A 66265-nucleotide genomic window follows, 5' to 3' on the forward strand; every position below is an offset into this window, starting at 1 on the left:
CCAATGAATTTCTTTTAATAAATGGGAAAATTTTTGTGATAATAAAATATATAAATTGGCATTTCAGTTTGACAATAAGAGATAAAAGAATATAACTCAAAGACCATATTCTATGTTAGACTTAAGTGATAAAGCTTAGAAAAGAATTTCAAAATTTCTAATCAAATCCCCATCCATATTCCTCCTTGTGAACATCTGAAAAGAGATGACTTGGATGATGAAAAACCTTTATCTTGTACTCTTAATGAAGAAATAAAAAGGAATTATAAACATTGTAACATAAATCTTAAGTTTTTCTTTTTTTTTTAGAATAAACAATCCAGTAGTAATAATATTTCCTTACATCTAAATATTCCAAATACAGTAAATTCTTTTTTTTTTTAGTTTCATACTTGAGTTCTCTATCAATCACAGCAACAATGAAAGTGTACATCACAATTAAACAGAGAGAAGATAGACCTAAAAAAAAGAAAATGAAAAAAAAGAAGATAAAATAACTATTATATAATATATCACATGACCCTCAGAATCATCATCCAACACTTCATTATAACTAAATGTTGTTTTTACAAATTTCTTGTGGGACATCTATAAATTAAAAAGGATGATTAGCTTTCGCTAAGTACTCTACTTAAGAATTTCATCCCACCATCTGGTAGTGACGTGAGGCAGTATCCTTCTAAAGTATCAAGTAACATAACGAAGCAGTTCGGATCTTCTTCCTATATATTAGTGTCGATATTTTCACCGTCCGTTCCTGAAAACTGCACAATAAAAGGTATAGCTACAAGTATCTGTTTGAAAGAACTTACAAAAACACAGCTTTAGGTTATTGTGTCCTTTCACTGACATCTCTCCTGGACACACAAGAGATTTGTTATCATCCAGAAATTCTGAAAACAGAGAAGGACGTTCACAGTAAAACTGTGGCCACGAAGCGCTTCCAGTTCTCTGAATCCAAAATCCTCAATGAGAACAAATCAATTGCATGAGTCAAAGTTGAGGAAGGCACATAACTATTCCTCATTGCGGAATAGTAGACCTCAACACTGAGAAGATCTCATTCGTATCTCAGCCAGGTCCGTCAGTTAACAGAGTTATCATAGATAAACCTGCCAGCTCACAAGGTTGCCGTAACTTCCTTGATCATTGCATCCACTTGTTCACCTTCACCAGATAGCTTTACAAAAACAGTTCAAAATACCTTTGGCCAAAAGAAGACCTAATAAAGAGAAGACCTAGACAGAGAGAAGATAGACCTAAAAAAAAGATAAAAAGATGACAAAAAAAAGATGACGAAACAAAAGATAACAAAAAAAAGATGATGAAACGAAAGAAAAAAGATGATAAAGTGAAAAAAAGACGATAAAATGAAAAAAAGGACGACGAAATGAAAGAAAAAAGATGAAGAAGCGAAAAAAAGACAACAAAACAAAAAAAAAAAGGACAAAAAAACAAAAAAAAGGATGATGACAAAATGAAAAAAAGGACAAAAAAACGAAAAAAAGGACAAAAAAATGAAAAAAAGGACAAAAAAATGAAAAAAAGGACAAAAAAACGAAAAAAAAAGGACTAAAAAATGAAAAAAAAGGACAAAAAAATGAAAAAAAAGGACGAAAAATGAAAAAAAAGGACGAAAAACGAAAAAAATGACGAAAAAACGAAAAAAGGACGAAAAAATGAAAAAAAGGACGAAAAAATGAAAAAAAGGACGAAAAAATGAAAAAAGGACGAAAAAATGAAAAAAAGGACGAAAAAACAAAAAAGGGATGATAAAACAAAAAAAAAGGACAAAAAAACAAAAAAAAGGATGACAAAACGAAAAAAAGGGGTCTAAAAGAAGACCTAATAAGAGAAAACTTAGACAGAGAGAAGATAGTCCTAAAAAAAAAGACACACAAAACCACTACAAAACCCAACCCATTCTCTAAAGGAAGACGTAAAGAAAAGGGCCTAAGAGATAGAAGATATAATAAAGAAAAGCCTAGGCGGAGAGAAGATATACCTCGAAAAAAAAAGATGACGAAAGTATATATTGTGTATATAGCTGATGAAAAAAAGGATGAAAAAAAGGGGTATTGAGGGTATATAAATACTTTTTCGAATACATAGTGACTAATAATAAGATAATTAGGGAGTATAGTATATTGCATAATACAATTGTTTGACAATACAATTGTTTTGACAATACAGTTGTTTCTGGTTTTGAAAAAAAAACTGGAAATAAAAAAAAATAATAAAAAAATGCCTTGGCAAACACGATATACTGCGGCTGATCGCATCATCCAATATTTTTTTTCTATTTTGGTCCTCTTTTTCAAACCCGAAAAAATAAAATTTTTTTAATAAGTTTTTTTTTCATTTATTTATATTAGATAAGCTATAGCTGCATATAAACATATAAGAGAAATATTCAAAGAATTTTTTTTTTCTTATTACGATGACAAACGCATATTTATTAATTATAATACCCTTGTAAATGGTATATTGCGCACAAATACAAATACAAGCTATAAAATAATCTCAATATACCCATTGAAATTGAGCAGGCTAAACCCACTCGCTCTCTCCATGCATGTCAAAGCCACTCCGTCCCCGATTAACACCTTTAACCACTACGCCAACCTATCTAGAGCTATCTACATATATGAGTATATCTCGCTATTCTATACTACACTATCTCTAAACTACTTTTTATTTTTACCTTTTTTCTTTTTTTGGCCCATCCTACTTCCAGGTTTTCCGGCCCAAGGTGTTTTTTCTTTTTTAACTTCTCTTAAACCGTCTTCTGATTCCTCAAATTCAACATCGCTGCGTTGTTCCCTGTTTTTCTTTATACGCTTTTTATATATTCTTGATCATCCGATGATGATGACGACGTAGGCTGCGAAGATCCATCATCCGGCGATACAACAAATGGATTACGATTTGTTAAAGTGAACGGATATTCACTTTTCTTTTGTAGCCTTTCAGTACAATTAGCGTTGACGTTGGTGTATTCATGCAATTCCCAGGCGTAACTGTCTTTACGCTGTTCCCAGTGCTCACTAATTTATTTTTGGCATCTTTGACTTCTTTTTCTGCTAACTTACTTTTAGCTTTATTTTTCACGTCATTGACTCAATTTCTCGGCAGCATCATTTGTCGTTGATGAATCAATCATTATTGTATCACTAAGTGAAATCTTTTCATGTTCTACCATTATTTCTTTTCTATATTCCTCTATTATTCTCACCACGTTGCCTGGAGAAGTGTAGTCTTTTAATGGAATCAACACCGTTTTGACTTGCACTTCATTCAGCAAGTTTTTTCTAAATTTATTTACAGTATCAACCACCTCTTCCGTAGTTGGTTCTTTAAAAGTTGCCAGCGTTACTATTGCTGAGTTTTGAATTTTTTGAATTACTGATTTCCCTCTGTTGTCACCCTTCGGAACCGTACTGATGAGAGCGCTGGCAAGTCCCTCCCTTGGAGAGCCCGCCGTAGAACTGTCTTGACGCTTCCCATGAATGACCCAGGCTTGATCTGTATCTCCATCCAGAGCAATTGCATCGTCCAGCTGAGCTTTGTCTTTAAAGTATGCCAAGAAGACCGTCTTATTTTCAAAAAGAATATTCAAAGAATTTATCATAAGATGTTCTACGAGACATTAAGCAAGGATTAAAATAAAATATAAGAACAGAAGTAATGTCATCATTGGTCAGAAATAATAAATAATATATTTATTTTATTAACATTGTTTATTCTCAACATCTTACTTCTGTATAGGATCAAATGATCAATCAATTGTTTATCATGTGATAAATAATGCCTATACGTGATATTTATTATATTACAATTCCTCATTTTTTTAATTGAATTATCATTTTATTGCTAAACGTATCTTAATATTAGGAATTATTTAAAAACTTCAAAGTATTGGTATCAATGTATGAGTGTAATATACGTAGTCTAGGCACTAAAAAACTCAGCAAGAATGGTATCCACTACGAAGGTGGTAGTCAGCCATTGAAAAAAACATCTCTTTCAACAAATTTTTTTAAGGAATAAAAGTTTTTTCATACGCCATTTAAATCTCTTAAAGACAACTCTCTTGAAGTTTTACATCATATCGTAAATCGTTGTATGGTAAAAAGAATATTACCTACTTTAAAGTAATAAATGATTATGATATACTTAATAAAATCGGTGGCGTTGTTAAAAGTTAAAAAAAGATATATATAAAGGTAAATACGTCATGATTAGGTAATTAAAAGCTACAATATAACCATACGTATTGATAATTGATTTAATTGATTGCAGATATTGAGATCATACTTTTTCTATGATCATTGTACAACAAAAAAAAAATAATATTTATACAGTTCTTTTCTTTTTTTTAATACATATCTCTCCTCCATCTCTTTCATTCCTCCTTCAAACACAACTAAATACTTTTTTTATAAATACTTTCTTTCAAATAAATATCTAACAAATACCTTTTTTCACACGCAAATAAATACCTTTTTTTTTCACGCGTAAGTAAATATCTTTTTTTCACGCGCAAGTGAATACCTTTTTTTCACGCGTAAGTAAATATCTTTTTTTTCACGCGCAAGAGAAATACCTTTTTTTCACGCGCAAGTAATTTTTTTTCACGCGCAAGTAAATACTAAGACGGAAAAAAAGATATATCAACATCAAGAACTGTATTTACTGCCTTTGGACAACATATGGGTAATAAGTTTCATTAGCTATTAAAAACTTGTTTGTAAGTGAAAAACCATTCTAACTACTCCTGTCAGTTTAGACGTTTTGTGGTTCTTGCCAAATTTGGTACCTACTGTATTTACGCATCGTGAATATTCACTTGTTTTCACTTCTCAATAGAGCTTGTATAGGAAGTAATGAATACTCAAAATACCGCCGAACTTACCGCTCCGGAAAACTCTTCTCTTGAAGCCTTTATTCACGCTCCAGCTTCTGGTTCCGTTTCTTCTCATTCTCCTGCGGATCCCTCTTCTACTACTAGAGCTCCTTCGATAGTGGACAAGCTAACACTAAACGAGGCTAGGTCATATCATTAAGTGGTAAGTGTAATTATAATAGTTCACCGGATGGACGTATGTGTAGGTGTAACACTGCAGGGTTCACTGAAAGTCTTCCGGATGGTGAACTGTTATAATTGACATAGGGGTTTATGTGCTCGTAGTACGTACCATTTGCTACAGGCTAGTAGCTATCTGCTTTTGTGCACGAAGGCATAGCTACAATGATGCCATATAGGTGATCCCCAAGCTGATCCATATGGAAGGGAAGGCCAGGTTCCCGTTGGAAATGACGCATATCTCCTATGCCATGTCACTTACTTAGTAATTGTTATTGAATACTATATGAGTCCATTTACCATAGATCCTATGTTGGCCACATGGGTGTCCTGGGGTTCCCTGCTTAGGCATAATTAACAGGGTGGTAAACCTCATATGGTATGAGGTGATAGTGACTAAAAATTTTGTAAATTTTGTAGGGCATGTTATCAATTCATTTTTTCTTTAAAATAGGTGTCTTAACGTTGGCGCCAGGTGAAATTCTTACTTCTTATGCAATTATTGCTATTAATCAGGGTAATTCTGAAGGGCAGTTGAAGATGTGAACTGGGATATAGATTTTTACTCCGAGGTTACATTTAATATCAACTTAGTAATATTGTGTTATTTTGTTAAATATGTAGCTTTTTATTTAAATAAAAAAAAAGATAATACGTTTTTTAATGGCTATCATCAAGATATGACTAAAGATATATTTATTCTTTATTTTAGAATTTAAGCTGTATGCAATAACTCTATTCATACTGTATATCGTTCTTTTTCTTCTTTCAAAATAAACGTTCCATTAAACTAGTTAAACCATATTCTTGAATATACCAATTTGTAGCATAAATAGATATGGTAATAATTAAAGCCTTAAATTCTTTGATTAAATATACACAAAAATCCATAGTAATGTATCTGAAGAATTATTAATCATGGCTGATTCAAATGATGTGACTTGTATAAAGTGAATAAGTGAATAAGTGAAACGAAAAAATTTGAAAAGATATAATAAAGCAACAAGGATTTTAAATTAAATCATTTTATTAAATGAATAATATAAGTATTTAAAAATATGAATATTTACTAACTCATCTAAAAAATATTTTCTGGTAGTCTATCGGTGAAACGTTCGCCGAAAACATTTGTCGGTGAAGTGGTTGTCGGTAAATTGTATCGTAACCCCTCAAATTAATATCGCATATCATTATTGGATGAGCAAAAAGAAAATAATTTAAAATAAGCAAAATGACCGATGAAGCAAACGTCAATGAAGCGTTTGTCAGTAAAATGAACCAGACCCCTTAATAAAAATCTTAAGATAATTATTCTATTATGAACTAGGAACTGAAAAGATATTTTTTTTTAACTTAGTAATCGCAAGTTACGCAAAGTGGCAATTAAGTGACAATTAAGAACCTTTCTATTTTTCAAGACCAATGGGTTTTATTGAATCCTTGAAAATTTCTCCTTGTTCAAAAATTGCTGTGTAATGCACAAAATCATTGATCTTTTTATGGGATTTCTTGAAATAGTAGAAAATAAGCACACTATTTTACGGTTTATGTTATTATATTGTTTTCAAGTCAATTTTAATTTTCGGAGTAAAACCAAATTTTTATAGAAAATTTTTTTATACTGAATTTCAAAATTTGACTAATTCACAATGTTTCCGGAATGTTTTCAATGATTTTCCAAAATATCTGGAAATTAATATTGAAAAAAATTTTTTTATAAGGAATGATGAAGTTATTTGTTTTTGATTTTTAATGGTAAAATAACGATAAATTATAAAGAAATCACTTCTATTATTTTGCTTTTAATAATTTGCATTTGTTATCTTTATAATATTTTATCGATAGATTATCTACACAGTATATTTAATAAGCTCCATTTTGGGAAATTAAATATTCTATATTCGTGTATAACAGGACCCAGAAATATATACACAGGGGTATGGTACACAGATGCGTCGCCATCATAGTGGAATTAGACGGAGTAAAGTTTTGATTTGCGTACAATTTTAGCTCACGGATGTCATCCTGAATGGGTTACTGGTGGTATGTTAATTTTCAATTTATTATTGTTCAACAACTTCACTAATAAAAAAAATTAATTCCTTTTTTTTTATATAAGTTCTCAGATCCAAAATGTGACACTTTCTTCGGGCAAATCAGTTACGACTTATATCATTCAAAATAATGCAAATGAATACCCACGCACTCGGTAGTTATCATAACAATGACGAAAATGTCAGTGTGTGTATTTTAAAGAAACCCAGGTTTGTTAATAACCATCATTGTGCTGACAAAGGTTCTAATGAAGTTAATCCATACACATCGACCTGGTTTTATCGAATGGTGTAGGATCAATACTTTGTAACCATTAAGATATAACCTTCACAATAACAACGTGATGGATGGATAATATAGTAGTGTAGTACTCTATGATGATATTCAACTACTTGCTTATAGTAACAATCGATTGACTGATTCATTATGATTAATTGATTACAATATTGTTTTTAACATTTCATATCATCAGTATTATTATTTTTTTTATCATACCTCTGATAATTATCACATTAATACAATTCAGTTATTAAAAGTGCGTGAATTTTTCATGAGGTCATGTGATTTTATTTATTTACACAATACACATGCCATTCACAACCTGATGGTCAATACACTAAGAAAGAATAATCAACAAATAAGTTGTATAAACATATTTTAGTAAGAATTCCTAAAACAATGTGAGATAGTAAGCATGGCTAAGTTCGATTTATGCAAGCAAAAATGAAACAACAGGTCCAATGAAATACGACGTTAACTTTTGAGGGAAGTTACATTATACAAATGATTAATCATGTACTGTATCACGATCAATTTATTTTTTTTACGCGATAGTTTTAACTTAATTAGTTTGTTAGCATCAAATGATCATGTATCTCATTGTTATAAATATTTATCGTTTTTTGAAATATAGCATGTCTGTATAGTCCGGAGCTGCGATCACCATTTGTCTACGCTCAACAGTGACGAATCTTCAGAACAGGTGGTCAACTATATCTTAATATCTTCCCAGGTTTTTCATGATGAATGGGTCTAGGCCTAGGGTAAAAATAAAAAATCATGTTTTTTAAAAAACATAAAAAATAAAAGAAAAAATTTTAGCAATTTACAAATTAATTTATATGTGCCTGATTCTTGAGGGAAAAAGAAAAGATTTTAAAAATAATTATTATACAATTAATTAAACTTCAAATTACATTAATATATTATATTTTAAGAATCCAAGCTAAGATTTATTAAAATATTTATTAAGCAAACCATGATTATAAATCCTCTGAATATTACATCATGAAAAAAACCATGGAATACATATATAATTTATAGCTTAATATGTTTAAATAATTATTTAAAAATACAATACATCTAATTCATCCAATACATCTAATTCATTTAATACATCTAATTCATTTAATTCATGTACTAATTCATCTAATTCATATAATCCGTCTGACTCATATAATTCATCTAATTCATATAATTCATTTAATTCATCATTTAATTCATTTAATTCATTTAATTCATATAAGGCATCTTGATAACCTTGTTCAGCAGATTTTTTATACCAATAAATTGCTTGATTTATATTCTTTTCAACTCCTTTTCCATTTTCATACATATAAGCAAGATTATATTGGGCTAAATAATTTCCTAAATTTGTAGCCTTTTGATATAATTCAAATGCCTTTTGATTATCAATACTGGTTCCAACTCCATTTCTATAACACCATCCTAAATTACAAATTCCAAGTAAATTACCTAAATTTGCAGATTTTTGAAAATATTCAAATGCTTTTTGATCATCAATCCCATCTATATAACTATTTCCTAGATTATACATTCCACGTGCACTTCCTAAATTTGCAGCCTTTTGATATAGTTCAAATGCTTTTTGTTTATCAATGTCGGTTCCAATTCCTCTTTCATAACAATATCCTAAACTAATTATTCCAAAAACATTCTCTGAATTTGCTGCATTTTGATATAATTCAAATGTATTTTGTTTATTAACATTAATTTCAATTCCATAATGATTAAATGCTCCAAGTAGATAAACAGAATTAGAATCATTCTGATTATTTAATAACCAATAATAAATTTCTTGTGAAGTTATATCATGATTATTAAGATAATTAACAATCTTATATTTTCTCATTTCTATTTCTATATTTTCAAGAAGAAAAGTTATTTCATTAACCATTGGCTCAAAGTCATTTGTAATTAGATTTGATGAAATTAAAGGTTCTATTTCTTTTATATGAATCTTACTAAAATTTTGAATAATTTGAGACATTCTCTCATGTAATGAATTATTAATAATATTTTCAGGAACCTCATTATTTGATTTAAGTGATTGTTTACTTGATAATTGAATATCTGCATTATAATCATTTTTCTGAAAATCTGAAATAATTGCATTTAATTTAACAACAACCTGGTTGATAGTTGGACGATTATCTGGTTCATTATTCCAGCAATCTAAATATGAAATAAAAGCCTATAATTAATTTTTTATTTTTTTTAAATCATAAGTAAAATTTAATTGTATTTACCAGTATATATTTTTATGTAATCTTCAGGTGTATTTGGAATGGGTTTTTCTCTAAGACCTTGTGATAATTCCATAGTCAAATTAATGTCATATGGTTTATTACAAAAAGGTGGCTGGCCACTAGATATTTCCCATAAGAGTATGCCAATACTGTAAACATCACTCTTTTTATTTAATGAATATATTTGTAATTGATTGTTATTTCTATTAAATATTTGTGGATCAATATAAGTGACCATTTCAGATAATTTTGATTGAATATTGGATGATTCTACAATCCTTTTTGATAGTCCAAAATCAGCCAATTTGATGGTATTATTATGAATCAATACATTATTAGAGTGCTATTATTAAATGTAATAAAATAAAATAAATAATTTTATTATATATATATAATCTTATAGAATAATTTAATAAACTTTAAATAAATATATTAAAAACTTACCAAATCACGATGAACAATTTCTTTATCGTGTAAGTATGTTATAGAATTAGCTAATTGAAGTGCCAAATTTAACTTATTATTCCAAGTGAGATTTTTAAAATGTTCACATAAATATTTTCGAAGGGTACCACTATCTGCATATTCCATCACCAATAAATATTTATTGGAATTATCACTTTGATTTTCTTTTGATAGAAAAAAAAAAAATATTTTAGATTTTTTTTTTTGAAATTTAACTAAAATAATGTTTTTAAAATATTCATAATACCTGTTGTAATACCATAAAAACGAACAATATTCTCATGGAAATTTATTTCATGATGAAGTTTAAGCTAAATCATAAATAAAAATTATAAATTAAGAAATATAATATATATTAGAATATATTAGAATATCGTTAAAGATAAAAATAATTATTTTATTACTTCATTAACAATTTCTTTAGATATGATATTAAAATCAAAAAAAGATTTTAATGTTAAGTAACTATGAGAATTTTTCCAATTTGCACGATAAACTTTTCCAAAACTTCCAAAACCAATTTCTTGAATATGATTAAAATGTTTATAATCATAATATTTAATTTTCTTTTTCGTAATAGACTCTTCAATCCAATTAATCCACTCATTTGAATTATCAATAATTTTAATTTCTATGTCGTTAGACATTGTAAAATATCGATATTTTTTTTAAGTACAGAAAATTTTTTTATTGTAAAAGTTAATTTATGTTTAAAGTGGTTGGAAAAGAAAAGAATTTTGTATCAATCGTCCGAAGTGTAACGAAGGACCATATATAATTCTAGACCGGATGTCGTGATGATGTACAATGATGTACAGTACAACAAATACTTAAAGAAATTTGTGTAACATCAAACAAAAATGCAGGAAAAAAATGAGACTAATCGTTATTCGTTAGTCAAAAATGTTACATATTGTGAGCCTCTGTCATTTTTATTGTGCAGAGTTTTATTATTTTAATATTTAATATTTACAAAATATTTATTTTATTAAATAAAATTTTTTTTCCGTCAGGAAATTTTTTTAACCATCCGACGTTACATAGGATTACATCCTGTCGCAGGACATTCTTACATCTAAGATAATTTCCGGATGTTCTCGCTCTTTTAAATATTTTATACTTCTAACTCATCGGATTGTTTATGCTTCTTTTCTTTTTTTTTTGAACTTTATCAAGCGGCCTTACATTTACTGAATTTATTTTGTCATTAGATTTCAATTGGCTATTAAAAATTAAATAAAATTTGCAAATGTTTCCAAAAAAAAAAAAATACTAATGAATAATACTTGCATGAGTAATTTTTTTGCATAAGTTAACTTTTATTCATATGACTGATATCATATGACTGATATGAGAACCTATATATCAAAATAAACTATTCCAACAACGCGGTACGTTTAGTTTCCAATCCATTTAAAACTGGTTTTTTGCTTTATTATAATTCTGTAATTCTGTTAAAACCAATCAGTTAAGTCGGTATCACTAAGTATTATCCAAATCATATAAAGTTGGTTAACGAAATAAATAATGTTAAATTATCATTTTATACTTACCAGTAGGTTCATTTATTTGTAATGCTAGATCTCTGATTTTTTGACGCATCAATAAGTTGTATTTTCAACACCTTTACTACGACTTGTAAAATATTTGTTTCATTGTATTCATTTTCCGTGATTCTTTATTTAATAAATCATTACTGGACCTATATTATTCAATATATAAAAGAGTAAAAAAGGTTATTTCATAATTAACTTGTGCAAGATAAAATTTGTAGTTGATAATATTTATGACGATTCAGATTCTTTTTTTAAATCCTAAAGTTAAAATTTTATTACAAAATTATAAATTACAAAAATAAGTTTAACTATATCGCAACGCCAATTTTGAGGTTTCACAAAAGTGTTTCAAAAGAAATGGTTGACTCCAAAGCCTCCAATCTTGCTCACGTGAATCTCAAGACCTTTAACTTATAAAAGACCTAAATTTTATTATTTTTAAGTCTTTAAAAGCTGTATGTAATGCAAAGGTATTTCTGGTAAAAACTTCGTAGTACAAAGAGATCTATGTTAAAATAGTATTTAAAGAATACTTAAATCATTTATGTATACTATTATATAAACTATAAATAGTTTGCAATAATAGATCAAAATGGAAAACCATTCAAAATCCCGATGATCAGAACGGATGGACGTATGAATGGGTGCGCATTGTAGGGTTTGGTGTGTCCAAGACTAATACTGTAATAGCAGGATGGCGAATTGTTATGGTCGAAATCGGTGTAGTAGACTGCCAACGATGACATACGTATACTGATGGCTGCAGACACTTATGTATGTTGTTTAATTAATTACAAGTAATGTTGATGATGAAATGGTACCCGCCCAATTCATTACTATGTTCTTATAGTAATCAATACACACGTCTAATAAACATTGTAAAAAGTACTAAATATTCCACTTTTGGAACCTGACATCTCACTAGGTAAAATTTTTATGAATTACCTTATGAAAGTTTAAAATTCCTATTTATACCTTTTAAAAGTTTTATTGTCAATTTATTATAGTACGTACATATAATTTATAAGTATGGTTTCATGTATTTTTACAAAAATAACATCGAAAAATGCTTGTAAAAATTATTTTTTGGACTTTTAGTATTTCAAATTTTTGCTCCACGATATTCATATCGAAAATCACGTGATCACACTCCTCCCTTAAACTGAGAACTAATTCTAAAGTAAAAATAAAAATAAATAAATTATTTTGACTAATTAAAAATTTTCATTTTTAATAAAATAGAATGTAATTAGTGTACTATTACAGAAAAAGATTGCTAAAAATTTAATAAAGTGGATTTTTAGGTTTACAAATTAAGATATTCTAATTCAATGCTTTAAATAATTCGTGATAATATGAAATTATTATATTTAATATATTAGAAAAAAAAAATGTAAATTTTCCTTTGTATTAGTTCTGCATCTATTACAAATAAATTGATAACGTATTACCAAGTTAATAATAAAAAAAAAAATCAAGATTTTAAAAACCGAAAAACTTTTTTATTTCGGTGATGCGATTTGTTGCAGCCGATCACACATCTTGAGCGGGGTCGGAAAAGACCGAAAAAAACATATATATAATAAAAAAAAACTAGTTAGTATTATAAGAAAAAAAAAATCTTCACGGATTGGCCATTGGTCGCAGATATCACTCATTTCCATGTTACTTTAGAACGTAACAATTAATATTTTTATAAATTATTGATTTTAAAGTATTTTGCAATAATTAATTTTTTTGATGTAAAAATTAATATATTTTATTAATATGTCGCAAATATTTTATTAACATGTACCGTAAATACTTCGCAAAAATTAACGTAAAGATTAATATTTTTATTAACATTTAAAAAAGTTTTTATTCCGAGTTTATTAATTAATGTAATTTTTTATACTTAATTTCTTTTATTTTGATTATAATTTAATAAATTGTATTCTATGAAGATATTAAATACCAACTTAATAAGTGCCAGAATTTTGAATTTTCGAGATTACAATTTGAGGTTTATATTATAACGGGATTTTGAAAGTCGGGATTTCGTAGTAAATAGATCCAGCAAAATGGGACTTTCGTTATACTATATACTATTATGAAATAAACGTACACAATCACAATTCAATAAGATAACACGGGATCATTCAAAATTCCCGTCATAATACAAACCTCACGTTCACAACCCTGACAATCATAATCCCGAAAATTCAAAAAATCCCGAAATATTAATTTAAATGTTTTGCAAGAATTAATGTTTTTTATTAAAGAACTAAGTAACAATTAAAATACGTTTTTAATATCTGAAGGTTTTTAAATCAAATTTTAAAGTATCAAAGATAATGAGTGTAAGATTTTAATTTTTCAGGATTACAATTTGTCAGGATTGTGAAATGTCGTGGAATTTTAATTTTCAGTATTAAAATTTGTCAAGATTGTGAAATGTCGAATTTGTATTATCATGAGATTTTGATTGTCAGTGTCGTTGTAATTACTTAATTAGAATTCTTTTAAATTTTTGTAATTTTAACATATGATTTTCATAAATTGAATTTTCTTTTTACGTAGATCTTGGACACATTTAACTAATATGATAGCTCTACAATGGTTAATTCTTAATTAGGGCCATAACAGAACTGATAATATTTTAGGGGGGCGGGGTTAAGCAAAATCTTACGTGACACAAAATTAAACACTTTTATTGGTTAATTATATCCCAGCTAATAAATGATCGGTAAAATTTTATTATTCCAATTAGCTAGGATATAACTGATTCATTCCCAGTGGTTTATAGTATATTGTGAGTATAATATAGTATATTTTATTATTGAATCTCAATTTTCACTTTCGCTTGGTTTTTTTCATTTTATAAGATTTTAAAAAAATAATTAAATTTTAAAAAGCTTCGGAACTATTATTATTAATTACATTTGAAAAATAATATTGAGATTACAAATAAATTAAAAGTAAGTTCTTATTTGGAAATGTAAATCTTTCTGAATTACTCAAATTTTCAAATCAGCCCATTATAATCAATAGTTAATTTTTACTGCAAAATTTCCTAGAAACGGATAAATACATATAAAATTTACTACCCAGCAGTAGGTATAACTACATTTGCATAATCGTGTAAATGGTGCCGATCAGGGGATAATATGTAATTTATGTAATTTAAACACTGCCCTTAGCATTTTCCATTTAAGAATTGAATTAAAAATTATGAAACTGCACAAATTCCGCATAATCCGCATATCTCCTTTTAACACGAGTCACGAAGTCACGAAAATACAGAAACACGTTTTTTTTTTATTATTAAAAATTTAGAAAGAAAAGCTGTATTCCCTTTGTTATTAATACGGAGAACAAAAATTGCACTTTTTTCATACTGAAAAAAAAAAATTAGTTTGGTTAAAACACACGTTATAACCTTTAGAAAAAAAGAACTGTATATTCTTTTTTTTAAAAAAACATTTTTTTATACGGTAAATAGCGATAATTCATATCTTGCTTTTAATAATTTGCATTTGTTATCATTACCATAATTTGTTGATGAATTATTATAATAAGCTTTATTTTGAGAAGACAGAATTTATCATATTTTTTATACAGCAGATAAAGAGAATTAAAATTACGACTGCGCGGTAATCATTTTAATTGGAAGAATTTTTGAATAGAAATTAGGCGAAGATCCTAATTTAGTATTAGCTCATTTGCCACGGAATTTATCTATATTTGATATCCCGATGTCGGACATTATACTTCAATGTAGTCATTTAATATCCATAATTTTTAATGGTATACGAGAAATCACGATGGATGGATTGATATTGATAGAAGTTTCTTTCACAGAAAAAGATTGTCTTAAGCAAAAGATATAAATAAGTCCACTCTCTTATACGATAATGGGTAAAATTTGAGGTCATTCATAACAATCATAATTTCATCATGAATCATAATTACATTATTATTTTATTTTTTGTATTCTTCCTCAATGTTGAAAAAACTTACGGATGTCATCCTACCGGGTATGACTATTGTACTGATGGTATGTTAATTTTCAAATAATTTTTAATTTATTATTTTTTCAACAACTCTACTAATAAAAAATTAATTCCTCAGCTTCTCAGATTCAAAATGTGACATTTTCACCGGGTAAGATATCAGTTACGACTAATATCATTCAAAAAGATGCAGAAGGAAATGAGCAATATACCCACGCACTCGGTCACTTTACCTTTGGTTATAGTAAAAATAACAAAAATATTTCTGTGCGTATTTTAAAGAAACCCGTATTTACCAATAACCAACATTGTGCTGACAAAAGTTCTGATCAAAAAAATCCATTGACATCGACCTGGGATTTTGATCAAGGATTAACACCTCCATCAGGTACATCAGTCGGGGTTTGGCTATCAACATATTGGGCTTGTAATTTATCGGATGGTACAGGATCAATACTTTGTAGCCATGAAGATATATCCTTCACAGCAACAGCGTGATGGATAATATAGTGCAGAACCTCTAAAATCAGCTCCTTGTTTATATTAAAACGATTGGCTGATTCATTATGAAATATTTCGTGCATTTCATATCTAATTGTCATTATTTTTTAATCATATCCGATATTCAACATTGTTATACTGTGTACATGCATTAATCACCGCACTAATCCTAATATCACATAAAATTCATTAATTAATTAAACAAATTATTTATCGTTGCTCATAAGGTCATTTATAATTGGTTGTTAACGGTACTATTTACAGGCATGAAATTGATTAACCCATTTTACTGGCATGAAAAAATTACCTATAAAGTAAAAAAATAAATTTCTTAATAAAACGTAAATAATTAATTTATAATTTGTTATATTTCAACTTTAAATGGATTTTGATAAATATTATTTTTTTTTTATATATTTTAAATTATTATCATTTATTTATTTATTTATTTTTCATCTTGGATTATTTAAACACTAAGGGCTAAATTCATTTCACCGTTTTAATTTCAAATTATTTTTAAGTAAAATTTGCTGCTTTTGAAAAAAAATTTTAGCTTATTTACCTTCAAATTGTAATAATAAAATTATAATTGATCTATAAACAATATCCAATTTTTAATAGTTCCAAAAAAAAAAATAGTAATCTGGTTTCACATGATAAATAATTATTATCTATTCGGTGAAAACCTTTTTCATTTTTTTTTTAAAACAAAAATATAAATGCTTTAATTATATATAATAAAGATCAATAATTAATAAAAAATAAAGATATTTTTGAGGTTTTGACGCGACATGGCAGAAGCTTTTATCACAAGAGTTTTGGTTTTATGGCGCCTAGTGCTCCGCGGATAACTCGGGTCCAAATTGAATTTATATTAAATTTTTTTTTATGATCAGCAAAATTAATCGTCAAGTTACATCATTTTAATTTTGGATCTTTATCTGGATGGTATTTCGCCAAAGATTGATCGTATTGGAGTCACAAAATTTTTCGTAACCAAGTCTTTTTACCTCTAGAGTTTAAAAGAATTATTAAATGACAATATAAGTGGTCAATATTAAATGATTAAATATTTTAAAATTTTTACTTACGGACAGCTAGACAGGTGACTTTGCGGTTTTTCATCTTTATGTTCTGGTGAGAGTTCTTTCTCCTCAAAGAGATTTTTTACAAAAAGCTCACCACGTAAAGCTTTTTGTTTCCGAGTTGAGTTGTTGGTTCATCAATATCAATAGTCTCAAAAAAACTTCATCTCGTGGCTTAGTGATGGGGAAAAAAACGCGTCATCCGGGTCACCTGGGTTGATCTGGGTCAAAGCAACAGTACGACCATAACCCGACGGGTTGGCTCATGCCGTTGCGGGTTAGCGTTAAAATGATCACGATTTACAGCTGTTTTCATAAGACCTGGGACAAACTAAATTTTTGAACCCGATCCGCCGATCACCGATCCGGTATTTTTAGCTGGGCACCTGATTTAAATAAATAACAACTGAACCGGCTCTGTGGGTCGGCGGTCGGGTTCAAAAATTTATTTTGTCCCAGGTCTTATGAAAACGGCTGTAAAAATTCGGGTCAGGTCGATCACCCGGGTTTGACCCGACCTGTACAGAGCACTATACTAAATATTGTATTTTATAAATTATGGGTTTAATACTATTTCTCCTTTTTTAGGTTAATCTCCTCCCCCTTTTCTTTATTAATGATTTTTGGACTTCGATGAAGTCAGGCTATGCTTTCTTGACAATAGGCAAGGCGGTTCTAATTTGGTGAGACTAAACTTTAAATGTTAGATAAACTAAAATTAGTATCTTGTATACTTTATTGTTCATGCCTATCTTGTTTATGATTGATTTTTATTATAAAAATAAAAGAATAACATTTTTTATTTCGATAAATCATTTCATTTTTTACATTAGGGTACTATAACTTAAACAATTTAACGTTATCTTACATTCTCCAAAAATCACAATTATAATCCAATAGTCAGATAGTACCCGAGTTATATATATATCCAGGGGATCGGCACACATTTACTATTAGCTCTACAGGGCCGGCACTATGTAATGCTGGTCGGCATTATGCAAATGGAAGTGATTTTGGCTCATCTACCAAGGACCTTATTTTTATGTATAGCTCGGGCCTCGGGGTCCTAGCCAGATTATAATTTATATATCAACTGTCATTTACGCAAATATTAAAAGTTTTATAGGGCTCATCTATAGTTTATTTTATCGTATAGCATTAATATTTGTAATATATAGCAGTATTTTGTAAACTAATAACCAGAAAATTACGATTCAAAGATATATACCTAAGTGGGTTAGAGCACGGTGCAAAATATTGTTTTTTCAAAAAGTATAATTAATTTTACAAATTATCTTAATTTTTTTATCAACGAAATTTTAAAAACTAGAGATTTGCTAAGTTTTGTAAATTTAATATCACAATTATTACAAATTAAAGGAAAAGAAATATATTCTCATTAAAAATTTAAAAGTATGAAATATAAATTTTGCGAAACTTTTTTTTAAAAAAACAACTGTTGCTTTTAGTTTAAATACTAATCATAAAATGTTTAATGTTTAGTATTTAATGTTTTTGCGGATAAATATAATTATTGTCACGGGAATTTTTTATATAGTTATTCTTATATGATTTATTTTTTTATAGTATATTTTATTTATTTATTTATTTATTTATATTTAGTTTATTTTATTTTTATTTGATATAGTTTATTTATATAGTATAGTTTATTTTATTTATATAGTTTATTTATACAATTTATATATATAGTTTATAGGAAATGTGGCGTATGGCTTGGTGGGAATCAATTATGGCTGTGATGGGCGATTCGTACAATGGACGATTTGACCGGAAAACGAGTTGTACTTTGGACGATTTGAATAACGGGCGAGTTGGCCAAAGCACTAATCGTCCCAAATTTTGAATAATATTTAAGGGAAGAAATTCCGCTGAGGTTTCGGGGAAGTGATTTTTCGATTATTAACACTTAGATAGAACCTTGGGAATATTACAGAGCGCCGGCAGAGGCAGTAATATTAGGAAATTCTTTTGTAATTGTTAATAAAGAACCCGCCGATCACTCCAATTTTATACATTTCGTTATTGTTTTTATTGTCAATTTTATTTCCGATTGTTATACATTCAATAAATATACATTGTTTATAAATCTATTGCTAATTGTTGATAAACCCTACCCATTTCCTCACGATTTATTGCCGATTACTGCCTATTATTAGTCAAATTCTATAAATTAACCCGTATATATTTCTGTTACTGCCCTCCCGAACTACACAAATCGGTGGTAACAACTTGGTGCTCCTTATAAGGATCGGCCCTTACTATTTTGTATGGTCGATTACGAGATATTATTTACGCAGAACCGAATACATAACCGTTGGCATCGCCTTTATAACCGAATAGATCAAGTTACCTTTTATCATCGCGACCCATCGTGTATCCGTTGCCATCCGCCTCTACCCAATACATTACAATTTGACCATTTCTGGAACTGGTATTCCGTTAAGAATCCAGCTATCGAATACACACGAAATACCCAACAGGCTCTGATAAACCTTGACGCCTCCCTAACTGTTGTAGAAACTTGGGAAGCCATTTACTCGATTGTTTTTAGTATCCGGTATTCTATTGAGCCTCGACCCTACACTCAATTACGACAAGAGTTATATAACGCGTATATCCTTACCGATACTTTTCGAAAGGATCCCTTTGAAGAATTATACCAAATTAGCGAAGCAAACGCATCAACTGACTCCGATAGTTCCACCGGAAGTTTTGATATCCCCAACAATTTTCATCCCTTACTTCACGGATTATTAAACCAGGGACCGGCGACCCCAGGACTATTATTTACTGACGAATACTTACACATCGAAAGTCTTTTCAGGGAAGAACCAGTAGGATTATTATTTCTTGACGAAGATTTAAACTTAAACCGATTATTCCCTGAGCCGGAACCAGTTGGGCTATTATTCGCTGACAAAGACTTACATCTTAACCAGCTATTCGAAGAACCAGAAGTACCCGGAATGGCCGCCCTTGGTGGAGGATTCAATCCTAATATCTTGTTGAACGCCCTAAATAATTTAACGAACGCTCTTGGCGCTGGAGGAAACAATTGGGCGAATGTTAATAATGCCGTAAACGCATTAAACGCTACTCTTACCGCCAATAATAATGTGATGCATAACCGAGGAACACAAGCCGCACAAGTTCCGACCTTCTACGGAGGAAATCAAGACCCAATCGCCTGGTTAAACGAATTTAATTTAGCTTGCGCGGCCAATGGATGGAATAACGTTCGTAAACTCCAAGTCGTTCCAGCGTATTTAAAAGGAGCTGCCGCCGTATGGTATCAGACGGTAGTTGGGAATCCTATCAACGCCTGGGACGGTGCTGCCAATAATAATACGTTCGAACATGTTTTTAAACAAAGGTTTCGAACGCCTGCTTTAGTCGAATTATGGTCAACAGAACTCGATCAACGACAGCAGCAACCCAGAGAATCTGTGGATCAATATGCGTCCTCAGTACAGGAACTATACCAACGAATTAATGATGGAGCGTTTGCTTACCCGGACAATATTCAAGCGTGGAAATTTATCTCCGGATTGCTACCCGAACTATATGTAGCCGTTAAGCCTTTTGCTGATCAGACATTACAGGCAGCTATCGATAGAGCTCGTGCATGTGAACTCACTTTGAGGGAAGGAAAGAAGAAGCCGAGTAATTATGCAACTACCGTCCAATCAGAAACGACCGAGTTAGCAAAGATTGTCTCCACCCTCGTTACGCAAGTTGGTGAATTGACCAGGAAGGTCGAAACACAACCCAATCGATATCGACCTCCACGAAACGACGATCCTAATCCTCGAGATAATGTAAACAACCGAAATGTAACTCCTGGCAACCCTTCGGTTACTTGCTATGCTTGCGGACAGCCCGGACATATCAGTCGACGATGTCCGAATAGAGGAACAAATACCATTAATGATAAAGCGGCCATAGATCCAAATACACTTCAGACTTTAATACAACAGTTAGCAGCGCAAAATCAGCTCGGAGCTACCAGTCAGTCTTTAAACTAGAAGGTGCATCCTTTGAGGGTAAAGGTGCGAAACCGGAACAAAACCCCTCATTTTGTACGTTGTTCGAAGCGTATCCTGCTGAAAGAAATCGACCGGTCACGAGGAGTCATCCTTATGCAAAGACCAAAGAAGAGAAAGAAGATCCTCCTATTATGACTGATGTTGCTGTTGAACCGACCGTAAGAATGGAAGAAATTCGACCAACAGGGAGTACCGAATCTGTGCAAGGGAATGTACAAAGAATAGTCCAACCTACCATCTCCACAGTTCAACCTACTCCAATCCGACCGAAGAAAAAAATGGTAGCCCGAAAGAGGCCACTACAAAAACCTCAACCATCTATTGCAGCCCACATTCAACCGTATAATATTGTTGCCGATTTGCAACAGCAACGAGCGAATATTTCGTTCGGACAGTTGTTCCAGATTTCGCCTAAATTACGAAGTGACGTCGGAAAGAGTATACGAAAACCGGGTACCCGAACAACTAAGTTAGCTGCCCAATTTTCTGATCAAGATAATCCGAATGCGACGGCCTTATATTGTGACGCTAAAGTAAAAGGACAAGAGATCCCTTTGATTCTCGATAGCGGGGCAGCTGGAAGCATTGTTTCATGCCGACTATTAAATGACCTTGGAATAGCTATCGATCGGCCTTCGACCACTTTGATGATTAACGTTAACGGAGAACGAAAACGGCCTTTAGGAGAAGTACTTAACTTTCCCATTACTATTAAAGGAGTGACCATCCCAGTTGATGTGGTGGTCACCGATGCTATGACCTATAGTGCGATTGTTGGAAACGATTGGTTATCGAAAGTAAAAGCTAATATTGATTATGAAACTGCCAACATGCTCATCCACTGGGAAGGAAAAGACATTGAAGTTCTGATCGAATATTTAGAAATACCAATGGAAAGACGGAGGAAACAAGAGGAGACAAATCGAAAAGGAGAAGAAGAGGAGGAAGATATGAGTGAAGAAGAAGAGGAGACAGAGGAAGAATACGAGGAAGAAGACCTTAACGAAAAAGTATTCTGTCATTTTAAAGTAAAACAAAGGCCTTCCCCGCGCATCGAACAGAATTTTTCGCTCCAATTGACCTGCCGATTTCAAGAAGTTGTAATCGACGGAATTTACCCCAAGGAAAATTTTGTATTAACCAAAGGAGGAGTCTATTTAGACAAGTCTTTCTATCTATGGACCTATTTCGCTCGACTAAATGAACAGTTTCAAAGAAAGCCACCCAAACGAGCGACCTGGACATATGACTGGAAAGGGCCTACTGCCCGATGTTGGTGTGGTGACCGATTAGTTTCACCAAGCGATTCCTGCTCCCGATGTTATGAAGAATTAACTAACTACATTACTGTACAACGGTTATCGCCAAGAATCGTCGCAGAAATCAGTTCCGATTTCGAGAACCGAAATCTGGATCCTGACAATTTAGTACAAGATGCAATGCCGAGCGAAGTACAGTTAGAAGAAGTAGTTGACGTCGCTAATGAACATGATCGACAACTCTGCTTCTATTGCAAAAAGAAAGATCCTGACGAATGGAAACGCCAGAACGAGGTCCCTTTACACTTCGGACATGCCGAACTCACTCAAGAATGGGACGCCAAATTATTTGAGTTACCAATGGGAGATTTGACGAAGGAACAGAAAACGAACCTTGTAGACCTTCTGCAACAGTACCGACATTTGTTTGCGTGGGATGCAACTCAGTTAGGTCGGACTGATCTTGTGCAACATACGATTGACGTTGGAAATGCTACTCCCATTAAAAAACGATGGTATCGAACCTCAAGAATGGAAAGAGATTTTATCGCTGGTGAAATTGACCGAATGTTGCAACAAAATTTGATTGAAAAGTCACGAGGACCCTGGGCTTTTCCGGTAGTTTTGGTTCGTAAGAAGAATGGAAAGCTTCGATTTTGTGTTGACTATCGTCCGTTAAACAAAGTGACCAAACGGGACGAATATCCTTTACCACGCATCGATGACATGTTGGATTCGCTTGGAGGATCCGCCTGGTTTACCTCGTTGGACCTGGCCAGCGGTTATTGGCAGGTAGAAATGAACCCTAAGGATAGGGAAAAGACCGCCTTCATTACCCAGTTCGGCACTTTCCAATTTACTGTAATGCCGTTTGGGCTATGTAACGCACCCGCTACTTTCCAACGTCTGATGGATGAGGTGCTTCATGACGAACTATGGAAATTCGTCGTTGTATATTTGGACGATTTGAATATCTATTCCCGAACGTTTGACGAACACCTCCAGCATTTACGAAAAATATTCGACCGGTTGAGGGATGCAGGGCTTAAATTAAATCCCGAAAAGTGCAAGTTTGCTTCTACCGAATTAGCTTTCCTTGGACATGTTATCAGCAAGGATGGAATCCGTACTGATCCTGGAAAAATTAGTAAAGTCAAGGACTTCCCGCGACCAACGAACTTGACGCAATTACGTGGATTTTTAGGATTAGCCTCGTACTACCGACGATTTATTAAAGATTTTTCAAAAATCGCCAATCCGCTAAATAAACTATTGAAAAAGAACGTCCCGTTTAATTGGACCAATGCGCAACAACAGGCGTTTGAATATTTGAAGAACTGTCTCATTTCTTCTCCCATTCTTACGTATCCTCAATGGAACCGACCTTTTATTCTGTTTACCGACGCGTCTACGTTTGCCTTGGGAGCTGTGTTATCGCAAAAGGACGAAGACGGTAACGAACGGGTTGTTGCGTATGCTAGTCGCTCCTTACTACCCGCTGAAAAGAACTACACCGCTACTGAACTGGAATGTTTGGCCGCTGTTTGGGCCATTGGAAAATTTCATCATTATCTGCACGGAAGCCACTTTTCGCTTATTACTGACCACTCTGCGCTTTGTCATCTATTTAATATGACGACTCCAAACGGAAGATTGGCCCGTTGGGTCATGAAACTACAATCGTACGATTTTGATACTATTCATCGCGCCGGAAAAAGACACTCTAACGTAGATAGCTTATCGCGCATCCGATAGAAGTAAAATCTTTTTCCAAACAATACCCGGGACACACGCATTTTTTGATTTTGATTTTCGGATTACCCTATTGATTTAACCCAGCCATGGATACGGATACATACTACCGATTGATACGATACTTGGATGACTTAACGCTACCTGCAGACTTCGATACTACTCAATTAAGGAATTTTAAGAATAAAGCCCGCAGTTATATAATAAAGAATGGCATATTATACCGACGAAATATAAGAAATCCTCAACGACCGATGCGAGTGATCAAAAAGAATGAAATGGAAATAATATTGCGTGGCTTTCATGATGATCCACTCGCTGGACATTTTGGATTCAATGAAACTTTTCGCGCAATAAAGGAAAAGTATTTTTGGCCCCAGATGGGCGACGACATCAAAGCTTATGTACAAGCATGTGATACTTGTCAAAGAAGGAAGCGGCCGATCAAAACCGAACCTCTTCACCCTATTAAAGTGGGTCAACCTTTCGACCGGATTGGGATGGACATCGTGGGACCCCTACCATTGACCAAGAAAGGCAATCAGTATATTGTAGTAGCCACCGAATATCTGACAAAGTGGCCAGAAGCACGTGCTCTTCCGGACGCAAAGGCTACTTCGGTAGTCTCGTTTTTCTACGAAGATATTGTTTGCCGCCACGGGTGCCCCAAGGAATTGTTAACCGACCAAGGGACACACTTCGTTAACGAGATGCTCGATTCGTTGTGTAAACGCCTTGGTATAACGCACCGATTGTCTGTTGCCTATCATCCACAGACGAATGGTCTCGTAGAAAGGTTTAATCGGACCCTTTGTGAACTTTTAGCGAAATATTGTATAGAAAGAAAAGATGATTGGGATTTATTCATCCCTTCGGCTTTGTTTGCCTATCGAACCATGCGTCAAAACACTACCCGTTATGAACCTTTTTACCTCACCTATGGGCGAGACGCAGTATTGCCGATCGAACTGGAAGTTCCAACTTATCCTTTTGAGGATAGATCCGATCGAGGCTTTGAAGATTTATATTTCCGACGATTAGGTCAGCTAGCCGGAAACTTGATTGATGATCGACAGCAAGCAAATGAGAATATTCAACATGCGCAAAAACGGCAAGTAGAACGACATAACAAACAAATTAAGGAACACCGGTACCAAATTGGTGAAAAGGTCCTATTACGCAACTTTAGAGCCAAGAAACTCGACTCAAAGTGGCATGGCCCTTATTACATTCATGATGTGAGACCAAACGGAACTTACAAGTTAAGGACCTTAGAGGGAAAACTTCGGAAAAAAGTTGTCCACGCAGACCAGATTCGCTCATATTATGAAAGAACGATTACTAATTAATAGCGTGAGAAGAGACCAGCCAAAAGACATTTAAATAGCCGTGACTCTTCAAAGGACGAAAAATGACAGTTATCATGGAAACCTTCTCCGAAAAGTTCAAAGGACAACTGAAGGCTCTCTTACAATTGTGGTTAGAGGAAAAAGGGGAGTATGAAGAGTTTCACATCACCCCAACGAATTTGTTGCTTTCTGATGCCGAAAGAATCGTTTCTATTGATTTTAAGACGATTCTAGACTACGATGAACAAAGCGAAATCGTGCATCGTTGTAAGATAGACCTTCATCACCTGACAAATTACGAGTATCAAAGACCGAATTATCTTGGAGGGAACGAAGACGAACTATTGAGGAAATTAACCCGAATGATACGACAGACCACCTTCCGACAGAAAAGCGTTCACGAAAGATTAGAGGTCTATTATTATTTAGGCGAGCTCTTGTCTCTTCGAGGATGGACGAAGAAGGACTATGGAATCCTTCAAGAACAAGTTGGACAACGATTCGCTAAAGATGTTAAGAAAACTTCTCGGAGAGTTTACGAACTCTTCGCGATAAGAGGAGTCCAATGTCTGACTAAAGTCGCCTACATTTGCCCGACGCGTTTAACTAAAATGAGTGAAGGAGACTTTTATGACGAATTATTACCGGAAGCTCGACGAATAATGCGCGAAACCTTGTAGAAGGTTCGCAGGGGCTCACCCTTCTTCAGGGGGTAATGTCACGGGAATTTTTTATATAGTTATTCTTATATGATTTATTTTTTTATAGTATATTTTATTTATTTATTTATTTATTTATATTTAGTTTATTTTATTTTTATTTGATATAGTTTATTTATATAGTATAGTTTATTTTATTTATATAGTTTATTTATACAATTTATATATATAGTTTATAGGAAATGTGGCGTATGGCTTGGTGGGAATCAATTATGGCTGTGATGGGCGATTCGTACAATGGACGATTTGACCGGAAAACGAGTTGTACTTTGGACGATTTGAATAACGGGCGAGTTGGCCAAAGCACTAATCGTCCCAAATTTTGAATAATATTTAAGGGAAGAAATTCCGCTGAGGTTTCGGGGAAGTGATTTTTCGATTATTAACACTTAGATAGAACCTTGGGAATATTACAGAGCGCCGGCAGAGGCAGTAATATTAGGAAATTCTTTTGTAATTGTTAATAAAGAACCCACCGATCACTCCAATTTTATACATTTCGTTATTGTTTTTATTGTCAATTTTATTTCCGATTGTTATACATTCAATAAATATACATTGTTTATAAATCTATTGCTAATTGTTGATAAACCCTACCCATTTCCTCACGATTTATTGCCGATTACTGCCTATTATTAGTCAAATTCTATAAATTAACCCGTATATATTTCTGTTACTGCCCTCCCGAACTACACAAATCGGTGGTAACATTATTAATTTATTAAACTCTTATATTGCATCATGTCATTTTATCTTACAAGTTTTGTAGTGTGGCGCAGGTACTTTTTCTTAAGTGACACTGATAGCTGCTGGCGCCGGAATGACACCATAAAAGGTTAGGTCCTATTGTTGATCACAAATAACGAATATTTTAATGCAGTACAATGTAGTTGCAACGTTTCATAAGGTTTTAACTACCGTTAAAACTGATAAAAATTATTGTCAAGAATGTCAAAAGAAATGAATGAAACCGACATTAAAGAACCAAATTATTATATTAATTGGTTGGAAAAATCGATTGCAGATGAATATTTCAATTATTATGAATATTCAGAATTTAAAAATTTAGAACCGATAGGAAGTGGTTCATTCGGAAGTGTCGTTCGTGCTAATTGGAAAAATGCTGGAAATTTTTTTGTTTTAAAAACTTTTAAAAATTATGACAATGCAATGTTAAAAGAACTTGTTAATGAGGTAATTTATCTCGATAATCTTTATACTAATTTTTACATATTAAAGGTATATTTTTTTTTAGATAAGATTACAAAAAAGAGTTGACTTTCATGAAAACATTATACGGTTTTATGGAATAACGAAAGTAGAAAATGGTAGGTTTTAAGTTTTAGTATATACTACATTATTAAATGAGCTTCATTTTAATATACTCTTTGTATCCAGAAAAATACTCGTTAGTCTTAGAATATGCTAACAATGGTACACTAAAAACTTATTTAAATGAGCATTTTAATGAACTCACTTGGACTGATAAATATCAATTAGCATTTCAATTAGCTAATGCTGTAGATTGTTTGCATGATTGTAATATTATTCATCGTGACCTGGTAATAGTAAAATATTAGCTTTGTAATTTGTTATTAATTTGTAATATGATTATTTTATTATATTCGTACTAAATAAGTTTTGTTTATAACAATAGCATGCAGGTAATATACTTGTACATCAGAAAAAGCTAAAGTTGACGGATTTTGGTCTATCAAAAAAAATCGCTGAGGTATCAAGCAATACATCGAAAATACTTGGAGTAATACCTTTCATTGACCCAAAAAAGTTAAATGATCAAGATTATAAACTAAACAAAAAATCTGATGTATACAGCATGGGAGTTTTAATGTGGCAAATTTCAAGTGGCCGTCAACCATTTTGTGATTATAATTATGATGCAAGTTTAATCTTATCCATAGTAAAAGGTAAACGGGAAACAATTATTGACAGTACTCCTAAAGAATATATAAATTTGTATACAGGTATTTTATGTTAGTAATTTAATAATTTATTAACTAATTTCTTGAAAGGAAGTTTAACAATAATGTTTAAATACTGTAATTAGAATGTTGGAAATATGAGCCAGATGAACGTCCAAATGCGCAAAATGTCGTCTCAATCCTTTATACACTAAAATTTCCTAAACAAGATGATACAATTATTGGTACTGTTAATAAAGAAAAAGAAAATAATCAACTAATAGAAAAATATGAAACAATTTCAAAATCAATTAAGACCATGGATTTAAATAATGAATTGTTATCAAATATTGGATTAAGTATAAATATAATGGATATTGAAAATAATTTATCATATACATCAATTCAATCAAATTCGTCAATATTTTCATATAGGTAGAGGTTGGAACTGGTCCAAAAAGTCTTAACCGGTTAATAACCGGTTAACCAAACCTTTAACCGGTTAATTAACCGGTTAAAACTCAATCCTAGTCAGAATTAAAATTCGGCCAGGATTAGCATCAAATATATTTTTAATCCCGGCCAAAATTAGGCCAGACCAAAACTCTAACTATCGAAACGAAACTCTAGCTGAAAGACGAAATTCAGGCCAAAATTGTCTGGCCGGCACCATGAATTTCGGCCCGCATTATGAATTTTATATAACACAAAAAATTCCACCGTTGGTTTTTATTAATATTTTTTTTTTTTTTTTTTTTTTTTTTTTTTTTTATCTTACCTGGTGGCTAAACTTTTATCCGAAGTCCCGTGATTTATAATTCTGGCCGGCACTGTAAATTTGGCCAGAATTACAAATATTTTCAGCATTTTAACCGGTTAAATTAACCGATTAATTTAACCGATTAATTTAACCGGATAATTTAACCGGTTAATTTAACCGGTTAAAAATTGTTTTTTAACCGGTTAACAAATGTTTTAACTGGTTAACCGTTTTAACCGGTTAATTAACCGGTTAAGCTTAACCGGTTCCAACCTCTACATATAGGTCAACATTTGATAAGGTAAATAATATAATTGTTGAAAAGTTAATTAAAGAAATAAACGGCAAACATGATAGGTATTAATTTTCAAGATATTGAGCAGTTTTCAATCAACAAGTATTAGGATTAGATCAAAGCTCGGACAACCTAATTAAGTGGCTAATTAATCAAGTGAACCCACAATATGTTTATTTACATGGATTACTTTATTATTATAATATTGGTACGGAAGAAAGTAGTACCAAAGCATTTGAACTGCATCTAAAAATAATTATTCTTTTGCACAAGTTTATCTTGGGAAATGTTATTATGACGGATATGGAATTGAATGTAATCAAAATTTGGCATTTAATTGGTTTCAAAAATCTGCGGAATGTGGTAATATTATGGGTCAATTGTATCTAGGAAATTGCTATGAATTTGGTATTGGAATTGCAAAAGATACCATAAAATCAATACATTGGTATCAGAAAGCAGCTAAAAATGGAAATACAAGTGCAAAGTTTAATCTTGCAAAATGTTATCAATCTGGAGAAGGAGTTGATGAAAATGAAAAACAAGCATTTGAGTTAATAAAAGATTTAGCTGAAAAAGGTGATATAAATTCTCAATTTAAGCTTGGATATTATTATGATGAAGGAATTGGAACTGAAATTAACAAATCAAAAGCATTTGAATTATATAAAATAGCAACAGAAAAAGGAAATATTGACGCACAATATAATTTAAGTATGTGTTATCAATTAGGAGGAGTTGATACTTGATAAAGATGAGAAAAAAGCATTTGAGTTAATAAAAGATTTAGCACAAAAAGATCATGCAGATGCTCAATCTAATCTTGGATATTATTATTCAAACGGAATTGGAACTGAAATTAATAAATCAAAAGCATTTGAATTATATAAAATAGCAACAGAAAATGGAAATATTGACGCACAATATAATTTAAGTATATGTTATCAATTAGGGGAAGGAGTTGATAAAGATGAGAAAAAAGCATTTGAATTAATAAAAGATTTAGTTAAAAAAGATAATGTAGATGCTCAATTTAAGCTTGGATGTTATTATGATAAAGGAATTGGAACTGAAATTAATAAATCAAAAGCATTTGAATTATATAAAGTAGCTACAGAAAAAGGAAATACTTATGCCCAATATAATTTAGCTATTTTGTATCAATTAGGAGAAGGAGTTGTTAAAGATGAGAAAAAAGCATTTAAGCTAATAAAAGATTTAGCACAAAAAGATAATGTAGATGCTCAATTTAAGCTTGGATATTATTATGATAAAGGAATTGGAACTGAAATTCATAAATCAAAAGCATTTGAATTATATAAAATAGCTACAGAAAAAGGAAATACTTATGCCCAATATAATTTAGCTATTTTGTATCAATTAGGAGGAGGAGTTGCTAAAGATGAGAAAAAAGCATTTGAGCTAATAAAAGATTTAGTTGAAAAAGATTATTTACACGCTCAATTCAAACTTGCATGTTACTATGATGAAGGAATTGGAATTGAAAAGGATTTTGAAAAATCTTTTTACTGGTTCCAAAAAGCAGCAGAAAATGGTGATGGAGTTGCACAGTATAATATAGGAGAATCTTATGAATTAGGAATTGGTGTAAATAAAGATGAAATTAAAGCATTTGAATTTTATGAGAAATCATCTGAAAATGGATATATTGATGCAAAATTTATACTTGGATATTATTATGTAATGGAATTGGAACTGAAATTAATAAAGAAAAAGGATTTAAATTATATAATGAAGCAGCTGACAGCAATATCCAAGTTAATCTTATTGAAAATCATGAAGAAATAGTAAATGATTTAGACAAAGTTAATTATTGGTATCATAAAGCTGCAGAAAATGAAAATAAACTTGCATTATATAAATTAGGTGAATTTTATGAATTAGGTAAAGGGATTTGTAAAAATGAAACACGAGCATTTGAATTTTATAAGAAATCAGCTGATCAAGGATATATAGATGCTCAATATAAAGTTGGATATATTTATAATTATGGAACTCAAATTTATATTAATAAAGAAAAAGCATTTAATTACTATAAAATTGCTGCAGAAGGAGGAAATATTGATGCACAAAATAGTCTAGCATCATTATATGAACGAGGAGAAGGAACTGAAAAAGATATTGAGAAAGCCGTTTATTGGTACAAGAAAGCTGCAGAAAATGGATGCCAAGAGGCCGAAAAAAGTTTAAACTTATTATTAAATAGTTAAGCTAATATGATTCCATAGAATTTATTTACTTGAACAGATTGTTTTAGTTAAAGAAAATGAAATTAAAAGATCAATTTTTATCTTATTTAACCTAAAAGTATATTTCTTATCTTTTTTTTGTAATATGTAAATAATTCATAGTAAATACTATATACTGTATTATATTTGATTAAGAAGGCTCACTAGTGAATTGCTATACTAACTCTGTAAAAATTTATCATTATTTCTGTAAAAACTCCGTAAAAATGAGCCTTTCATGGATCCATTCACGAAAAATGAAAGTAATTCGATAAATTCTGTTATATAAGGTTATTAATTCCGGAAATATGAACTTTTTACAGAAAAAAGGTGGAATATAAAAAATGGGTATATATATATATATATATATATATATATATATATATGTCGACTTTTTTTATAGGGATAATATACACCATTTTCAAAAAAGGAGAGATTTTATAAATGATGTGAATCAGTAATTAAAAATAATCTGGCGGTAAAAAACTTTGTGTGGGTTGCATCGTTTTAATCGTCTGATTAAAGAATTATTTGTTAATTGAAGACTAAATAAGGATTAAGTTTATTTTTTTTTTTGAATTCTAAAAAAAACTTTTTTTCCCCTACTGTCATAATTTCCATTCATTTTATAAAATTTTCAATGAATTAAAGCTTTTTTTATATTATTTAAATTTATGTTGAAATAAAGAAATACATCTTTTGTTTATCATTATTAAATTCTAAATGGCACAATATTTGTACTTTTATGTACTATTTATGTTTTTGATATTTAAAATAATTTTTGCAATTATAACCCAATTATTCATGTTAGTTTGTAATAAAAAAAATTAGTAAATAAGTAGGCCCAAATATTTGTCCTTCATATTTTTAGTTTATGTAAACAAAATATTTAAAGATTTATTGAAATATTATGCATTATTAATATTGTCTCACTAAGTTTCAAATCTATTTTGATGAAGTTGAATTCAACTTCATTTTGTTATTGGATAATTACGGAAATCATATTTTCACACTTTAGTTCAATGGAATGCAGTATTTTTTTCTCATGTTTACTAATTGGTCGCCAGTGATTTTTTTGATGATATATTCATGCCTGTAATTTTTCTGATGATATTTTTCATTCTCACGTGTTTTTATAGTTTATTTATACCTTTTCCAAGAGTTATTTCACGTGTCTCATAAATATCATGATTTTCATGACTCCCCATGAAATAAGTATTACATATCAAATACATTATCACAAAAAAATATTTAAATGTTAAACAAAAATAATTGAAGCGTTAATCATAATCTGACCGTAATTTTAAAGTTGAAAAATTCATTTTATTAAACATTTAAAATTTAAACAATTTTTAAATAATCCATGGATTCTCAATTAACTGTAAAACATTATTTGACATTAGCAAAAAAATATTTATTTGATTAATCCAATTTCTTTTTCTAGTTAAAAATATTTTTTTATTTGTTGGTAATAATTTTCGAAAATACCACATGATCATGATTGTTGCGTTCACTGATTTTATAAGTTGAAAAATTTTTTATTAATCAAGAAAAAAAAATCAACTATTTGATAGCGCAAATTAATACACAATAAAAGTGCCTCACTCTAATGATTTAAATGATTTATGAGTTCAATTCATGTTCACATTCATATAATGTGAATATTAATTAATATGAATATTAAGAATATTCATATAATTCCTCGGGAAGAATTCATGTAGATTAACAATTTAATTTTCAAATTCAATTTTTGATTTTTTAAATTTCATGTTGATGTCGACAAATAGCTATTGGCAAAATGGTGATTCGTTGAAATGATTTTGGGAAAATGCAATGTCGGTGAAATAGCAAGTCGGCAATGTGAAGTTAGTAAATTTTATGTTGGTAAAGCAGGCATCGGTAAAATGGGTGAATACGTAATTGGTTTACTATTTCCTAATATAATTATCTCATATTTTTACACATGCCATAAAAATCAATCATATCCTGATTATCAATACACCAAGAAAAGTAGGTGAAAAATAATTGACAAATTGTATAGCTCAATGAAATACGACAATACGACATTAGCGTTGAGGATAAGTTCAATCAAGAAACTTTTCCTGATTCATGAATTAAAGTAATTGAACTAATTTATTGAACTAACTTATTGAACTAAATTTAAAATTTTGAGAATAAACTGAATAAACTAATAAAAAAGATTTGAATAATTGTTTGCGCTTCGCTCTATATCTCAGATTTAGTTACGTAATACAGTCAAAAATCCATTTATTGGGAAATTTCACATAACGATCAACACTTGCTAGCCAATAATCTACTGTCACGTAATGAATTAAAATTATCACGTAGATATTAAAGAAAAATATTTTTATACAACAATAACCTGTACAATAATTACAAATACTTGAAGCAATTTCGTCTATTACTTCCACCCTACTATCCCTCATATGAAGAAAAGCTTTTATGATACAAATTTTTTACTATTAAAAGAAAAATTTCAATATATTTTAAGTATTGCTATTAACTTTAGACGATACGAATTATACTAATAGTTCTTAGTTTTTTCATGCTGTTTAACGAACAATAATTTGAAATATATACAATGGTTGTTGCATAGTAAGTATTTGGACTAAATTTCTACAAAAGCTTTTCACTATTAGTACAAATTTTAATCAAACTTTACATAAAACACCTATAAAAAATCTCTTGTTATTGCTATTAAGAGAAGTCTAACCTAAAGTCGGACCTTTTAAACTGAAACTGGATAAAATAAAATTGGTTGTCAGTAGTAATATGAAACGTGCAATGTAAGAAATTAACTTTAGTAAAACCCACTGAAAATTTATGGTCATAATCAAGAGTCTATCAGGTATATTACTATTATGTCACTATGTATTCTTTAGCTTCTCGCGTTTGCTTATTTGATGGTGGGCCTCTCTGAGAAAACTATTGAAAAACTTAACTGTCCGGTAAGTTTCTACCTTGCCCAATATCTTGCTCAATATATTACTTAATAAACTGATTCTTTTTGCTTGCACATTCCCCTCTAATATTGGTCACGAAGATATATATATTGGGGAAATTTCTCAACTTGGGAAGAATACTATCGCAAACAAAATCACTATACAACAATTGATGAGTGTTACAATTTTTTGGACGAAGATATCAGTATCCTTCTTAGGGTACTTCATAAAATAGCAATGAAAGAATGAAATTGGTAAAATTTTAGAAGTTGCAGGAGGTCAGTGTTCTTTGTGCAAACCAGTATAATATATAGAACCGAAAAGCACAACATGATCACAGTTTGCGAAAGTTTCCAGTCAGGTAACCAGACCTGACATAGTGATTACTTAGCAGAACCCATGTGGCCTGACTTTTGCTGGCAAGTCGCTCAGGTGGGGTGCACCATAAATGATTGTTGGTGCTACCATTCATTCATCTTTTGCCCTTTTCATGAGCAGTTACTATGTCAATTAGCCACTGTGTGCTGTTGGTAGAAGATGTGTATTTTATGACTCAGTATTCCATATCTAATTCTTTTTCCTCATATAATCTTGTAGATTAAGAAGAAAAATAAATCAAAGGAGTATACGATATCATTACAACTTAGAACTGATGGTGAATATAGTGCTGATACAGATGATGACAAAAACCCAGAATCTAGTCAGAATCATAAACGAAAAAGAAGACATGTAGCCAATGAAGATTATGAAATTAATGATTATAGAACTGATACAGATGATGACGAAAACCCGGAATCTGAATCATATAGTCAGAATCATGTAGCCAATGAAGCAGTTGATTTTGAAAAGTATCTGTTGCTAAATAAACCACTGTGGAATACTTTTAGCAATGCAGGAACTTCACATTGAGGAAGATTCACAACTTGCTCAATATTCCTTCACCATGTTGGAATGGTCAGTGGTGAATTTCGAAATGTTTGTAGAAGCAGGCTGGGCAAGGTGAACGCAAACCTGTTATCATTTCAATTCCACAAATTGAGCTAAAGTTGCTGTTCCCTATCTTTGAACGGCATTTTGACTGCCAGATTCGCAAAAAGCTATTACAAAATTGATACTTCAACTTGTATTCCTGTGATCTCAGCTGTTATTTCATACATATCTATACCATGCCATGGTCTTGGAAGCGAACTGTCTGAAAACCATATAAAAGCTGAACTATGGACGAACATTTTGTCTAATTCCTTTTCACTTAATAACCCAAAATTTGTCAATGTATGGGAATTTCACCACTTAATTCCCGGAAATGTGAACAAGGTTCAGCAAAATTCTGCAATTGTAAGCAACTAAAACGACTTGCAATTTGCTTTCTTTCTAATTGAACTTAAATAGCCAGATTCAAAGTTCATAAATATGATGTAGCCATTGTTGCAGAAGCAATGCACGAATTTAATAGAATTCTGTCTGTCTTTGACGAATTACCCATCAGAAGAAGAGATAAATAAATTATGCTTACATATAGGATTAGTAGACGGATCAAGGATTCATCTGGGCTTGTGTTTGATCAGTCATTATTCATCTATGTTTATAACGATGAAGTACTTTCATTTGATTTGCAGACAAAAGATGAAGAAGTAAATATAGAAAATGCACTGCACTTCAGTTAGTAGTTTATCTAAGAGAAACTGTTTGTATGAATGGGATGTGAATTAGATCACTGTTGAACTGATATCTAGCGAAGTTTAATTATGGCTTGAAGGCAGCGCTACCAAAACTACCTAATGAGGCTATAAAATCACAAGTCCAACACAAAATTTACACCTCGCCCGAAAAGGCAGAGGTATACTCTAATGGCTGTAGATGCTTTAGTATCTTGATTGTATAATGTGCCTTTGTGTGTGTGTTTTTTTTGTTGTGTAGATGCACTTTATGAATCTTTTAAGAAATTTGAATATTTTGTACTTTCAATATCAGTATTAATACTTATTTTCCAATCATTAATAATTGTAATATAGCAAGGTTATATGTATATTTTAATTGTGTTGTCTCATCAAACGTCTTAAATGATTTGTTTGATTATTTCGTTTTTTAATGAAGGATATAGAGGTCGAATGATTTTTGTTATCTCAAAATGAAAATTTTCGATATTGCATAAAGATCAATATAAAAAAAAAATTAATTTTTTTTTAATTTTTTTATTTTTATTTTTGTTTTTGTTTATAAAATTAAAAATTGTTTGACCGTATAAAAAAAAAAATAATAAGAGGGAAGGAAGTAACTACTCTCTTACATCATATGAATTTTTAGTAACTATTAAGTTATTCTAGAAGGAAGAATTTTTTTTAATATAAAAAGTTAAAAACCTGAAACAATGATAAAAAATTTATTATAATTTTTTTTTCCTAACAAAAGAAAAATGTTTTTACATATATTATATATTATGCGTGAATTAATTTTTAAAGTTCAATTAATTTTTTAAATAATTTTTTTTTTTATTCTCAGGAACTATTACTAAAAATGTTCCATAATGCATAGCTCGTGTTTATCTCTGTTATGTACAATTTGTTAATCTTATTTAATTTTTTGTAAATCATGAAATTAAACTAAACGGGTCTGATGACAATCACAGTTTTGAAATCCTAATCCACTTACCCTAATCTAATCCTAACGGGATCACACCCATAATGTTGACAGTCTATAATCCCGACCCGATAAATGTAAATCCCGATTGAATCAAAATCCTGACAGTGTAATGCCGTAGTATACCTAGTAAATTTATTAATTGTGGGGCGCAGTATTATATTTAATCTTAGTGTATAAAATTTTTATTTAAAATTGTATTTTTAATTGGTCCGAAAAGACGTTAAACTATTAGTCATGTGTAGTAAGGATAATTGGTCCGGTAGATCATCAAATCAGGTGAATTAGAATGTCAGGTGATTAATTTGTAGATCATTACGTTAATGTTAGAAATTATTGTAAATCATAATTAAGGAGGTAATGATGATCATTATGGATGGAAATAGTTAAGGATTAAAAATTCATGGATCTAAAAAAATTTGTAAAGATAATCTTATGGAAATTTTGAAGTTAACGATCCATAATTTAAATCATGAAATTTGGTGAAACATAAACAAATATAAAAGGGGCGAATAATGTGACTTCTTCAAAAACAAGTTACAATTCTGGAGTTACGAATTTTAGAAAATGAATTTTAATATAATTATTTTATTTATCATGTGATATTATTAAACCAAGCATATTATTGTATTTATTTATATTATTAATAAAGAGTTATTTTGTTAATGTCTAAGGTGGCAACGTAATTTATCACGGGCTTAGATGTTACAACAGTCATAGAATTCCGATGATCCTGTCTGAGATTCGATCAGATGAATTTGAGATTACTTAAATTTTTTTAATGTAATTATTTCTAATGTAGAAGACAAGGAATAGTTTAGTAATCTAGTAATATACTGTACATAATCCTTTTAACAGAGATAAATTTTTTATTTTAATTTTTATTAATAATATATGATATATTAACGTTAGTTAATTTGCATTAATATTAATAAAATTTGCATTGGTATTAATAAAATTTACAGTAATTATTTAAATTATATTGAATAAATTAACCCAGACTTTCCCAGCGTAACCTGAAAAAAATGTCACGAAAAATCACGTGACTTTTTGTCACAACCGTCACACCCCACTGCGTTTCCATTTTCTATAAGTATCTGAGGGACTTTGTTTTTTTCGAGTAGGTAAAAACTTATTCGTCACACCTTATTCGTCACAAGTGCGCCACACTTAATTTCAGTCAAGTTGCGTAATGCCGGCCATTTCGTGACATTTTTTTCAGGTTACGCTAGGGAAGTCATTAACCCATTACTGCGTCACTGTATTTTTAAAATTATGGAAAATTTATATAATTTTTTTTTTTTAAAAAAAAAAACTTTTGGATTTTGACTGTCAAGATTTTTATTGTGACTATCTGGATTTTATTTCAATTGGATTTGAGATTGTCAGGATTTTGTGGTAAACCAATCCTAACCCTAATTTTCTTTCTTAACCCTAATCTTAAATTTTAAATTCCCTTGCCGGTGAGATGATTGTCGGCGAAACATTTGTCCGCGAAATGACCCTGTAGGTGAAACGTTTGTCGGTGAAATGATCGTCGGTGAAATAAATGAGATAATATCAAATATAATAATATAAAAATGAATGTCACACAAATAACTAAAAAGGGAGTTTTTTCCGGCTATTCAGTAAACATATAAGAAAATATTTATAAGGTAACACGAGTCCTTTAGCAGACTAACCTTTATTATATTATATTAACTAATAATAGTAAGTTATTTAAGATCAAACACCATCGAAAAATAAATCATGCGTACAACCTTGCACTAGTTTTAAAACTCTTAACATCAAGCCCCGTTTCAAAAGTCTTGAATCTTGGTAAGCAAAAAAAACATTCACTAGCCAAATATCATTTCTTTCCTATTAATAGGTAGTAGCTGCATTTTTTGAAATTTATAGGTTGCCTAACATAGTAAAGTACTAAAGTATCAATTACCACCATTACTATTTAAAGTAAAAAAAAAAATTAATAAAATCTTTTGTAAACTATATTAAGAAAGAACTTCCCTTTTCTGAGTACAATGATTAGATTAGTTTAACTTTATTAGGTAAATGGACAATCTCGATCGCTCCGCTCAAAAAAAAGTTGATCCTTAGCTCAAGGGTTGTTTTCATATTTCTATACTAATACAAAAAAAAAAAATTAAATTTTTTTATAATTGTTTTATAGTCGAATTTCTTGTAGCGTATACGGGTTATCCGAGATTTGTATCACATTAAATGTAATATAAGTATATACGAAATTACGAATAATCTCATCATTATGAAACAATTCGATCGCATCCGCTCAAAATAAAAAACAAAGGAAATTAAAAAAGCTTATTAGAAAAAAACAGTAGTAGGGCTAAGTTGATAACACGTTTATATTGTTTGACTTCATTGTTTGGGATTATTAACTATACTAATACAAAAAAAGACAATAAAGAACATGAACGTTTTTTTCATAATTGTTTTGTAGTCGAATTTTTCTTGGCACGTACGGATTACCCGAGATCGACTGATTTTCTGTATTTCACTAAATAAAGTTAGTTATTCATGCAACAAATTTTATTATAAATTGGTCGATTATTCCTTTAAAATCACCTTTTGTTTTTACGCTATTTCCTAAATTCATCAACGCAAAAATGCCAGAGAATTATAGTCAAGATGAACCTATTACTCGTCGTTTACATGGTATTCTTAAAGATTATCCTGATGGTTCCCAAATTCTTCGTGAAATTCTTCAAAATTCGGACGATGCTAAAAGTACCGAACAAATTTTTATTTTGGACCATAATACATATCCATCTAATAGATTAATAAAACCAAATTCGGTTAACTATGAGAGAGCCAATCTGAGACTTGGTAGATATCAAGGTCCTGCACTTTTAGCAAAGAATAATACCATTTTTGAAAAGAGAGATTTTGAATCTTTGAGAAATTTGTCAAATAGTAAAAAGAAAGATCAAATTGATAAAATTGGAGGTAATCTTTCTATCTACTTTATTTTTTAACGTATACAATATGTAATATTCTAACTTTTCAATATGATAAACAGTGATGGGACTCGGCTTTAATTCTATTTATCATATTACTGATTTCCCTTCTTTCATTACTGGTGATAAATACGCTAACTTTGATCCACATAAATGGCATTTTCTTGGTGGTATCATATACAATTTCGTCGATGAGAAGTTGTTCGAAGAGTCACCGGATCAATTAGCTCCTTTTAAAATCCCGTGTGATGAGACATGTGATAATCCATTTAAAAAACCATTTAAAGGCACTGTATTTCGTTATCCTCTTCGTGATTATACTGAATCGGAAATTTCTAATAAAATATACAAGCCTAAAGAAATCTTAGATATGTTTCATAATTTTTACGAAAAAGAAAGCATAAATTGTTTGTTATTTTTAAAATATATCGAACGTATTTATTTCTATGAATTGAAAAAAGGTGCTACTGAACTTGAATTGCTTTATACAATTCAATTGGAAAATGCTGACCAAGTACGACAACAACGTCGTTTGATAGCTGAAAATATTGTACCGATGATGAAATTATTGAAATCAAAGGAACTTAGCAGCAAAAATCAATTAGAAACATCATCTTATGTTGCATTATTCTCTCGACAGAAGAAAAGAGATACTAAGAAAATTTATTCATGGTTAATTTTGAATTATCTTGATGATTTATTCGAAACAGAAGCACATTGTCAAAAGAAATTTGATATAGATATAAGTAATCATAAACTTATACCAAATATTGGTTTAGCTGTTCCTTTGAATAATTTAAATGTTACCGGAAGATTATTTTGTTTTTTACCTCTTCCTATTGAAATGCCCTTTCCAGTTTCCGTACATGGATATTTTGCGGTAAGAATCGATAAAAGTTGAAATTTGTTATATTGGTATATTGCTAAAATTTTTTTAATTATCTTAATAGGTTAAAAGTGATCGACGTTCTTTATGGTTACCTGCGGAAAATGAAGGATTGGTGAATAATAATCAACTTTTTTATTTGTTTTACGTGCTTGAATGTTAAATATTAAAAATTTTGTATATTTTAAACTTTTAGGCGTTACGAGGATCAGCAAACCTAAATATAGAATGGAATCTTTATTTATTTGAAAAAGTCTTACCCAAAGCTTGGGCGAAATTTCTTCGCGAATTGCCGTTTAAAGTCCCTAATATTCGATCAAACGATACATATAAATTCTGGCCAATAATAAAAGATGGAATATCGGGTAACTTAAGTAGATTTTGTAAGGGTCTATTGCAGAACGTAATAGAATGTCTTAATGTTGAGGATCGTGTATTCAGAGGACCTTCTTCATCGAATACCATTGGGGAAATATCTGAAGCTTCAGTTGATTTGTATAATACTTCCTCATTCCAAAAGTCTGAATTTCATTGGCTTTCACTTCACAATGGCTATTTGGAGGATGAAAATGTACAAATTTGTAATTTATCTAGTATAATTAAAAGTATTGGGTTTCCCTTCATATCAACATTACAAATAATTGTCAGCTGTTTAAAAAATTCTACTAAACACAAAGACTCGCTTCATTTGTTTACTCCTGCTATCATTCGTAATTATTTAAGGTGTAATAGTGATAGATGGCAAGACGGTGTAATTTCAAGAGAAGAAATTTTATCTTTATTTGAATATATATTAAAGAATGAAAAATTTGATGAATTAGAAGGCTTTAAAATGATTCCGCTTGCAGATGGTACACTGGATACTTTAACACAATCTGGGAGCTCTTACGCCTATATTGACTCATATAATAAAACTCATAAAAACGATGAATGTAATATTTTCAAATATCAACTAAATAAGTTCATTGATAAATCGATTACCATTTCATTATATCGATGCTTATATGAAAATGCAAAAGCAAATTGGATTTTAAATATAAAAATATTGGATGAATTTGCTGTTAGAGATATGATTGAATATTCATTGAATTATAAAGAGAGTACAAAAGATTCTGAAGAAATACCAATGCCAGATAATTATGAATGGATTTATCAATTATGGGATAACCTAAAATTTAGAAATTGGGATTTGACTAAATTTGAAGATATTCATTTAATTCCGACAAAACATTTTACTCTTAGAAAGTTGAAGACTCCTACAAAAACCTTTTCGAGTAAACATATCTCAAACAATTTAATTTCTATTTTCGAAAAATTTGGTGCTGTTTTCGTTAACAGTGAATTTGATACTAGAAAAATTTCAAAATGGAATAAGTAAGTATTTTGTTATAAATAAATTTTTACATCTTTTTTATCTTTTTTTTTTAAAAAAAAAAATTTAACAAAAAATTTTTTTCGTATAATTAGAGTATCTCCGTATATTATTAAGCCTGATAAAATTATATCGGTTTTGGATTCCTTCCGTGCTAATGCATCATATCCAGATAATTTGAAAATAAATTTACAGAGTAGCGAAGCAACAGAACTCGTTGAACATTTATTTAATTATTTACGACTTGTTAATAAATTTAATCTTGTACAAAATCATATTGATGTTATTAAACGTTTTCCAATTTTTATCGAAGTTGATCATAATTCACCGATTCCATTGTTACCATTACAACATGAAAACAAACGTTGGTATCTTTTACCTCACGGAGAAGAAAAATTATATGGTAAAATTATTTATCCAAGCGATAAAGGAGGATTTATTAATTCTATTTCACAAAATATGTGTTATATATTGGAAAATATTATTGGAATTTATCGATTAACTTCAAATGATTATTGGCGATATTATGTAATACCATATCTTAAATTTCAACGACCAGAAGACATAGATATTGCAATTGATAAATTATTTGATCGATTACCTAATTTTAATAATGAGTTAATAGAAGTTATCGGAAATCAACCTTTTGTACCAGCTGGTACAATTGGAATGTTTATACAACAACAAACGCCAAATATTATAAATTTAACCAAACCAACGGAACTATTTAATCCAGTAGAAATGAAGGTGACACAACTATTTTTTGAAGATGAGGAAGTTTTTCCTGTTGGTAGTTATGGAATACGCTCAAATTCTTCCAATAAGTTTTTTAGGTCTTTACAAATGCTTTGGATTAAAAAAGAACTTACTTCAGATGATATTATTTCTCGGATAAATATTATTGTAAAGAGAATAAATACTCTTGAGGAGCATGATTTAATTCGTATCAAAGCATTAAACCTTTTAAAATATATTGATGAAAAATGGGATCAGATATCATATAATAATAATGCATTGTTGGAAACTATTAGGACAAATCCATGGATTCCTACGTTTACATATGAAAGGTCATTTATTTCTGGAAGGAAACTTTTTTCAAGACCTATTGATTGTTTTTGTAAAAAATTCGAAAATTTAGTATGTTATGTTAAACCAATTGTAGAATATGTTCCCATGAATATGGAGTGGAATTATGATCCTGATGAGAAGACTGTACTAAAACAATTGGAATTTTGTCGTGATAATGTGGATCAAATGGATCAAATACAACCGAAGTTAAAATCTATTTGTATGGCGATTTATAAATACATGGATGTAGCTTATGATAGTAGAAGTCAATCATTCGATTATATGAAGAAAAAATTAAAAAATCAATCATGGATTTTGTGCGAAAATATATTTCGTTCAACTGATAAAGTTTTTATTGATGATCTTTTTGATGGTTACCTACCGAATAAAAATTCTTTAATTATTATACTTCCTAGAGAATATTATTATTATAAGGAAATGTTTCTTTCTATGGGAGTTCAAAGGTGGTCTCAGGTTAAGATTAAGGATTTAATTCAAATTATCAAAAAAGTGGTTGAAAAAGATGAAAATAAAGTTTTATCAATAGATGAAATAAATAGCGTCATTGATATTCTCATATGTATTACAAATAAACAGAAGATAAATCCAGGAGAAAGATTGGACGGATTATTAGTTCCAAGTACTAATAATATACTTGTAAGCTTACAAAAAATCCATTATGATGATATTGAAGGAAGACTTGGCTATGAAAAGAAACACCAATATTTGATTGCTCATTCTCATGTAACTCCACAAATTGCCAAAGATTTGAAGATGCAATCTTTGGCAGGGAAAATATGTGGTAATTATGATAAATAATTTTGCTATTAAGTTAAAATCAGATATCTAAAACTCATATCATTTTAAATTTTACTAGATATTGATCATATTGAAGACGATACCTGGAGGTTTTATGAACAAGATCTCTCATTGAATACCAAAATTAATAATATTACTGAGCGGGTAATTATTAGATTTTATTAATGTATCATTTTATTCATATTAGATATTAATCTTTATCAAATATTTGAAAATCTTTCATATAATTAGATAAACTTTATGCCATATGATTTCATTAAAGAGTTTCTCCAAGTAAGTAATAAAGTAGTTTATATTCTATTATGCAAGCATTTATCTCCTTTTATACGCTTACAAATAATATAATTGGTATGTGTTCCCATTAAATATAGATTGCAGATGATGCAAAAGCCACGCATTTTTCAGTAATTATGGATCGGAAACAAAATAGTTATTATACAAAATTTTTATTATCAAGAGAAATGGAAGATTTGCAAGGTCCATCAATATGGATATATTTTGATGCACAATTTTCAAATGATGATATTCAGACTTTGCTCGAACTCAAAGGATCTTGTGTTAAAGATGAATATGATACTAAAATCGGAAAATTCGGAAAAGGATTTTATTATGTTTTTCATATTACAGATTTACCAAGCATTGTAAGCGGAGAATATATTACATTTTTAGATCCACGAGCAAGATTTCTTCCAGCAACAGGATACTCTCCTAAAAGGCGAAGATGTATTCGAATTAATTTTATTGAAAAAGAATTCAAGAAATGTTTTCCGGACCAATGCTACCCTTATGAAAAAATGTATGGTTGTGATTTCACAAAAGAATTCAAAGGAACATTGTTTAGGTTTCCGCTTAGAGAAAATTTAAATAAAATTAATGTGATTCGTATGTGGAAAATTAATCAAGAGATGCTCTTTTTAAGAAATATAGAATCATGCTGTTTATATGAAGTGAATGGGCTATCTCGTCATCAAATAATATGGCAAACAAAAATAAATAACATTGATAATTGTCGCAATTCTCGTCAAACAGTTATTGATAGTATCGATGATGCACAAATCTATCAATTAGATATTGAAAGAATCAATGGTAAGCGAAAGGATTCAGAAGTATGGGTTATATGTACTGGGGGACATGATAAAATCAAACCAGAATCTAGTGAACTTGTAGAATTTTCAAAGAAAAATCGACTCAAGGTAAATATTACTCAATTAATAATCCAATTTGATTTTATACTATATATATTAATTATTGTTTATTATTAAAGCCAAGAGGTGGAGTTGCTTGTTTGCTTGCTAAATCTGATAATAAATCATTGGATGAATTGAAGTCCGAATCGGTAAAGTTAATTCTCCATTTATTTGTCGACAAGCCATTTTGCCATGAAATTTTGACTTTTTTTTTTGAAAATATATTGTATTTTTAATTATATTTTAACTATTTTATTTTCACTATTTTTATATTGTAGTTTCCAAACCCTTCTGAACTCTATGGGTTAATATTTTCTTATTTATCCCTATCGAAGGCTAGCAATTTAAAAGTTTATTTAAACGGAAACTTTATTATACCTGAGCATGATGATTCTTGTGATTCCTATAGTTATGGTGGATGTTGTAATTTTATATCTGAGTATGACTGCTTTTGGGATTCTTATCGTTATGGTGAATGGAATAAATATATTTTGTTTGAAGTTTTAGCTGATTTACACGTCAAACTACTTGAATATATCATGAACCTTGAAATTAGAAATATGAGGGAAAGCCCAAACTTCATTTCGCATGTCACAAATGTCATTGATAATATTTGGCCCCTTAAATCCCTTAAATCCAACTTTTATTTAAAGATTTTCAAAAATTATGGTTTAAGAGTTATTAGTAAGTTAGGTGATAATAGACAGAGAAAATTTTTCTGGACCGAAGCTAATGGTGGACAACTTGTTTCATTACAGGATGCTAGAATTCTTGAGAAAGAACAAGCAAATATTTCAAATATATTGATTAATTTAAAAGTTCCAATTCAAATCGTGAAACTTGATAAAGAAAAAATGGAACATTTAAATAATATCGTTAAATCTAAAGAACCTCGAAATTTCCCGTATACACGTATCAGTGGAAAATTAATATGTAAAGAATTACAATCACTAAGACCATATAAACCTAAGGATAATGTTTTTAATAACGATAATACACACGATACATTATTTCAATTGCTCAGTTTTATTCTTCAAGATAAGGATTCTTTCGAGTTTCTTGATGGATTACCATTAATTCCATTGAATGACGGTTCCGTTGGAAAGTTTGGAGAGTATGATAAAGAAAATATTTATTACATTGGTAATCAAGAACATATAGAATTGTTTCCAAGTGCTGGTTCATCAAAATTTGTCTCTATTTATTTACCAAATGATATAGTAAGAATTTTTTCCAGCGAAGCATTTTCTAAAGTCACAAATATCCGAAAATTTGATGCTACAGCAATTTTAGATCTTTTAAAATATGAATTACCAAATGAAAATATATTATCATGGAATCTGAATGATAATTCTATAATAATTAATAATTGGATTAAAAATATTTGGTCAATTATAAATAAATTTGGAAAAAATATAGAATTTGAAGAATTATCGAAATTTCCTTTATTACCAGTTATTATACCTTCCAATATGCTTATTAAACCTGATATCTACAATCCACTTTTATATATTGATAAAGAACATTTTTTAATACCAGTATTAGTAAAATTAAAATTAAGGTTTACTAATATGATATTTCCTGAAAATGTTCATGAAAATCTCAAAAAATGTATTTTAAGATACAATCATGTGAACGTTATTAATTCTTTGGAAAAGGTTTTATTAAATACGAATATTAGTATGAAACAATTATTTAAAGATAGTAATTTAACAGCTTTAGAATATGAAAAGTTTAGAATATTTATTAGTGAAGGAATTGATATTTTAATAGGTAAGTGAAAGAAATTCATTTATTTATTTATATTTGTTTACTCATGTTTGATTAATATTTTATACATATTTTTGATAGGATATGGGAAATATCAAGAAAATTTCAATAATATTCTTGCTTCTTTACCAATATGGCCAGTATATTCTAAAAAAAATATTTTTATTGATGCAAAGTCTGGAATTATTCATTCAGGAATTACATTTTTCTCCTTTCGTGATAATACCAATTTTTATAATTGTTTTTTCTTTAAAGACACACTTAGGAAATTAGGTGCCACTTCTATAAATGAAATAGATTTTATTAAGAATCATATCTTACCAGATCTAAAATCTTCAACTCCTTCTAAGGATTATATTCATTTCTTAAAGTATACATTATCGTCAAATAATCCAGAAATTGAGAAATGTTTCAAACAACATGAAGCGATACCTAACAAATCACTCACTAAATTTGTTAACGTCGATACTTTATATGATACGGATAATACATTATTTCAAAGTATTTTTGCAGATACTGATAAAGTTTTACCACCAGAACTACAAGATAATCATTCTTGCTTAGAAGCTCTGAAAAGAATCGGTCTTAAACATCAAGTGGATTGTGATACATATATTGAATGTGCATTAGAAATTGAATCACAGGTTAAACAAGGAATATTTCCAATAAATGTAATTGAATATAGAGCAAAAGATTTAGTACAATATTTATATGAACAAATCAATACTTTAAATTTCAACGATGAACAGTGGAATAAGATTAAAGGGACCAAATTCATTCTAACGGAAAAAACCAATCAAAATCAATTTTATCAGGAATCAAAAGAAACTTTTCGTTTTGAATCTTTTGAAAATCTTTGTTCTCAAAAATATAAGAAAATATGTTGGACTCAATATCCATTATTTGATGAAAATGTTGAACCGAATGATATTTTCAATGTACATCATCCAGAAATTGGAATTCCATTTATAGAAAATATTATTGAACATTGGTTTGTTGTTGTAACAATGTTGAAAGAAAAAAAATGGAATAATAATAATAAGAGAGAACTAAAAAATGTAATTAATGAAATTTATAAAGTAATGAATGAAAATTCAAAAGAAGAAAATATGAAAGTGTTAATTAAATCAAAAATCAATGATCCTAATAAGAAATTATTTTTAAATGGGGATGATCCATTTGATGAGAAAAATTGGGTAACAGGAAAAGATCTCGTATTTGGATTAATAGCAGATATTGGATTTCGTAAAATTTATAAAGTTAAAGATTGTTTGAAGGAATATAGAGATTTATTATTACTTGCAGGAGCTTCTGAGATTAAAACACCATCAATATCATTATTATCAAATCCAACATTTAATTCAAAAGATAAATTGTTAAACTCCTTACTTGATAAACTTGTAAGTCAATCTGATGATAAAAATTTTGATGTCATTTTTATTATCGGTGAAGAAAAAATTGGCGCTAATAAATGTGTTCTTTCAGGTATGTTAAACGTACAATTGTTTTTATTATTCAATATTCAAATTATCTTCTTTACTAATTGGTAATATATCTATCTTTATCCCTATTACATAGCTGTATCAACATATTTTGAAACAATGTTCTCTAATGGTTCAAATAAATCAACAGAGAATAAAATTGAAATTTCAATAAATGATACAACTCCAAATATATTCTGGGTAATACTTCGATGGTTATATGGACAATCTTTTGAAGATGCAGCGAAATCTGTTTTACGTAAACGAGATGAATTTACAACAGAAAAGGAGAGTTACGAATTAACATTTTTGATTGATATTTTGAAAGCAACAGATTTTTATGAAGTTGAACTCAAAGATGAAGTAGAAGATTTAATTATAAATAGTAAGTATATTAATTTTGCTAATGTATGTGAAATTTTAGAATTGTCAGATAAATTTAAGGCCACACGATTAAAAGATTATTGTGAAAAATATATTAAATTGAATAGACAACTTGTTATAGATCAATTAGTTGAATTTCATGAGGATACAAATGAAAGATCAAAAATGTTAGATTTATTATTGGCAGTTAATGAATGATTTGAATAGTTGCCAGTACATACAAAAGTAGGTTAGGTATTGAGATAGTTATGTCATATCGAATTGTTGGGTGAATATTAAATATCCAAGTCTTGTTTTTAGAATAATAAACTTTTATTTAATTAAAGAGTTATTTTTATTGAATTATTTGAGATGAAAAATTGAAATATGTGTCATTTAATTTTAATAAAGTATTATATTCATTTCTTGCAATGTTGAAATTTCAGGTGATGACGTGCGTTGATACTTGATACATATAAAATTAAGATATAATTGAACATTAAATTTTTCAGTCTTAAAAAATTTTCATATTATTAAATAAATTTATCATCACATTAAAAAATATGTAATCCTAAAATGGGAAATACTTTACTTCGTTCAAAATTACTTATTGCGACAATAGATGATTTTACATAAATCAAATAAGTATATAATTTTCATATACAATTTAAGTGTTTGGAATAGAAGACTTGATTGTGCGATACAGGTGGCGGTGGTGGAGGACCCCGAACAATATATAAATAGGTCATAGGAAATTGGCAAAATTTTACTATTAGCTCAACGCATTTTTTCAGGGCCGGAATTATGATAATGTCAGTCAGTTACTAAATAAAGTAATATATTTCTTACCAACGTTATCAAAATATATCTAAAAAAGGAAAGATTTTCATGATTATTTTGGCCTATTCTACGCGTTATTTCTTGTTACCTATTTCAGTATTGCTCGGGGGCGCGCATCTCACAACAATTATCATCTGACGCAAATCGACACCTGATATAATACTTGAAACCTAAAATAATTTTTTTTTCTTTTTTTTTTAAAAAAAAAATGATATTAAGTGTTTTAAAAAATTAAAAACAATTTTTGTAGTTTAAAAAAAGGAAATCAAAATTTTACGATTTACAAATTAATTTATATGTATCTGGTCTTTTGAATAAATCTTTAATTACATTTTTTCAATTTTAGTTTTCATTCAAAGATTAAAACCTTCAAAGTGTAAACATTTCATGATTTCAAGATTTATTATAATATTGTAAATTACATACAATATTCAGTATTTCTTCAATCGATTTGTTATATCAGTAATTTAATTAGGAAATCTTAAGCAAAAGCCAAATAATTCTCTGAATATGGCTACAACGGTTACATTAAAACTGAAAAAATATGGAAATTTATTATTATAAATTTATTTAAAAAATTAATTCATTTAATATAATACATAATTCATGTGATTCATCTAATCCATCTAAAGCATATAATTAATTCTTCATTTAGTTCATCTTATTCATATAATTCGTCTGACTCATATAATCCATCTGATTCATGTAATTCATCTGACTCATGTAATTCATCTGACTCATATAATTCATCCAAATCATATTCATCTGAATCATATAATCCATCCGAGTCATATAATTCATCTGCATCATATAACTCATTTAATTCATCATTTAATTCATCATTTAGTTCATTTAACTCATCTAATTCATATTGGGCACTTTTATATCCTTGTTCAGCAGATTTTTTGCACCAATAAATTGCTTGGTCTATATCCATTACAGCTTCTTCATCTTTATATATCAAAGCAAGATCATATTGAGCTAAATAATTTCCTAAATTTGCAGCCTTTTTACATAATTCAAATGCCTTTTGATTATCAATATTGGTTCCAATTCCTTCTCTATAACACCATCCTAAATTACATGTTCCAAGTAAATTTCCTAAATTTGCAGATTTTTGAAAATATTCAAATGCTTTTTGATCATTAACAAAAGTTCCAATTCCATCCATATAACAATTTCCTAGATTATACATTCCATATGCACTTCCTAAATTTGTAGCCTTTTGATATAGTTCAAATGCTTTTTTTCTATAAATACTGGTTCCAATTCCTCTTTCATAACAATATCCTAGACTAATTATTCCAAATATATTTTCTGAATTTGCTGCATTTTGATATAATTCAAATGCTATTTGTTCATTAACATTAATTTCAATTCCATGATGATTAAATGCTCCAAGTAATAAAACAGAATTAGAATCATTCTGATTACTTAATAACCAATTATAAATTTCTTGTAAAGCTATATCACGATAATTAAGATAATTAACAATCTTACATTTTCTCATTTCTATTTCTATATCTTCAAGTAGGAGAATTATTTCATTAACCATTTGTTCAAAGTTATTTTTAATTAAATTTGATGAAATTAAAGGTTCTATTTCTTTTATTTGAATTTTACTAAAATTTTGAATAATTTGAGACATTTCCTCATGTAATAAATTATTGATTATATTTTCAGGAACTTCATTATTTGATTTGACCAGCTGTTTATTTGATAATTGATGTATATCTGCATTATAATCATTTTGCTGAAAATCTAAAACAATTGTATTTAATCTAGTAAAAACCTGTTTGATAGTTGGACGATTATCTGGTTCATTATTCCAGCAATCTAAGAATGAAATAAGTTATATTAATTAATAAGTTATTTTAATTATTAAATCATATATAAAATTTAATTATATTTACCAGTATATATGTTTATGTAATTTTCAGGTGTATTTGGAATGGGTTTTTCTCTAAGACCTTGTGATAATTCCATAGCCAAATTAATATCATATGATTTATTACAAAAAGGTGGCTGGCCACTAGAAATTTCCCATAAGAGTATGCCAATACTGTAAACATCACTTTTTTTGTTCAATGAATATAATTGTATTTGATTGTTAATATCTCTTTTTTTATTAAATATTTGTGGATCAACATAAGTAACCATTTCAAATGATTTTGATTGAATGTTGGATGATTCTTCAATCCTTTTTGATAATCCCAAATCAGCCAATTTGATGATATTTTTATGAATTAATACATTATGAGAGTTCTATTATTAAAATCAATAAATAAAATAAATAATTGTATTAAGTATATATATAATCTTACAGCATAGTTTAAATGTATAAATAACTTACCAAATCACGATGCACAATTTCTTTATCGTGTAAGTATGTTATAGAATTAGCTAATTGAAGTGCCAAATTTAACTTATTATTCCAAGTGAGATGTTCAAAATGTTCACTTAAATATTTTCGAAGGGTACCACTATCTGCATATTCCATCACCAATAAATATTTATTGGAATTATCACTTTGGTTTTCTTTTTGATAGAAATGATTATTTTTAGAATTTTTTTTTTCATTTTAATTTAATTAATGATTTTAAAAAAATATTCATAATACCTGTTGTAATGCCATAAAAACGGATAATATTCTCATGGAAATTTATTTCATGTTGAAGTATAATCTAAATCATAAATAAAAAATTGTAAATTAGAAATTGTAAATTAGAAATTAATAATATATGATAATAATATATTGTAAAAACAAAAAATATTTTATTTATTTACTTCATTAACAATTTCTTTTGTTACGATATTAAAATTAAAAAAAGATTTTAATACTAAGTAATTATGAGAATTTTTCCAATTTGCACGATAGACTTTTTCAATACTTCCAAAACCAATTTCTTGAACGTGATTAAAATGTTTGTAATCATAATATTTAATTTGTTTTTTGGTTATAGATTTTTCAATCCAATTAATCCACTCATTTGAATTACCAATAGCTTTAATTTCAGTGTTGTTATTCATTCTAGATATTGTTTTAAGTACAGAAAAAATTTTTACGTGAAAGAAAAAAAGGCATTTTGTATTATTTATAGAAATTTGTGTGACACATGAGACTAAAAAGTCATGCTCATGCAGAAGAAAAAGGAAATTTGCATGCACTTACTAAACCACTAAAAAAAAAAGTTCCCATATAATCTCACCAATCACGTGGTCAGTGCCGGTTAAACAGCACATCTCGCGTGATCATAATGTAAATTGTTAGATGATTTTTCCTAGCACAAAATAATATTCCCAGCGGTCATTTCCGCAATTACATAAGAAAAATAATATTAGAAAAACTATTAATCTCGTTCGTCAAACCTTTCATAGAGAAAATTGATTCAATTATCTGGAATCCACGCAATACTTTATTCAAAGAATGGGAACGTAAACGGAAAATTTAATACCGTACATAATCGGATAAATCACGGTTAAAAGGAAATGTAACAATTAAATAACAACCCTAAATCTTCCAAACTCTTCAGTCTTTACGACCGAATATCTCGAATAATACACATCAAGCACCTATACCAACAAATCCACGATTGGACATAACCAGTCATATATGGTGGACACTCCGGATCATTGAGATACCTAGGTTTCATAAATTATTAATCTTAGAGCACTTATATTTAGCTCCTGATATTAGAAAGTTTATTTCTATTCTTTCATTTGGTGTTATATATGCATGTAGTATAGATGGGATTTTTTTTTATACTTTTCTTTCTCTTCTACCAGAAGGATGTCGTTCAAATGGGCGATTACTATCAGTTTATTTTTATGTTCTATTTTAAGGATCTTATTGTATGTAATTTATTGTGGGCTGGGTTCTTTCTGTGAAATAAAAATAAAAAAAATGAAAATTACCAACGTTATATTGATCGTCATTCGGTAATCAATAATGTGACATATTGTTTGAGCATATTATGAAACCTGAGCCGGGAATTCTTATACAATTGTGTCTTTCATTTTTATTGTGTAAAGTTTTTATTATTTTAATATTTTAACGTTTACAATATATTTAATTTATTTTAATAAAAATGTTTTTTCCTCTCGCTCTTTTTAATATTTTTATTCCTCGAATTCACAACTATCTGTTATAGATTGTTTTATTTCTTTTTTTTTTGAAACTTTGTCGGGCGGGCTTACATTTTAAACTTTATTTTTCATTAGAGTTTCATTTGGCTATAAAAATAAAATAAAATTAAAAAATATCTCTAAGTTTCAAATCAATTTTCTAAAAAAAAAAAAAAAAAATTTAAAAAAGTGAAAAAAAATTATTCAATACTATTTTATAATAAAATAAGATTTAATATTTTCGCATGAAATTTCCAACGAAAGGGTCAATAAAAAAAGATGGGAAACTTATTCTGAAAAGTCAAATAATTTTTTTTTTAAATATTAATAACGAAAAAAAGATAATAATTATAATTTAATATACCAATGCTGTTTGAGTAAGCCAAGCATAGCCCCACCATTAATATCCTGGATAGAATAAAAATGGGACGTTAGTTATACGAGACATGCAGTGTCAAATAAATTAACCTTAGTATAACCACCAGAAATTTATATTGTGTCTTTCGAATCTTGGAATAAAGAAATCGGGTATTAGTTCGCGAGTCCAGAAATAATTTTATTGCAAATGCCTCATCCGTTCAAATTATCTCCATAACATTTTGTGAGAATCTTAAGTTGCACAACCCGAAGAATAAATATCCACACTGGTCTAGTATGGTCAACAAAAGATTACGTAATAGCAGGTGATGTTAATTAATTCGCTTGTAACAAGCCACCAAGTAAAAAGTATAATTTTTTTCCTTATTTATGATTTTTGCATTAAATTTAACTAACACATCATTTTTGTCAACTCTTACCCATTTCATTGATGCATTTTTATAAAATATATATTATTCTATTTACCTTCTATATAACAATAACACATACTTTTCTTGTAATTCTTTTGTATAATCATCATTTCTCTTAGTCTTTCATCTATTTCTAACATTCCTTTTTGTTCACTATCATTAAACATTTTTTTCCATCTTATAATAAAACAACCAAAGAAAAAAATTGATAATAAAGAATGAATGAACAATAAAAAAAAATAATAAAAAATAAATCGTTTTTTATTGGCATTAATTATTATTAATAATTAACAATAATAATAATAATAATAATCTATTTAAAGAAAAAAATCACAAAATCAAAACGAATGATGATAAAAAAAACTCTGAAATAAAAAAAAATTTTTTTGGATTTGAAAAAAATATTGAAAATAAAAAAAAATTTTTAAAAAAATTATTTTAAAGTACTGTATTAACTAAAAAAAAATAAAATAAAAAATTTTTCGGCTTGTAAAAAAGAACTGAAAAATTAAAAGTAACATATCAAAATTTCCATAAGAACCGGTAAAAAAAAATTCGGCCCTAAAAAGGACCGAAAAAGAACAATAATATAAAAAAACAACCTTTAGATCTAAAAAGACAAATATAATAATATAAAAAAAAAATCGGTCTAAAAGACTGAAAAAAAAATCATTATTTAAAAAAAAAAAATTTCGGTTTAAACACAAAAATCGAAAAAAATATTTTTTGTCGCTCATTTGAAACACAAGTAAGAATATTTTGTTCGGATAGCTGCGGCCGATCGCATTGTCTCAAGAAGATATCATTAGTAATCTTTTTTCGTTTAATTAAAAAAAAAAGTTTCCTATTAAAATTTCATTAACTGGAACTGTATTAGCAATACACATGACCCTGTTAGCCAATCAAATATGGAATATATCAGGCGCAGCCGCGCAGGCATATCATGTGTCTAATGTAACACAATTTAAATTATTTATAGTATGGCACGATAGCACGATATGATAAAGTATTATTAATTATGTACATTGTACAGGTACGATGGTACGATGGTTACGATGCCAATTGTACCGAAATATCATAGGAATTGCAATATCAATATCACATGAATAACCATTATATAATGAATCTCATTTTAAAAGTAATTAACACAAGATGCATAAATACATAATAATTTAATAAGAATCCAGGCAAAATTTTCTGAAAACCGCTTAGCTGGCTGAATTTATAATTTATTTTGAACCAATTAAATAAATCCTTAATGTAAATTTTAAAAGTGTAATTTAAAGGACGTTGATAGTAAGTTTAGTTGTACATCCAGAGAAACAAGTACATACGGTAGGGAAATGGAGAAAGCAAAGTTTCATACCTAAAAAACAATAAAGCACAAGAACATATCGCAATCAAATAATTATCCCCTATCTAAGCGTGACAGAATTTTTTTTAGTATATTATAGATTCTCATTTTTATATATAAAAATATTTCTAATATGTATGTTTTGCAGATTTGCGCACACTTAGTGAGTGCGAAACTCGTTACTGATAAACCTTCGCGCTATTAAAACAAGCCCAATTACGCAACAAAATTTATCGTTGAGATTGGCATTAAATCTAAATACTTCAAATCGATCAATGTCACCTTTTAATATTAGCGAAATCCAAATTTTACCGGAAATTGACGATCTTATCAAGAACAAAACAAATGGGCATGTGAACCGATCGATAGCTGATAAGTCTAATATACAAAAAGGTAAGACGTAGATAAGATATAAACCCTTAATTATTTTAAGATTAAAAACAAAATTCTATAGATAGTAAAAATAGAATGAAAACAAACAAAGTACCAGGATAAGAATAATTACATCATTAAAAATTCGCTGTGTAACTTTATCTAAATGAAATCATTAAAGGAATTTAAATGAATTTCCCAAAAAAAACAATGATTTATTTGGATCTCATGATGAAATTTATTAATAATTTGTAACTCATTTCTTTTTTGGAAGGATTTATACTTCTTTTATACTCGATGTGGTCAGAGAAAAATAATGGCGTCGAGTGCCACTATTTACGAATGACGATCTTTGTCGTCTTTGTTACAATTTCTATTAATTGTTCATCCGGATAATCTTTATCAATTTCATGTTTTATGAAGTCACATGTATACTTCTTATCAATAATCAGTGACTTTTAAAAAAACTATAAATTGACACATTGTATCATTTAATAGACTAAACATCGAAAAGTTTCATAATAATTATTATTAAGAACTTTATTATTGTTTTTTAGCGGCAAAGTAATAATTTTAAAATTTTTATTAATGTTTTATGCTGTCGTAAACTTAGTAACACATCAACTATCTTTTTTGATTATCTAATATCATTAGATACGATAACTAGATTATTATCGTTCAACGCCAAAGAAAAGTTTCATTTCGCAAGATGACAAACACTAACGGCCCTAACGCTCCTAAAGGAGCAATTGGGAGAGAGTTTAGGCCACGAGAACCTTTCACTCATCGTTTACGTAAAATTCTTGAAGAATATCCTGATGGTTCTCAAATTCTTCGTGAAATTCTTCAAAATTCAGACGATGCTAAGAGTACCGAACAAGTTTTTATTTTGGATCATAATACATATCCATCTAATAGATTAATAAAACCAGATTTGGTTAACTATGAGAGAGCCAATCTGAAACTTGGTAGATATCAAGGTCCTGCACTTTTAGCAAAAAATAATACCATTTTTGATGAAAGAGATTTTAAATCTTTGCTCAAATTGGCCGATAGTGAAAAACAAGATCAATTTGATAAAATTGGAGGTAAGAAATTTAATTTATTGATTTTGTATAACAGTATTATGTTATATATTCTAATGCATTTTTATTATAATCATAGTGATGGGAGTCGGTTTTAATTCAATTTATCATATTACTGATTCACCTTCTTTCATTACTGGTGATAAATATGTTATTCTTGATCCACATGAATGGTATTTTCGTGGTGGCATCGAATTCGACCATGTCAAAGATAGATTAGCCGAACATTATCCGGATCAATTCGCTCCTTTTAGAATCCCGTGTAATAAAAATTTCGAAGGAACTATTTTTCGCTACCCACTTCGTGATTCTGATGAATCGGAAATTTCTAAGAAAATTTATACAACTGATGAAATTAAAGAAATGTTTCGTAAATTTTACGAAAATGAAAGCATTAATTGTTTATTATTTTTGAAATACATTGAGTGTATCTCTTTTTATGAATTGGAAAAGGGCGCTATTGAACCTAAATTACTTTATAAAATTCAATTAATGAATGCTGAAAAAGTACGACAAGAACGCCGTTTGATAGTTGAAAAAATTATGCCAATGATGGATTCATTAAATTCTGGGAAACTTGACGAAAATCAACAATTAGAGACGACTTATGTTGCATCATTCAGTCGTCAGAAAGGAGATTCCATAGAGTCTAATTCAAAATGGTTAATTTTGAATTATCTTGATGATTTACGCAAAACTGATGCATACTTTCAAAGTAAATTCAAAAAAAATATTGGAGAATATAAGTTTGTACCAAATGTTGGTTTAGCTATCCCTTTGGAAAATTTGAACGCTACCGGAAGATTATTCTGTTTTTTACCTCTTCCAATTGAAATGCCTTTCCTCGTTTCCGTACATGGATATTTCGCGGTAAGTATTAGTGAAAATTTATCACATTATGAATAATAAATAACTAAATAAATCTTTTGTTTGATTAACAAAGGTTAGCAATAATCGACGTTCTTTATGGTCGCCCGCAGACGGTGAAGATCTGGTAATGTAATTCTAACTTCATAATATTTTGAAAAAAAAATGTGTATTAATAATTATTGAATATTTAGGCGTTTGATGCATTAGCAAACTTAAAGATTGAATGGAATAAATATTTATTTGAAAAAGTTTTACCTAAAGCTTGGGTAAAACTACTTCATGAACTCCCTATTAAAATTCCTAATATCGGATCATGTGATTTATATAAATTCTGGCCAATAGGAGAGAATGTATCGAAAAACATAAATATTTTTTGCAAAGATCTATTAAAAAATGTTATAGAAAGTTTTAGCATCGAGGATCGTGTATTTAAAGGACCTTCTTCATCAAATATTATCGGAAAAGTATCTCAAATTTTAGCGGACTCATATAATCATTTCAAAATTCCGAATTTCATTGGCTTTCACTTTGCAATGGTTATTTAGATGATAGATTGTTGGCTGACATTAATTTACTCAAAATAATCGGAAACATTGGATTTCCTGTAATATCAGTTCCCTACGATGTAATTAGAGTCTTAAAAGAATCTAAACACAGAAATTCTCTTAGGGTTTTATCTCCCGCCATTATTCGTACTTATTTAAACTCTAACCGTAATAGATGGGAATTTGATGCAATATCGAGAAAAGAAGTCTTACAATTATTCAAGTTTATATTAGGTGATAAAAAATTTGACGAACTAGAAGGTTTCAAAATGATTCCACTTGCGAATAATACATTTGATACTTTAACATTATCCAGCAAATCTTACATGTATATTGATAAGATTACCGAAAATATTAAAAATTATAATAACAGTCTCATAAATCAGTTGAATAGTAACAAATTAATTGACAAAAATATTGACTCTGAGTTGTATAAAATTTTGTACGATAACGCAAAAGTTAGATGGAATGGATGTGACCTAAATATCAAAATTTTAGATGAAATTGAAGTTAAGGATCTAATTTCAATTATTAGTGACATAGGCGAAGATAAAGAACTATCAATGGATGAAATAAAAAATGTTATTGAAATTCTTAAACGAATTGCAAAAATTCAACATGTTACTAAGATAGAAGAAAATGATCAGGAAATTTTGGATGAATTATTGATTCCAAGTACTAAAAATAGGTTACTCAAAATAAGGGAAATTTATTCTGATGACTTAGGAAATATGCTTGACAATGAAGAGAGAAGCGAGTATAATATTGTTCATAGTCTTGTGACTCAGAATATTGCTTCAGAATTAGGAATTCAAACTTTAAGAGGAAGAATATTTGGTAACCGTCATAATCATAAGGTGAATTTATTATTATTTTATAAGCCGTCTTAACACACATTTCGATTCCTAGGGAATGAAAATGAAGAATGGGAAATATATGGACAGCATGAATCATTGACTACAAGAATCAAAAATATTCTCAATGTAATTGTAATTTGGAAAGTTTCATCGTTTGGTAATGCATTTTATTCGATATTAATTTATTGAAATATTATTTTTAGGATTATTCAATGGATTCCTTATTTAAAGAATTCCTTCAAGTAAGTGATAAAGTAATATTAATAAGTTCTTTTCAAAAAAATTTAGAATTATTTTATGCTTTCTTTAGAACGCAGATGACGCTGGAGCTAAGAAATTTTCAGTTTATCTCGATGAAAGACCAAAATTTCAACATAATCCGTCTAAGAAATCATTATTTTCAGAAGAATTGGAAGTTTGGCAAGGTCACGCGATATGGATTTATAATGATGCAGAATTTAATGATACTGATTTCACTTCTTTACTTAAACTTGGCATTGGAGGGAAATCTGATGATGACACAAAAATAGGAAGATTTGGAATAGGATTTAACTGTGCCTTTCACGTTACAGATTTACCTAGTCTTGTGAGCAGAGAGTATATTGCATTTTTAGATCCACATGCAAAATTTCTTCCAGAATATGGATACCCTTCTAAAAAACGAAAAGGTGTTAAAATTAATTTTATGAAAACGGATTTTGGAAGTAAATTTCCAGATCAATGCTACCCTTATATGGCCATAGAAGGTTGCGATTTTACAAAAGAGTTCAAAAGAACATTGTTTAGACTTCCGCTTAGGACTCGTGCATTGGCAGAAGACAGTAAAATTTCTCAAGGAGAAATTAAAATCAATAATATCCGCAAAAAATTTAGCAATATACAGAGTAATAAAGAAATGCTTTTTTTAAGGAATATTGAATCATGTAGTTTCTATAATATAGAAGGCGGAGAGACTCAATTGATCTGGAAAAGTCAAATTCGCAATATTAAAAGTTGCCGTGAAGATCGTCAAAATATTGTTGATAATATTGTTGATGCGCCAATCTATCAATTAAATATTGAAAGAAAGGATTATAAAAATAATGAGCTAAGAACGAAAAATTCAGAAATATGGCTTTTATGTACAGGAGGACATGATTTTGATAAGGATTTAATGGAGCGCAAGGTACATTTGTTGCACTTTTGATTTTTTTTATGTAATTAATAATAAATGAATTTTTTACTTACGTTAAAGAACTTTCACATTTCTATTAAAATTATTAAAATTGAAATTTTATTAATTAATATTATCCTATGAAGCCGAGAGGTGGAGTTGCTTCTTTGCTTGCTCAATCCAATGATAAATCAGATGAATCATTTGATAAATTAGAGAAATTGGTAAATAAATAAATATTTTTTTTTTCATATCTCTGATTGCCAAGTTAAAATTAGTAAAATATTAATAAATTTTGTATTACAGACTCCAAACCCTCCTAAACTCGAAGGAGAAGTCTTCTCTTATTTGTCTCTATCAATCAGTACCAATTTGGGAGTCCATTTAAATGGAAATTTTTCATTAACTAGTGCAAGAAGGGGTATTTTCCAGTCAAAGAGTGATTTACCGAGAAAAGATAGTGATAAAAACGTGAAACAAAATCTATATATACTGTATGACGTCTTACCTGATTTACATGTTAAACTACTTGATTACGTTGTGAAGAAGCACGAGAATAAAGAAGCAAATTTTCTTCCATATATCATGAATAATCTTTGGCCAAATACGAAAGATGTGACTATGAACTTTTTCAAAAATTATGGTCTAAATGTTATTAAAAAACTAGGCAACGATATTCATAGGATTTTCTGGACTGAAGCTGATGATGGACAATTCATTTCATTAAAGGACGCTAGAATTTTTAGAAATGAAGAGAAAATAATTGTTGATATATTGGTCAGTTCGGGAATTTCAGCTGTGATGCTTGAAGAAGATAAAATCAAACAACTAAATGAAATTATTGAATCTGGAGAATCCGAATTTCCATACAAACCTGTCAGCGGAGAGTCAATTTGTGAAGACTTGCAATTAAAAATATCTTCAATACCTAGTTTTAAACGTGAGGATATGATTGTAGATAAATACACTCATGATGATTTGTTCAAATTGCTTGAGTTTATTCTCCAGGATAAGAATTCTTATGAAATTCTATCCGGGTTACCATTAGTTCCATTAAGCAATGGTTTGGTTGGAAAATTTGGTGAAGTTTATTATGTTGGACATGAATTTCTAGACCTATTTCCAGATATTGGCCCGTCAAAATTTGTTTCCGCTGATTTACTAGCAAATCTATCCATAATTTTTAAGGATGATTATTTTTCTAAAAAGGCAAATATCAAAATGTTTAACGCTTCTGCTGTCTTGGATCTTTTAGGTAGTGTGTTAAAACCTGTAAGGGAATTAAATTGGAACCCAAATGGAAAAAGTTTACCAGATAGGAGATGGTTTGAAAGAATCTGGTTAATATTTAATAATGACGCAAGAAATATTGATTTTGACAAACTATCTAAATTCCCTATTTTATCAACGATTAAGCCTTCTAATATGCTTGTACGACCTGACATATCAAATCCACTTATACAAAACGGAAACAGTTTATTCTCATTATTTGATATATTAGTAAAGTTAAAAGTACGCTTTACTGATATGACATTTCCAGAAAGTGCTCATGAAGATCTCAAAAAATGCGTAAACGAATGCACTGCCATAAATATTATTAATTCCTTAGAAAGAGCTTGTTTACCTTCAACTATGGAACGATTGTTTGAAAAGCTATCATCTTCGGAATGTGAAAAGTTCAGAACATTTATTAAGGATGAACTTAAAACTTTAATAGGTAAGTAAAGAAATGATGAATAATTTATTATGTCAATCAAAAAAATGCTTATTTTTACTCTTTTTAATTTTAAATAGCGCATGAGCAAAGTCAAAGAGGTTTCATGAAAATTCTTAGATCTTTACCCATATGGCCCATACATTCATCCGAAAATAAGTTTATTGATGCCACAACCGGAGACCTTCCTCCGCGCAAACTCCCATTTTTTTCCTTCCATAAAAAAACAAATTTTTACAGATGTGATCATGAATCCGATTTCAATGCACTTACTAAATTAGGTGTAACCCCTATGGATACATTAGAGTACCTTAAAGGCATAGTAAAACAAGTTGTTGATGAGTCTGATCACTCTGATGAGGATGAGTTTGAACCTTCTCAAGCTTACGTTATATTCTTGCAAAGAGTTTTATTATTAAGAGATCGAGAAATTGAAAAATATCTTGGTCCGAAAGAAATCATTCCTAACAAGCCACTAAGTGATTTTGCTCATGTCGATACTTTATATGACATGAGCGTTCCTGTACTGCGTAGTATTTTTCACGATACCGATAAGTATTTTTTGCCACCAGAATTACAAAATAACCCCGTTTGTTTAGAAGCTTTGAAAAGAATGGGTCTTATTAGCACAGCGAAGGGTATACCACTTCCTGAACGAAACAATTTGTTTCAAAAAGACGCGCTACTTACTTCTTTGCTGGATAAATTGACAGTTGAACCCGACGATGATTATCATGATGCCACCTTTATCGTTGGTGAAGAGAGAAAAATAATCCGTGCTAATAGATATGTGCTTTCAGGTACTAAAATTTTTACTTTATAAATAAATTTTACATTATTTTTTTATACAATTTAAATCTCTTTTTTTTACATAGCTGCTTCAAAAAAATTTGAAGAAAAATTTCGGGATAACATAAATGAGATTGAAATAGAATTTCATCAAGATGTATTTAAAGTATTTCTTCAATTGTTATATGGACAAACTTTTAAAGACGCGACAATACCTATTTTGAGTACAGCAAGCGATTTTAAAACTGAACATGAATTTAAAACTCATTATTTATCATTCTTGATCGATCTATTGAAATTAACTGTTTCTTATGAAGTCAAACCACTAAGAAATAAGGTAGAAGATGCTATTATGGAAGGTGAATATGTTAACATTCGTGATTTGTATAAAATCATAGAGTGTTTAAAAGATTTTGATGTTGAACAACGATTGAAAGGTTTCTTTGAAGAACATATTAGGTCATATAGAAATCCCATTAATAAACAACTTCGTAAAAATGCGGTAACTGTGAAAGAAAAATCAGAAATATCAAAAATATCACAAAAGTTACAACCATACTTGCAAAATAAGTGAATAACAACCTTTGATTGTAATAGTGTTGCATTATAAATTTTATATTTGTTTGGATTTGTATTTTTTTTTATTTTTATTTAATCAATAAATGTTATATTTTTAAATTTACTTTTATAATTTCTAAGAATAAAATTAATATTAATGTATTTGAAATTAAATATTGCGATACACAAAATTTTGCAATACCTGAAAAAAAGATTTGATAAAAAATAAAGGTAATTTCTGGAAATTCCAAAATTCTGTACCATACCGTACTTGTCCCATATATACTATATACATTATAGGTCCGGTCTAGTAGTCTTTCAGTCAGGACCGGACTGGCCCAGTCTTTTGACCGATCCCTAAATTTTTAAATAACAGCAATATTGTTGGGTTGGATAATGAAATGCAGGTCGCACTAAAAGTATGGCATTAATTTATTATTTATTACCCTTGTTTTAATTGTAAACTAAGTATGACCAAAACAAAATCTCAAAGTTTAAGAATAAAAATACTGGATAGAATTTAAAACCTTATACGACTATCGAAATATGAAAAAAATAAAATTATCAAATTGATGCTGATCATGTAACACAAAATAATTGCATATACGAAAATTTTTATTTCTTGTACTTATGAAAATTTTGATATTTTAAAATGAAAACTTTATTAATATATAATTTATCATTTTTATAATAGATAAAAAATTTTATATAATTGGTCCTAGTCCAGACCAGTCCTTAAAATCTTGGACTAAAGACCATGAAGACCCAATTGATATATACACGTTATCATTACTTTATTATTTGTTTACTTATTGCTCACTATTTACGCACATATTATCCGATTTACTTTAAATAATAGTTATTGCGTCAGTCACACAAGATCATGCTATTATTATAGTAAGAGCATATAAAAAGTATAATTAAACTGCGATATTTAGCCAATAAAAGAAAAATATCAATTATTTAGCCATTAACAAAAAATATCAGTCCGTCAAAATCAGCATGATCCTATTAGACTGACCAATAGCACTTGATATTCAACGTCATATTACCTTGCGATTAATAACCGATCCTTATTTATTTTTCTGTACTACCTAGCCGAACGTTAAAATCAGTGGTAACAATTAGGGATGCCAAAAGTCGGTTATAACCGATTATAACCGGTTTTTGCCGTCGGTTTTATATATAAAAAAACCGACAAAAAAACCGATCAATTAATCATATTATTCCAAAAGAAAAAATATTTTTTTCATTAATTATATTGAGAATACTATTAAAAATTATGATTTTGTGTTTATATATATATAGTATTCTTATTTTTGAAATAATAAGAAAATTTATTTTTTACGCGTCGATCACGTGATTTTTCGTTCCGCTGAAATAAATCGCAAAATTGACATTATTATCGTAAAAAATAAATTATAACTTTAAGGAATATTATTAAATAAAATTATAATTAACACTTTCTAACATTAGTTCATTCAATTTGCAGTAGTTTTGCGATCGGTTTTGCAATTCGGTTTTATCGGTCGGTTTTGCGGTCGGTTCGGTTTCAGCTGAAAACTGCGGTTATAAAACCGAAACCGAACCGAACTGTCCCTAGTAACAATAAGAAAAATCATAATTGGAAATGATATAATGAAAATATGTAGCACTAAAAAGTTGGACAATTCAAAAAATGTTACATTAGAATTTATGAATGAGATATAGTTTTATTATAGTTTATTAATTTAATTTATTAGTTATGATCATAATACACAGATTATTAGTCATACTAATACATTTGTACTTTTACATTCACATAGACTATGTTACATGATAAAGTAAAAATGGATAATAATGTGATTGTTAAATTTTATGGAATAACTCAGGATCCAGAAACAATTTAAAAAATTTGAATATTTACAATATATTAATGTTAGACTCAGATGTATTCGATGAAAAGGAATTAATTCATCGGCAGTCTAAAGTTGCTAATAAAACTTTTTATTAAATAAAATCTTTACTAATTGATATATCTCAATTGAACGTTA

The 66265-nt window shown here is 29.2% G+C and overlaps 10 protein-coding genes across 10 annotated transcripts; 7 read left to right on the plus strand and 3 right to left on the minus strand.

The window, feature by feature from the left end:
- Window positions 1-3112: 3112 nt before the first annotated feature.
- OCT59_027475 (uncharacterized protein) lies at window positions 3113-3631 on the minus strand (the record flags this gene model as incomplete). The annotated part of the gene is made up of 1 exon (XM_025311566.2): window positions 3113-3631. The coding sequence occupies one exon, from the start codon at window positions 3629-3631 to the stop codon at window positions 3113-3115; it is 519 nt and encodes a 172-aa protein (XP_025170326.2).
- A 1255-nt stretch (window positions 3632-4886) lies between these two features.
- Window positions 4887-5444, plus strand: OCT59_027476 (uncharacterized protein; the record flags this gene model as incomplete). Its single annotated transcript, XM_066136996.1, has 3 exons — window positions 4887-5053; window positions 5113-5150; window positions 5266-5444. 3 exons carry the CDS (start codon window positions 4887-4889, stop codon window positions 5442-5444), a joined length of 384 nt encoding a protein of 127 aa, XP_065993426.1.
- A 3042-nt stretch (window positions 5445-8486) lies between these two features.
- Window positions 8487-10802, minus strand: OCT59_027477 (uncharacterized protein; the record flags this gene model as incomplete). Its single annotated transcript, XM_066136997.1, has 5 exons — window positions 8487-9616; window positions 9691-10033; window positions 10135-10319; window positions 10403-10466; window positions 10560-10802. The coding sequence occupies 5 exons, from the start codon at window positions 10800-10802 to the stop codon at window positions 8487-8489; spliced, it is 1965 nt and encodes a 654-aa protein (XP_065993427.1).
- A 4845-nt stretch (window positions 10803-15647) lies between these two features.
- Window positions 15648-16201, plus strand: OCT59_027478 (uncharacterized protein; the record flags this gene model as incomplete). The annotated part of the gene is made up of 2 exons (XM_025332676.2): window positions 15648-15747; window positions 15822-16201. The coding sequence occupies 2 exons, from the start codon at window positions 15648-15650 to the stop codon at window positions 16199-16201; spliced, it is 480 nt and encodes a 159-aa protein (XP_025168982.1).
- An 11182-nt stretch (window positions 16202-27383) lies between these two features.
- On the plus strand, window positions 27384-28796 carry OCT59_027479 (uncharacterized protein; the record flags this gene model as incomplete). Its single annotated transcript, XM_025334162.2, has 5 exons — window positions 27384-27629; window positions 27691-27763; window positions 27834-27997; window positions 28093-28420; window positions 28504-28796. 5 exons carry the CDS (start codon window positions 27384-27386, stop codon window positions 28794-28796), a joined length of 1104 nt encoding a protein of 367 aa, XP_025166254.1.
- Window positions 28797-35023: 6227 nt separating this feature from the next.
- OCT59_027480 (uncharacterized protein) lies at window positions 35024-35533 on the plus strand (the record flags this gene model as incomplete). The annotated part of the gene is made up of 2 exons (XM_066136998.1): window positions 35024-35056; window positions 35222-35533. 2 exons carry the CDS (start codon window positions 35024-35026, stop codon window positions 35531-35533), a joined length of 345 nt encoding a protein of 114 aa, XP_065993428.1.
- Window positions 35534-35567: 34 nt separating this feature from the next.
- Window positions 35568-35971, plus strand: OCT59_027481 (uncharacterized protein; the record flags this gene model as incomplete). Its single annotated transcript, XM_066136999.1, has 2 exons — window positions 35568-35623; window positions 35710-35971. The coding sequence occupies 2 exons, from the start codon at window positions 35568-35570 to the stop codon at window positions 35969-35971; spliced, it is 318 nt and encodes a 105-aa protein (XP_065993429.1).
- A 3914-nt stretch (window positions 35972-39885) lies between these two features.
- OCT59_027482 (uncharacterized protein) lies at window positions 39886-49401 on the plus strand (the record flags this gene model as incomplete). The annotated part of the gene is made up of 12 exons (XM_066137000.1): window positions 39886-40225; window positions 40299-41116; window positions 41187-41237; window positions 41319-42496; window positions 42590-44364; window positions 44440-44525; window positions 44613-44654; window positions 44753-45574; window positions 45646-45717; window positions 45847-47341; window positions 47420-48823; window positions 48917-49401. The coding sequence occupies 12 exons, from the start codon at window positions 39886-39888 to the stop codon at window positions 49399-49401; spliced, it is 8568 nt and encodes a 2855-aa protein (XP_065993430.1).
- Window positions 49402-50683: 1282 nt separating this feature from the next.
- On the minus strand, window positions 50684-53052 carry OCT59_027483 (uncharacterized protein; the record flags this gene model as incomplete). Its single annotated transcript, XM_025332855.2, has 5 exons — window positions 50684-51858; window positions 51936-52287; window positions 52376-52560; window positions 52643-52706; window positions 52810-53052. 5 exons carry the CDS (start codon window positions 53050-53052, stop codon window positions 50684-50686), a joined length of 2019 nt encoding a protein of 672 aa, XP_025166259.1.
- A 4318-nt stretch (window positions 53053-57370) lies between these two features.
- OCT59_027484 (uncharacterized protein) lies at window positions 57371-64248 on the plus strand (the record flags this gene model as incomplete). The annotated part of the gene is made up of 12 exons (XM_025332856.2): window positions 57371-57749; window positions 57826-58616; window positions 58690-58740; window positions 58808-58931; window positions 59162-59998; window positions 60071-60144; window positions 60222-60260; window positions 60329-61183; window positions 61318-61395; window positions 61478-62888; window positions 62966-63685; window positions 63761-64248. The coding sequence occupies 12 exons, from the start codon at window positions 57371-57373 to the stop codon at window positions 64246-64248; spliced, it is 5847 nt and encodes a 1948-aa protein (XP_025166260.1).
- Between the last annotated feature and the right edge of the window lie 2017 nt (window positions 64249-66265).

Source organism: Rhizophagus irregularis, chromosome 7 (assembly GCF_026210795.1).
Source record: "Rhizophagus irregularis chromosome 7, complete sequence".
NCBI classification, from domain to species: Eukaryota; Fungi; Glomeromycota; class Glomeromycetes; order Glomerales; family Glomeraceae; genus Rhizophagus; species Rhizophagus irregularis.